Source organism: Capricornis sumatraensis, chromosome 2 (genome assembly GCF_032405125.1).
Source record: "Capricornis sumatraensis isolate serow.1 chromosome 2, serow.2, whole genome shotgun sequence".
Lineage (NCBI taxonomy): Eukaryota > Metazoa > Chordata > Mammalia > Artiodactyla > Bovidae > Capricornis > Capricornis sumatraensis.
In genome coordinates, this window is record NC_091070.1 from 218,216,610 (window position 1) to 218,277,557 (window position 60,948).

The following is a 60,948-nucleotide window of genomic DNA, read 5'->3' on the forward strand; positions in this document are numbered from 1 at the left end:
ACTTTCCATAAATGAGACTTGATCAACACTTTCTGAAATTTTTTAACTAGAAAAATAGATTTACCATGAAACTTTCATCCTCTATTCACTTAATACTATGAGAAAAAAAAGAAATAGCTCCTCATTATTTACTTCTTATATGAAAAAGGTCTTTACTACTTTATCTCCATTGGGCACATAATTTTCTGCTATTTTGAGTAATTAATTTCTGTGGGTTTAAACAATTTTTTGGAGTATAATTGATTTACTGTATTGTATTAGTTTCTGTCTAGCAAAGTGAATCAGTCATACATGTATGTACATCCACTTTTTAAGATTCTTTTCCCATATAGGTCATTATGCCAAAGAACTGATGCTTTTGAACTGTGGTGTTGGGGAAGACTTGATAGTCCTTTGGACTGCAAGGAGATCCAACCACTCCATCCTAAAGGAAATCCGTCCTGAGTATTCACTGGAAGAACTCATGCTGAAGCTGAAACTCCAATACTTTGGCCACCTGATGCAAAGAACTTACTCATTTGAAAAGACCCTGATGCTGGGAAAGACTGAAGGTGGGAGAAGCGGGTGACAGAGGATGAGATGGTTGGATGGCATCACTGATTCAATGGACATAAGTTTGAGCAAACTCTGGGAGTTGATGATGGACAGGGAGGCCTGTCGTGCTGCAGTTGATGGGGTCGTAAAGAGTCGGACACGACTGAGTGACCGAACCGACTGATAGGTCTTTACAGAGTACTGAGAAGACGTCCCTGTGCTAAACAGTAGGCCTCATTAGTTACGTATTTTGCACATCGTGTGGGTTTTTTCCTTTTATAACTGAGATTTTATTGGTTGTTTGGAGGATCACTGCACAGACATTCCAATCTGTACACAATTCTTCACATACGTACCAGAAATCTGAAATGTCATGTAGCTGTGGTTCTTAACAGTTATTCCAGGGACTTTCCAGCTTAGAATTTGGAGCAAACTTTCCTTAACAGCATATCAAGTACCAGTATCTTCAAATGTTGATATGGTGTTACGTCATCAGTCCCACTGATTCACAATTCAGTATCGTATACACTACATACCCAAACTGTCAATCATTCACAGCACATTAACCAAGTTACTAGGAACTACAAGTTACAGGACTACCACGACCAAAGGTGTTACAGTATAGTGCACGAAATTCTGACCAGGAGAGCCACGATCAGAAAGTGGTTTGCTGTAGGAAATAATTCTCCCAAAGCAACATGGGAAGAGAAGTCATTTAAAGTGTTCAAGACATTAAACGCACAAGTGACTCCAAACTGCTATTCAGTATGCTTTTGTATCATAGGGTATAAAAGCTGCCCCCACCTATGGAGTGCTAAGCTGACACCCGAGACAATCAAAGCCTCCCGTACCCAGTACCCACTATGTTCTGGTTGCACCAAAAAATAAACAGCCAGCAAATGATTTCACCTCTTAAAGTATTTACACTTGAAAAATGGGGTGAGGCGGGATTCCCTCCTTTTAAAAGATGTTTCTAGAGCTACTAAAAAACTTGCATTTGCAAAATAGTTGATAAAAATATTCCTCTGGATTGCACAAGAAGGGAAACGGACCACCGACAGGACTCGTGTGTGGTTATTGATCAGACTTGGCTTCTCTCTCTTCTGCTTCATCAGAGGCTGGGCTCTCCCCGTTTTTGTCTCTCCATTTTCTGCAAGTAGGTCTTTAGTCTCCTGGCTGGCCGCTTCCGCCTGTTTCCCCTTTGCTCCTCTTTTCCCTTTGGTCTGAAGATTTATCCTTTCCCGCCGCCTTTTTTGGCTTCGTTTCCACTTTTGCAGGAGCCGGTTTAGCTGACAACCTCGCCGATCTCCTCTTGGGCTCCTCCCTCGCCGCCCCCTCGGCGGAGCTGACCTTCCTCTTGGGCATCCTGGCCACGGGGCGGGCGAGAGCCGGGTACGAGGGCCGCGGCGCGCCGAGAGCCTTCGCAAAGCTGAGTAGCCTGACCTCCTCCCGCCCGCCCGAGCTGCTGGGACCCGTGGTGGGGGTGGTGGGAGACCGTGTAGGTTTTTTTAAGGAGACTTTTTCCTGAAGTAAAACCATACTTCAAGTACACCAATCATATGTGTACAGCTTGCTGGATTTTCACAAAGTAAAGTGAAAGTGAAAGTCGCTCAGTCATGTCCGACTCTGCAACCCCATGGACTGTAGGCCGCCAGGCTCCTCTGTCCATGGAATTCTCCAGGTCAGAGCACTGGAGTGGGCAGTAGTTCCCTTCTCCAGGGCATCTTCCCAACCCAGGGATCAAACCCAGGTCTCCCACATTGCAGGCGGATTCTTTACCAGCTGAGCCACAAAATAAATACGCCCATTAACCCGGGCCCTGATCAAAAACCAGAACATTTCGTGTACTCCAGAGCCACTTCCAGTCACAGCCAAGATTCAGGCGGCACCACAGTTTTCTCTCACCTGGGTCTGGAGTTACATAAGCGGCATCACAGAGTCCACGCTCCTCCACCCCTGGCTTCTCAGGCTCAACGTTGGTTGATGAGATTCGCCTGCACTCTTACTAGTTGTAGCTCAGTCCTGCTCATCGCTGTACAGCACTGCTTTGTCTGGGTGTACCACCACTCACTGGCACGTCCTCACGCTGAGGAAGAGCTGGGCTCTAGCCAGTCTACGGCTGTCGCTGAGAGTGCTGCTTTGAACACTGCTCTTCACGTCTTTTGCTGCACATGGTACTTCTTTCCATCGCGATACCCACGGAGAGAGAGTTACTGGGTCACAGAGCATATTTGTGTTCATCTCTGTCGATAACTCTCTTCAGTCGATTTTGTCTGTCTTATCAAGGCTATGGTTTTCCCAGTGGTCACGTATGGATGTGAGAGTTGGACTATAAAGAAAGCTGAGCATCGAAGAGTTGATGCTTTTGCACTGTGGTGTTGGAGAAGATTGTTGAGAGTCCCTTGGACTGCAAGGAGATCCAACCAGTCCATCCTAAAGGAGATCAGTCCTGAGTGTTCATTGGAAGGACGGATGCTGAAGCGGAAGCTCCAGTACTTTGGCCACCTGATGTGAAGAGCTGACCCATTTGAAAAGACCCTGATGCTGGGAAAGATAGAGGGCAGGAGGAGAAGGGGACGACAGGGGATGAGATGGTTTGATGGCATCACCAACTCAATGGACATGAGTTTGGATAAACTCCAGAAGTTGGTGATGGACAGGGAGGCCTGGCGAGCTGTGGTCCATGGGGTCTCAAAGAGTCAGACAGAACTGAGCTACTGAACTGAACAGAACTGAACTGATACATAACAGAGCTTAAGGAGCTTCCCTTGTAGCTCAGTCAGTAAAGAATCTGCCTGTAATGCAGGAGAGCTGGGTTTGATCCCAGGGTCAGAAATATCCCCTGGAGAAGGAAATGGCAAATCACTTCAGTATTCTAACCTGGAGAATCCCATAGACAGAGGAGCCTGGTGGGCTACAGTCCATGGGATTGCAAGAGTTGGACATGACTGAGCAACTAAACCACCAACCACCACCATACATAATAGAAGATTTACCATTTCAGCCATTTCCTTCCTTTCTTTCTTTCTTGCCACATCATGTGGCATGTGGGATTGAACTCGGGTCCCCTACAGTGGGAGTGCAGAGTCCCAGCCACTGGCTGCCAGGAAAGTGATTTCAGCCATTTTTAAGTGTACAATTCAGTGGTGTTCAGCGCATTCACAATATTGTGCCACCATCATTATCTGTTTCCAGAACTTTCCACTATCCCAAACAGAAGCTCTGCACCCATTAAATGACATCTCCTTATCCCTCCCTTCCTCCCACCCCTGGTAACCCAATTCTACTCTGTTTCTGTGGATTTGCCTGCTTTAGGTACTCATATAAATGGAATCATAAATCATTAGTTCTTTTGTGTTTGGCTTATTTCACCTAGCAAAACGTTTCTAAGATTCATCCTTGTAGAATGTATTAGAACTTCATTACTTTTTTTTTTTTTGCTAAATAGTATCCTCTTGTATAAATATACATTTTGTTTAACATTCATCTATTGAGGCACATGAATTGTTTCTACCTTTTCTCTATTGTGTATTGTGTATTCCCAAAGAAAGGCAATGCCAAAGAATGTTCAGACTACTGCACAACTGCACTCATCTCACATGCTAGCAAAGTAATGCTCAAAATTCTCCAAGCCAGGCTTCAACAGTACATGAACCGAGAACTACCAGATGTTCAAACTGGATTTAGAAAAGGCAGAGGAACCAGAGATCAAATTGCCAACTTCTGTTGGATCATCAAAAGAGCAAGAGAGTTCCAGAAGACCATCTACTTCTGCTTTATTGACTATGCCAAAGCCCTTGACTGTCAGTTCAGTTCAGTTCATTCGCTCAGTCATGTCCGACTCTTTGCAACCCCATGAACCACAGCACGCCAAGCCCCCCTGTCCATCACTAATTCCCGGAGTTCACCTAAACCCATGTTCATCAAGTTGGTGATGCCATCCAACCATCTCATTCTCTGTTGTCCTCTTCTCCTCCTGTCCTCAATCTTTCCCAGCATCAGGGTCTTTTCAAATGAGTCAGCTCTTCGCATCAGGTGGCCAAAGTATTGGAGTTTCAGCTTCAACAACAGTCCCTCCAGTGAACACCCAGGACTGATCTCCTTTAGGATGGACTGGTTGGATCTCCTTGCAGTCTAAGGGACTCTCAAGAGTCTTCTCCAACACCACAGTTCAAAAGCATCAATTCTTTAGCACTCAGCTTTCTTTATAGTCCAACTCTCACATCCATAACGTGACCACTGGAAAAACCATAGCCTTGACTGTGTAGATCACAACAAACTGGAAAATTCTTAACGGGATGGGAATACCAGACCACCTGACCTGCCTCCTGAGAAATCTGTATACAGATCAAGAAGCAACAGTTAGAACTGGACATGGAACAACAGACTGGTTCCAAATCGGGAAAGAAGTACATCAGGGCTGTATATTGTCACCCTGCTTATTTAACTTATATGCAGAGTACATAATGTGAAATGCTGGGCTGGATGAAGCACAAGCTGGAATCAAGATTGCTGGGAAAAATATCAATAACCTCAGATATGCAGATGACACCACCTTTATGGCAGAAAGCAAAAAAGAACTAAAGAGCCTCTTGATGAAAGTGAAAGTGGAGTGAAGATGTTGGCTTAAAACAACATTCAGAAAACTAAGATCATGGCATCTGGTCCCATCCCTTTATGGCAAATAGACGGGGAAACAGTGAGAGACTATTTTTTGGGCTCCAAAATCACAGCAGATGGTGACTGCAGCCATGAAATAAAAAGACACTTGCTCCTTGGAAGAAAAGTTATGACCAACCTAGATAGCATATTAAAAAGCAGAGACATTACTTTGCCAACAAAGGTCCGTCTAGTCAAAGCTGTGGTTTTTTCCAGGGGTCATGTATGGATGTGAGAGTTGGACTGTGAAGAAAGCTGAGTGCCAAGAATTGGTGCTTTTGAACTGTAGTGTTGGAGAAGACTCTTGAGAGTCCCTTGGACTGCAAGAAGATCCAACCAGTCCATCCTAAAGGAGATCAGTTCTGAATATTCATTGGAAGGACTGATGTTGAAGCTGAAACTCCAATACTTTGGCCACCTGATGGGAAGAACTGACTCATTTTTGAAAAGACCCTGATGCTTGGAAAGATTGAAGGCAGGGGGAGAAGGGGATGACAGAGGATGTGATGGTTGGATGGCATCACTGACCTGATGGACATGAGTTTGAGTTGGCTCCAGGAGTTGGTGATGGACAGGGAGGCCTGGTGTGCTGCAGTCCATGGGGTTGCAAAGAGTCGGACATGACTGAGCGACTGAACTGAATTGGTTTGAGTCCCTATTTTCAGTTCTTTTGGGTTTTTGCCTTGGAGTGGACTTGCTAGATCATAAAGTAGTTTCAGTGTAAGTTTCTGGAAACTATCAAACTGTTTCCCACAGTGACTATAGAATTTTATGTTCTAAACAACAATTGATTTCTCTATTTTTGAAACAAAACTTTATGTATACCTACCTGTGAAATATTAAAATTCATATTAACATAAATATATTTGTAACAATTATATAATTAAGTACATATTTTAAATGTATACTAAATTGTTTTAGACAAACATGGTATCTGTAGTATCTACAAGTCAAATAGTGTAATATTCCAGAAAAGAAGAAAAATATATGCAGAAATGTATCAAAATAATAAGGGACAATTACAAATTGGACTAGAAAAACAGTATTCCAGCAACTAAAATGAAGGTTCCTTAACACTGACATTATTAGAGCAGAACTACCATCAAATTCAGAGTTAAAGATTCTTATTTGGGAAATAAAGAGAAATATTAGAAATTTCAGATACTTTGAGTGTGAGCAAAAGTAAGAAGATGCCATTTTGAAATATATTTTTAATAGTTTTATATTATGGTTGCTACTTTGTGATAATAAAAATGGTTTTAATACAACACAGACCCAACAAAGGAAAAGGGTATAGTTTAGAGAAGCTATTTTAAAGAATCTATTTCACATGATGGCCAATTCTTCCAAATTTTTTTTTTCTATTATAATGGCAAATAAATTCACGGTGACTGGTTCATTTATTCACAAGAAATGTCTTTATTTTTCGTGAATGTTTCCCCACAATAATACAATAGAATCAAATTTTTGGAACCATCAAAAAGTTTTCAAATATTAGAAAAATTTAAACAAAAGCTGTGACCTTGAAAATTTGATGTCTCATTGTGATGCTAAAATGGGAAGTGTTTTTGAAAAATATTCAAACTGACAGTTTAATAGATGATGTTTTGCAGAAGATGACAAAATCAAAGAAACAAAAATTACAATATGTTGAGTCATTTTAGATATTACACCTTGAAGAAAACAATTTAAATCTTAAAGAGAATCACAGGAAATTATTGGAAATCCATGTGCCTGGTCTAATGAAATTCAAAACAAGTATATCATGTTACAAGCAAATCACGAGTTCTGAAATACTGTCAAGAAGGAGCAAGTACTTTTTATCTTTTGCTTGTACACAAGATGTAGCCCATTGTGAACCGGCATGTCTGACCATGAGTTCTGCTCACATTAAGAACAATGTCATAACAATAAAGTAAGTTGTACTGACTTGATTGAAATGAAAGATGAAACTTTCTAAGTCTAGCTTATGAAATTAGAGGTTGGAAATAAAATTTAAAATGCCTGTGGCCAGATATAGTGTAATGGAGAAAATATAGCATGTTATACAAGAGTTTATAAGACATTTTCCCCCAAAATATGATTATGCCAAATTTGTGCTTCCTCAGCTCATAAAAATAAGCAAAAATGCTGCCCCTGGGAAATCAAATGTTAACCATCTTTTAGCATTTATATATATGTATATGGATACATATAATATACATATATATTTTGTGTGTGAAGTTTTAAAAATGGATGCGCAGATGGGATAGTCTTATGTCTGTTCTAAAACCTACATTAAAAACACATCCAGATATCCCATGAAGATAAAGATTAAATGTAAACAAGGTATTTCACATACAAAGGCACTTATACTGAAATATATATTAAATGAAAAGCGTACATCAAAAGCATCTTGGCACAAATGCATTATTTTATACAATCTGTGTAGGATGTTATTCTAAACCAGTGTAAAAGTTAATGTCTATACAATTTTTAAAAAAGGACTATACATTGTTGTATGCTTAGCAGAAGGCCTGTACCTTTGCTTAGAAATAACAAACTTTCAATGTTTGATTAATGTGAAATCTTAGCAAAAGATATGGGCTACTGCTTGCACTTTATGGAAGGCAGCTATGCTCACCTCTATGTCACCAATACTGCACTTGAATTTTAAAATTAAAGTATAAAAATTGGAAATGAATCACTAGACGAGTGTCAATTATTATAAAACTGCATATCAAATTTAAATTATAGATGCCTTAATTTTCACATTGTAAATGATTATATGAAAAATTAAAGTCTTACATTTTGAATTTTTAAATGGACAAAAGTTTTCTATGGATACCTCTTACACAAAGCAGCCACTTACTTGACTCAAATATCCTTAAGTCCTATATATCCATCTGATATAGTTTTAAGCAGCATGCAGTATCAGTTATTTATTAAATAGTGTTTGCATCTTCTAAGGCTGATTCACAAATTTGCTTAGTGCAATACTTTCCAATTTGGACATGGCCTTGAGAAGGCTGTTAGCATTCCCAGTCACCATGGCATCCTATAAAAATTTCAGTAAGCTGCAGTAAATGAAAAATTAAGATCACTTCATCAAAAGAAATTAGCATGGCAATTCTCTCCTTTAAAAACAAGTAGTAGACTTTGGAAATATTGATGAGTTCGTTTCCAATAAAACCAGGAAAGCAAAATTATTGGTTGCTTTTTGTATAAATAAACTATTTTGATATATCTACTTTTCATTTTTCAACAGGTCTTTAACTACTTTGGTGTTCTGAGAACAAAATATTAGCCATTAAAAAATAATTCCCTTTTGCTTTAGGCTCCAGGATTAAATCTGTGGTCCCTCAGATGGTAAAGTATCTGCCTGCAATGGGGGGAGACCCGAGTTCAATCCCTGGGTTGCGAAGATCCCTGGAGAAGAAAATGGCAACCCACTCCAGTACTCTTGCCTGGAAAATTCCATGGACAAGGAGACTGGTGGGCTACAGTCCATGGGATCACAAAGAGGCGAACAGGACTGAACGACTTCACTCCGTACTTTGTACCAGTATCACAAGGCAGGTTACTGAGTAGTTGCCTCCGAGTGGACTGGGGGTCAACCAGCAAGGAGCATGAGGGAAATTTCTGGGGTGATGGGAACACTCGGTATCTCAATAAGGGTCTGAGTTACAAGAATGCATACACTTGTCAAAAGAGTGACTGTCCACTTCAAGCTGGGCGTTTCACTGCTGTACACTGAAAGACTGTCAGTAATGAACTCTAGCTGATGTACATGCTAATGTATGTAGGGGCAAGCACATTTAAGGCTGAAATTGATTCTGAATGCACCAAAAATTAAATGAATTAAAGGATGGTTGCCTAGATATTAACAGTCTAGTGAAACGCTGAGTGGGATCATCGCCAGTGGGTGTGCAGGTGTGTAGTGAAAAATCCCACTTTGTGCTTGCAAATTTCCATAACATGTCGAGGAAAAAGGGGCTGAGTCCTCTCCCTCTTGCTCCCAGTGCTGGCCCACCTGAGGGCTGCTCCGGTCGGGGAGTGAGCCCGGAACCCCTTACCCGAGTGTCTCCAGGGGGGCAGGGCTGGGGCACAGTGTCCCCAGAGTGGAGTGGTCAAACCCCAAGGGGCTGGATGGAGCCCGGGAGGATAAGCGGGACCAGAAAGCAGGACCCAGGGCCGGCCCAGGGGAGGGGTGGCGAGGGGCGGGGCCTGGGGCCCTTCTTCCCGTCTCCCCTCCCCTTCTTCCTTCCCTCGTGTCAAGCCAGGGCAGTCAAGGTTGGCAGGTTTGCCGGTAAAGAATGAGCCAGTCCTTTTAAACTTCCGTTTATTACACAGCCCACAAACAGAAGAGCAGCCCAAGGTGCCAGCTCCCAGCGGGCCCTAGCCAGGACGCACCAGACCGTGGCTGGGTGGCTGCAGCATCGGGACACCATGGGCCTGGGGCTGCCCTACCTCGCCCAGCCCCCCTGGCTCGGCCTCCTGGGGCACCAGGGGCGCCCAGGCCTCCACAGCGGCTCTTCCCAGGCTCTCACCAACACCGAGATTTAGCCGTGGTTCAAGCCTTGACTGTGTGGCTTGTGGGGGCCCCTACACTTCCTTCTCGGATTTCCCGTTGCTCCTCCACTCCACCGAGACAGGGTGGGGGGTGGGGCCTGACCCTGCTCTGATAAAAATGCAAACAACTCCTGAGCTTAAGGAAAGTGGCTCCCTGTCCCGGAGGAGGTTGGAAAGCCTAGTAAGCAGAGGCCCAGGGAGGGCTGTCCCGGGGCGGTGTGGACAGAACAGTGTCCACAGCGCACCCTACAACTCTCTGGGTACATCTATCTCAGGGCGCGACAGCCCAGGCTACAGTTTCTAAAACGAGAGAAAAACACACAATTGTCACACTGGACACAGTATGACCGTCTCTGGAGACCCAGGCCTGGGGGACGGTAGGAAGAGCGCAGAGAGGGGCAGGGGTGTGGCCCCCAGGGGCCCCCACTGGACGAGCACCCTGCAAGGGCCCCCAGGGTAAGTGGAGTCTAACAGCACAGAGGGACAAGCTGCCATTGCAGACGGGGGTCACGGGGCCCTGTCCCCCCGGGGAGGTGCGCTCTGAAGAGGCCCATGTGGCCAAGAACGGAGTGAGCCCTCCAGCAAAATGCAGAAAAGGATGATGCTCCCCCAGCAGCTTGTGAGGAACCGAATCCTGCCAACGTGAGTGTGCCTGGACCCTCCAGGTGGAGCCTGTGCACAGGTGCAGCCTCGCGAGACCTCGAGGCCGAAGCCCCTGCTGGTCTTGGCTCCATCCCCCACCCCCAGAAACTGAGATAACAGAGCTGCGTGGTGCTGCCATGCGCTGGGACAACAGACCGCTGTCTCATCCTCTGCGCTGTGAGCTCCCTGCTCCAGGACCCAGGGAAGGTAGGGGGCGCGTGGGGACTGGACCGCGTGGGAGTCTGCCCAGCCTTCCAGCCGCCAGGGAGCTGCTCCAGGAAGCTGCTGGAGGAAGATAGGTAATGCAGGGGGGCCGACAGGAGGCGGGAGGGAGGTGAGGAGGCTCCAGGAGGGCGCCCCCAAGCCTACCCCCCAAGGGAGGGGCCCTTGTGCTCTACTCCGGCCCCCCTCCTCGGACCCTCCTGTTCTCCAGCCGTGGGGACCAGATTCCCACAGGAAAGTCCTCCTCCACCCGTCTTGCAGGGCTCCCAGGCCACCTCCTCCAGGAAGCCTTCCTTCAGGAGCCTGCTGTCAGAGGCCACTGCACCTTTTCTCAAACCCCCAGCGTTCCTGTTCTTCTCCCATGGCGTTTGTTCCTCAGACACTAATGCTCAAGAAGTGTCTGCTCCTCTAAAATCACATTTTCCTTAAGGGCAAGCCCCCACTCCCCTGCACGTGGTACAATCGTCTGCCCTCCTCCTGCTTACAGGGTGCAGGCTGCCCCCTGAGACTCGTTCTCAGCTTCTCCAAAGCAAGGGGTGCCTCCTGCCCCTCCACCCTGGACCCTCCTTGGCCTGCGGAGGGGCCTGGTGGGGAGGCCTGGCTACAGACTGGGTCCACGGGAAAGTTCGAGGAAATGCGCGCAGAGCTGGGCTCCGCCGGGGCTTCCAGCTTTGCGGCCCGCTTGCAGCAGGGAGGGTCCCATTTGTGCCCACGTGCCAGCTCGCAGGAGAAGGGTGCTTCTCCCTCCTGACCTGGGCCAAGCACAACCGGCAGACCCTGCGCTCCTGCACCAGGGGCTCCCCTGCCCCTCAGCGGTGTCCACGGGGCAGCGGCCCCTGTTTACCCATCCGAGTCAGGACCAGCAGGACGGTCTGTGCGCAGGGGGTCAGAGACGGGGTGCGGACCCCCATGCCTCCTGCGGCTCTCCTCCTGCCTCCCCGGGGCTCACCTGGGTACCGTCGGCATGTGTCCTCGGTGGCCCTGAAGCCCTCACGGCAGGGGGACTGCAGCAGCCCAGACGCCTTCCCGGGAAGCCAGGCGCTCAGAGCCTGCTGCGGAGGAGCAGGGAGGGAGCGTCACGCGGCCTGGAGGCGCACAGCCGCCCCCAGCCAAGCCCCCCCAATGCTGGGAGGAGAAGGAAGGCTGGGGGAGAGGCTGGAGCAGAGGCGAGGCGTGAGAGTCCAAAGAATGGGAGGACAAGAGGGAAGAGGACGGAAGAGGCAGGAAAAGAAGGAAGGAGGAAAAACAGGGAGGGGCAGAGGGGCGAGTGGGGACAGAAAGGGGATTTGGAAGGGATTTGCTCCCACCAGGCTTCCCCGGTGGCTCAGACGGTGAAGCGTCTGCCTGCAGTGCGGGAGACTCGGGTTGGACCCCTGGGTGGGGAAGATGCCCTGGAGAGGGAAATGGCAACCCACTCTAGTACTCTTGCCTGGAAAATCCCATGGACGGAGGAGGCTGGGAGGTTACAGTCCACGGTGTCACAAAGAGTCAGACATGACTGAGCAACCTCACTTTCTTTCTTTGCTCCCACGGTCGCAATTCATGCGCAAAGCAAGGCCAGTGCTATTGTTAAAGCCATTTGAACCCTAACCCACTCCTTCCCAGGAGAGCCACTGGCTTTTGCCATCCATGAACATCATCCATTCTCCGCTCAAAACGCAACCTACAGAGAGAGGAGTCCTCTATAATCAACTTACCGAAATCTGCACCCTGCTTCCACACCATAACGCCCTGTCCCCATGACCTGATTTATAATTTTTCTTGGCACGAACACACCACCTGCCAGAGCACGTATTTGTGTCTCCCTCATTACAGTATAAACTTGAGAAGAAACTTTAGCCACTAGAATGCTGTGCGCTGTGCTTAGCCACTCAGTCGTGTCTGATTCTGTGACCCCATGTGACTGGAGCTGCAGAAAGGACTGGGAGAAGTCAGGGAGACCACAGAGCAGCAAGCCCAAGGAAGATGTGGGCTGCAGAGAAGAGCCCTGTCTACAACCTGAGAAGGAATGGGCAAAGAGGAAGCAGGAAAACTAGACAGAGAACAGTGTCTTAAGAATGACATTCTTGATAGTGTCGGATGCTCTAACATTTAGGACTTCTCCAGAGACTGCCAGAAGCTTCCAGTAGAATGGTGGGAAACGGAAAACAGTGAAATTTTATTAGCAGCAAGCAGGTGAGGAAATGAAAAAAAGTTTAAGAATGAAGACTGCTCTCAAGAAACCTGTGAAGGAAGAAACAGGCAGACAGTTAACTAGGAGAGACCCGATGAAGTCTGAACAAATTTCCTGGGATGGAGCTGTCAGGGGTGACAGAGAGCATGGCCTGGCCATTGACTGAGATGTCTAGGAGCCATACACAATTTCCCCAGGTTAAGCTGGGGCAGGATCTGCAGGGGAGAGGAAGATGGTGCCTGAGTGTCATCTGCCGACAACAGAGGGGCAGAATGACAACTAGGCGCAGAACAGATACGGCCACAGTTACCATCTTTGTGGGGAGGGGCCGGTGGGCAAATTTTTGTACCGGGATGGAAGAGTAGAAAAGCCTGGGAGCTCCCAAGAGGAGCTAAAAGCCTCCTCCTTTCAGACCCACTTAAGCCCAGTAACTGTCTTTAAGAACCTGATGAGCTCTGCATTCCTCTGGCTGCTTTTTAACCAGGCACCGCCTTTGTCGACCTCTGGGATGTATTTTAGCAGCCTGGGGCCTCTGTGGGTTCTTGTTTGTCCAGTTCCTCGACAGTAAGGCTCTGGTCGGCCTCATCTCTGTTATCGTTGCACATAACAGGTGTTCACTGCAATTGTAGAGTGAACGGTGGGCAGAGCGGAGGCGCGGTCACGAAACGGTCTGTAACATTCGTCTTTCCTACTCGAGAAAACTGCTTCCATGACACAGCCTGAAACGACCCCCTTCTTCCTCGACACCAGTCGCTGTCGGCTTTGGTCGCACTTTCCGAGAGGCCGGGGCGCTTTTAACACTCCCGACGACCAGGTCTCCTGGTGGCCCGAAGTGTTCGGGGGCCCTGAGCTGGAGTCGCGGGTGGAAGGCCCGAGCGGCGGGGCGCCGGCGCCTTCATCACTCCCTTTCCTGGTCCCGGGGCGGCGGAAAGGACCGCAGCCCAGCCTCTGCTGACCAAAGAGCCGCTTAACCGACGGCGCGAGACGCCTAGGCGCCGTTGGGTTCTTTGGGTTCGGGCGGGACGAACCCGGAGCTGGAGGCAGCGTGGGGAGGGGCCACCAGGCCGCAGAGGCCCCTGGGAGTCGTAGTTCTGACACTGCCTGCAGGATCCTCGGGGAAAGGAAGATCAAAGGGCTGGGACTACATTTTCCAGAACTCACCGCGTGAGCGTGGCGGCGTGCCGGGGGCGTGGCCAAGAGCCGGTCGCCTCCAAAAGCTCCGAAAGCGTCCGAGCTCCTACGAGCGCTTCCCGAACACATCCGAGCGCCTCCGGGTGCTTCCCGAATGCCTCCGAGCTCCGGGTGCTACCCGAATACCTCCGAGCGCCTCCAGGGCTGTCGAACATCTCTGAGCTCTAGCGTCCGACAGCAGGGCGCCTCCAAACGCCTTTCGGGAGGGTGGGGGGGTGGAAATCAGTAGTTTTTCGGCGGTGATTTGTGATGCCTATCTCACGTCTAAGTGTCAACATTGAGGAGAATGCAGGGAGACCAACAGGATGGAAATGGACTTGAGCTCGAGGGCACTTGGATGTAACCAAATGGACCAGAGGGGCTTACTGGGCAGGAGTGACGGAACATTTCTGAACTCAACATTCGGAAAACTAAGATCATGGCGTCTGGTCCCATCACTTCATGGCAAATAGATGGGGAAACAATGGGAACAGTGACAGACTTTATTTTGGGGGGGGCTTCAAAATCACTGCAGATGGTGACTGCAGCCGTGAAATTAAAAAACGCTTGCTCCTTGGAAGAAAAGTTATGACCAACCTAGACAGCATATTAAAAAGCAGAGACATTACTTTGCCAACAAAGGTCCGTCTAGTCAAAGCTATGGTTTTTCCAGTGGTCATATATGGATGAGAGTTGGACTATAAAGGAAGCTAGGAGCTGAAGAATTGATGCTTTTGAACTGTGGTGTTGGAGAAGACTCCTGAGAGTCCCTCGAACTGCAAGGAGATCCAACCAGTCTATCCTAAAGGAAATCAGTCCTGAATATTCATTGGAAGGGCTGATACTGAAGCTGAAACTCCAATCCTTTGGCCACCGGATGCAAAGAACCGACTCATTTGAAAAGACCCTGATGCTGGGAAAGATTGAAGGCAGGAGGAGAAGGGGACGACAGAGGATGAGATGGTTGGATGGCATCACTGACTCGATGGACATGACTTTGGGTAAACTCCAGGAGTTGGTGATGGTCAGGGAGGCCTGGCGTGCTGCAGTCCATGGCGTCACAAAGTCAGACATGACTGAGCAAGTGAACTGATTTTTATTATTATTTTTGACCACACACATCATGTGGGATCTTAGTTCCCCAACCAAGGATTGAACCTGTGCCCCCATTGTTGCAAGCACAGAGTCTTAACCACTGGATCATCGGGGAAGCTCCAGGGAGAGACGTTTTAAAGCAAAGATATACACTGGACAGGAGACCTAGGTGTGAATCCTAAACTGTCACCCCTTGACTAGGCCTGGGCGCTGCCAACCCTAAGAGAGAACAAGAATAAGCTTGGGGTTCTGGGGCAGGAGATGTGGCAGCTGGGCTCCTTGTGGCAGGGACTGCGATCAGCTCACCACATGACCTGCAGGCCCTGACCCAGCCCAAGAGGGTGGGCTCCCTACACCCCAGCTGCCTGTATCCCTCTTTCCAGGGTTGCTGACCTCCTGGGCTCAATTTGGCCTTAAGTCCAAACTGCCTGGGCCATGAACTGGGTGGGTCTCTGTGTCCCTGAGGTCACTGGCAATGGGGAAGCTCGCTCTTCAGTAGAGAAAAGTAATCACCTAAGTGGACAGATGTCTGCACCACACTCATGGACCCAACAGGCTTCTGAAAGAAACTTCCACACCATGTGGCTAGCAGTCAGGTATCAGTTTTATTCCCGGAAGTTCACAAACAAGGGAATGGTCTGGGAACCAGCCGTTTCCTTTCTCCTTAGTGACTCGAGACAAACTCCATGCTTGAGTTTCCATCACCAGGAACACACACAGTTCCCGGGGAGAGCAAGCCAGGTCCAAGGACCTGCAGGGGAAACCCACCTGGAATGGCCTGGCCATAGCGAAGTGGAAGCACTGTCCACCACGAGATGCACCATGGGGCGTCCATCACCATCGCCTCCACCCTTCTTTGTTTGTTGACAGTGAGAAGTTTTAAATCCACTCATGGCATTAGATGTGGGGAAAATGTGCTTGGCTTTGTATTTCTGCATTTGACTGACACCTTAATGACACCACAGCATTCAGCAATACTTCAGAAGGGTAACTACGTCTCCAGAAGGCTTTATTTAACACAATTGTAACCATCGATGGCAACCTAATACACAAGATCAAGTGTGCTAAATGCAAGACATACCGAGAACCCTGCTTCTCTGTGGCAGCTCTGGGCAGTCCTGCAGAATGCCTCCCCCGTGTCCTGGCTGAATGGCCAGGGCTGCCAGGGCCTGAGGTCTCCTTCTGCCAGGACACTAGTGCCCAGCACCCAGGAGAGACTCAGCTCCGTTCCATCACCTCTGCCCCCAGACCCACAGGGCGCCTGAGAAGTCTGGGGCAGGCCAATCCCAGAGAACCCTGGGAGCCCTACAAGATTTCTCCTCCCGCCTGTAGCTCCCTCCCTCCATCCACCAGAGGGCTGGGGCGGGGGAATGCATAAACATTCTTCCCGCAAGTAAAAAGGGGCCTGGCTGGACTGGTTATGCGGGACTGAACAGCAGGACCGGGAAATATCCAGAACCCTGCCCGCCACATCTGGACCCCAGGGAGGAGGGAACGGAACCTGGGAAGGCAGGGCCCACCCCGCAGGCCCCAGGTTGGCGTTGGTCACCAAGGCCTCCAGACACTCTGGGCCAAGCGGGCAGCGGTTAGGCTGCCCTGGGCTGCGGGCACCGAGTCCGTCCCCTCGGCAGGCGGGGCCCGGCTCAGTTCAACCTCGGGGACCTCCTCTAGGTCTGAGGACTGGTCCTCCCCGGAGACCCGGGGGCTGGGCAGGGGGGACTCCAGGGCGCCTCCTACGAGCCAGTTGCTCCGCCCCGGGGCTGCGGGCGGCGCGGACAGGGCGTCCCCCAGCAGATCGCGGAAGCTGCTGCCCTCGCGCAGCGGCATGGACTCGAGCAGGTGGTTCAGGAGCTCGGCGGCGACGGTAGCGTCGATGGCCTGGCACGTGGACACGAACGTGTGCACTTCGTGCATGCACTGGATATAGCCGGCGGCGAAGCGCTCGCTGGCTTCCGCTTGCAGCTGCTCGCGCTCTGCGCTCGGGGAAGAGAGCCGCGCCGGGTCCCGTGAGCCGCGACCGCTGTGGCCCGGCCCGCCCGGCCCGCGGGAACGAAGCTCACCCAGGAGACGCGGGGGGCGCCCCCTGCCCCGGGCCAGGGAAGTCCTCAGTGGAGCCGCGCCGCGACAGGCCGGGCGAACGCGCCCCACCACGACCCCCGCCCGCCGCGCTCCCGGCCGCCACTCACCGCGCGCCCGGCCCCGCAGCGCGCCCTGCACGCGCCGCACCGTGAGCTCGAGCACCTCGGCGTTCTCCAGCTTGGCCTGCACCTGCGCCGCCGGGGAGGGGAGGTGAGGCGAGGCCGGCCCGCGGGCCCGCAGACCCTGGACACCTCCCACCCTCGACCCCGCTGGCCTCACCTCGGCGCCCGCCAGCAGCAGCCTCAGCTCCTGCAGGCTCTCGTTGATCCGCGCGCGCCGCTTCTTCTCCACCAGGGGCTTCCGGGCCTGCGGGAAGCGAGAAATTGAGTCCCGGCCCTGCGTGGCCACCCGAGCCCGCCCGCTCCCTCGCCGATCCGCGGATACAGCCAGCACCTTGCGGTCCCCGCGCGCCTCGCAGCCGTCCTCATCCTCCCGGCCCGCGCGGTCCCGGCCCGGCGCCAGGAGCGGAGCCATGACGCGCACCGCCGGGAGCCCGGCGAGCGCTACAAGCGAGCGCGCCCCTCGCCGCGCAAAGCCCGAAGCCACCGCCCTTGTCCCCTTGCGTCTTCCGCGGAGTCCTCGCACCAGCACCCGATCCCGCTCCTTTTATAGCACCTTATTTGCATCTCAATACGCCAATTGCTTGTGCGGGCCAATGGCAGAGGCCCGCTTTGTCCGGCCCCGCCGCCGGGGTCGGCCAGCAGCTGGCGAGGCGTGGCCTGCAGCCGGGGACTTGGTGGGTGGGGGGAGAAAGCCCAGCCGGGCCTCCGAGCAACCCCCGCGTTGGCGAGGGGGAGTGGGCACCCGAGGGGGCGATGACCCCGAGGGCTATGGCCCCGGGTGCGCTTGTTTCCCTTCCGACCCTGAACCGGTCGCCCAGGTCTGCTGCGCGCGAGAGCAGGAGCGCGCCCATCCCTTCAACCATCCATTCGCGCTTGACTTCCTTCACCTAAGATGCCACAGGAGGGGGACCCTTCAGCGCGCGTGCTGGGGTCCTGGAAGCTACAGCCACAGCAAAGACCGCGGTCTCCGAAGCTGGAGGGAGCCACAGGTCCGGTCTGGGGAGGCTGCAGAGTCCCAGGGAGGTGAGGGCCCTAAGGGCAGCAGGGGTGGGAGCGAGCCCCTGCCCCCTCGCGTTTCTAGCGGACTTGTGGGCCCTGATACCAGGGTCTCAACGCCGCCTGCAGCCCCCTCGGGGATCCTAGTGGGGCGGGGTCCGCAGGCCCGCCCTCAACAGCTCCAACTCTCGGACCTCCTTCTCTAGTCATTGGTCCTTTCCTGGTCCTCATCGCCCTCCCATCTCCTTCTCGGCCCCTCCGCTCCCCGACCCCCTTTCACCTTCCTTTCCCCCTCCCTCTCCTCCCTCAATATACCCACCGCCGCCCGGCCTTCCCTCCCCCGCCCACCCCCGACATTATCTGGTTCTCACCCCCCACCCCCTCCCACGCCCCCGTCCGCAACCCAAGCTCGCCCTGCCGCATCCTGCCCTCCCTGGTCCCACACCCCTTTCCGTTCGGCCCGGGCCCCGTCCCCAGCCCCTGGGCTCCCTCTCCCCCCAGCCCTCCCCCTCCCTCCCCCGCCCCTCGCCGGGCTGGCGGAGGCCGCCGTCTGGTCCCCGTAACTTGATGCCCGTGACAGTTGGCAGCTGCAGCCGCTTCGGCAGAGAAAAGCGGCAGCCCAGCCAAGAGCGACAGGTGTTGGCCGCGCCTTTGTCTCGGCCGCTTTGTCACCAGGGCGGGCGCGGGGGTGGGTGCGCCTGTGTCCGCCAGACGACCGCCACCCCCAAGGCCGGCCGCCCATCTGCCGGCCCGGCCTCTTTGAGGGTGGGGTGCGTGGGTGGTGGGGCGGCACCCTGGGGACCCCAGCCTGGCCCCAGCGCCGAAGGCCTAGGTCCACGCGCTCTCCTGGCAAAGCCGGGATACCAGTTTGCCTTCAGGCGGCCAGGGCTTGTACCGGGCACACAGAGAGCCTTATACCTCGAGCGCCTGGGATCTCCCTTAAAGGGCTCCTTCCCTACAGTTCAGGCCGCAGCTCCCTTTCCATCTTCCCGGTGGAAGGGCCTGCTGCTTTCCTCCCGGGACTGGGACCGTCAGGGTCTGGTTCTGCGCCCCTCCAGGTTATAAGCATCCTTGGCTAGGGGTGCTCTAACCAGGACCCCAGCACAACCCCCAGCACAGAGCCTGGTGAAGCAGAAGCCCTGGGCTGGGAGGGAAGATGGAGTGTCTGGAGCCTAGCTGGAGGGAGCAGAAGAAAGAAACATCCAGGGACAGCAGGGTGGCCGGGTGGCAGGACTGGGCTACAGACGCCCACCTGGGCCCCCCACTATCTGAAGATGGCTCTGGCAGCCCTCCGGTGTCTACTTTACTTCAGGTTCCCCACCAGAGGGATCTCCACAATAGGACAAGCTTGAGAGTTCTGATGGTTCCCAAAGGTGGCTCGGCAGGTAAAGAACCCTCCTGCCAATGCAGGAGACACAGGAGACTCGGGTTTGATCCCCTGCTCTGGAAGATCCCCTGGGGAAGGGAATGACAACCCACTCCAGTACTCTTGCCTGGAGAATCCCATGGACAGAGGAGCCTGGTGGGCTACAGTCTGGGGGCTCTGTACAAGGAGCTGGACACGACTGAGCGACTAAGCCCAAGCAAGGCCAGCTCACCTCTGTGAGCCCTGGGTGGGTAGGGGCTCTGGGATTCGGGGCCTCCCTGGGCAGCCCTTCTGCTGGTCCTCACTTGGCCGTCTCTTTGCTTTTCCGAGCAGGGCGCTGATGCACTCCCTGCTCTGCATTGCTCACCCGGGCAGGAGCCTGCTCCTCTCCTTCAAACGCCCTGTGCGCTTCCCGGTCTCCCTCATAGGCCGTAGGGGAGGAAGCTCAGCCCTTGTTCTCCCATCCTCCCCTGCCTGATCAGAAGCTTGACGGCCCTTCCCCCTCCTATAGTGGAGGGCCGGACGGAGCGCGAGAGGGGCTTGAGTAGTGGAACCCGAGAGACCCCATAGCTGGCCTGGAACTTCACTTTTCTTCACCATTTAGACAGCACCCCAGGGAGCAAGATCCCACCCCCATGCCCAGGAATGGCAGTTAAGTTGCCCTACTTTGAGGAACTCAGATATGGAAAAACCAACTCGGTGATGTTTGTTACACTCTTGACTCTTAGCCCTCCCATTATTGACTGTATTGTTTGAATAAGATCAAACGAGTATTTTAGAATGCTCTCCAGGATAAGCACTTTATATTGGAACAGGATGATCGGGGTTCTGGGGAAGGCCGATGGGGAACTGGAAGTGCAGGAAGAGTGATAAAGGCCAACGGTGCAAACAAGAAATGAAAGGCAACTCAGAACCCCGGGAAAAACAAAAAGCTGCCCAAGGAGAGAAACGTAACCTTAGTACTTACTTGGCTCAGTAGCCAATTCTTTCACAGTCACAACAGGGTAATATGGCTCATAGCGTTTCAAGATTTAGAGTCAATCTACGAGTGAGCGAAAGTCACTACGTCATTGTGTCTTTCTGTAGATTGATAGAAAAGGCTTAATGGTGGTCATAGGATATAAAGCTAACTTTGTGAAAACAAGACAGGTGACAGTTGTCACGAGAAGATGGCTGAGCAAGGGCTAAGGATCTCCAAAGCCTGATCTTACATGGGGTCGGGGGGCCTTGAGGAATGCTGTCTAGAATTGAAGGAAAGAGGATTCAGTGCTGGGACATGCCTCAGTCTAAGTAGCCTTGGGACAAAAACCACAAGTATAGAGTAGGGTTGGAGAAAGAAATGACAGCCCACTCCAGGATTCTTGCCTGGAGAATCCTCTGGACAGAGGAGCCTGGCAGGCTACAGTCCATGGGGTTGCAAAGAGCTGGACACGACTGAGCGACTAAATCACCACCATAGTGTAGGGTGTGTGAGTCAGCAAAATCCTCCTCCAGCAAAATCCTTCCAGCTAGATCGGAAGTTGCCCAAGGCCTCATCTTTGAAGCCAGCCTGTTTCCTTTAATGGGCCCACTGGCTGGCGGGCCTGGCCTCTCCCTCCCAGAAACCAGGCTTCTCCATCTCAGGACCAGCATGCCCTTTCTCTCTCCTTGTACATGGCCTCCCCTAGCAGACCCACTTCCTGCCATTTGTTGCTTGGACTGAGCCCACCTTCAAAGGTTGCCTGAGCGCAGACTTCCTGAGCATTTGGGCTCTTTGATCCCCATATCCAAAGACAGACCCCAACAGAGGCTGGTCAGCGCAGCAGTGGCCTCAGGGAGACCAGTTAGCGGCAGGGGTGGCAAGCCATAAAATCCGCAGGGAACAAAGGCGGTGGCCAGCCTATGGATGTCCAGGCCCCTGGTGGGCAATCAGCCCAGCGGCTTGGAGAAGCTCCTTTTGGTTTGGAAATAAAGGGGAGGGGTGCCCTTGGGGTTAAACGGTAGATAAAAATGCAGCTAAACACCCTGAGGTCTCCCAGAATTTCAGTGAAGCAGGCGGATCTCCACATCTGGCCACTGAAGGGGTCTGCAGAGGCCTCTAGGTCCACTGGGAGGACTTAGCTTCCCCACCCCCAACCACCACCTGGCTCCAGGCGGCCAGGACGGGAGGCGAGAGCCAAGCCTTCCTCCTCCTGTTCAGGGAGCTTTGGGAAGGCTAGGCACCAAGTCTGGGACCCACGATGGTCTGGTATGAAGTGGGAGGTAGCGAGAAGCAGCCCCCGCTGTTTTGGCCAGGCCCTGCAAGGTCTCGCTGCTGTGGGAGGAAGCACGGGGGTGGGGCAGGAGGAGGCTGTGCCGCGCTGCCTATATCACCTCTGGTGGAGACACGAGGCCGTTCTGGCCTCAGACCCTTCTGACCTCGCTGCCTTCAGCCCTGGGCCAGTGCACAGGCAGCCAGCCCCGGTGGGACAGACATCCTAGAGCGGGCAGGGAGAGAGAGGAGCAGGTGCCTGGGCTCACCGCAGAGCGGGTGTGAGTACCAGGGGCCGAGCTGAGCGGCCCTTCTCCCCATCTGTGAGTGAGAAACCGCGGAGGGGCTGGACTCCAGGATGAGATCTACAGCAGGGAGTCCCCTGTAGCTCAGGTGGTAGAGTCCGCCTGCAACGCAGGAGACCCAGGCTTGAGCCCTGGGTCGGGAAGATCCCCTGGAGGGCATGGCAACCCACTCCAGGATTCCTGCCTGGAGAATCCCATGGACAGAGGAGCCTGGCGGGCTACAGTCCACGGGGCACAACGAGTCAGACACGAGTGAGTGACTAACACTGCATTACAGGGAGATCGCTGGGGTGGGGGCTGCGTGTCACACACACACACACACACACACACACACACACACACACATGCATGCACACATGGCAGGAGGGCCAGCAAGAGGCACACTGTGCGTGAGAAGAGGTGAGGAGCGCCTTGGAGACAGAATAGTTCCTAAAGCAGAATTTCTAGGGTTCATCTTAGAAAAATCACTTGATAATCTTTGTCTCTATTCAGGTTCCTATTCCTCTGTGCTATATTAAAAATACAGAAATAAAAATAGGGACTTCCCTGGTGATCCAGTGGTTGAGAATCTGTGCTTCCATTGCAGGAGGCACAGGTTTGATCCCTGGTCCAGGAACTAAGTAAGATCTCACACACCGTGCAGAAAAGAAATAAACGAACAGAACTCAGGCTCCTATTTCTCTGTGCTATATTAAAAATATACAAAATAAAAATATACTTGCTTTATTTACCAATTTTCTAAAAGGCAAAAAAGTCATAGAAAGACACAAGCAGCCCAACAAACATATTGCACTGGGTGAAGAAAGTCTGGCTTGAGCATAAACCAACCACTCGTCCGGCAAGGCTTGACGTGTTGTTACACAGACTCTGAGAGCTTATTTACATACCTTTTCGGGAATATATTAAAAAGAAGGCTCAGTTTAAAATTGAGAGGAAGCCTTGTAACGCCCATGTAAGCACACACACTAGAGAGAACAAGACTGGATGCGTGTCGGCACCGTGGAAACAGTTTCACAAGCTGCTCCTACGGTCCACTGCTCAGCACGCGTCGAAGCTACATGGCACCTAATCAACAGGCAGACATAAATAGTAAGATAATGCTGATGGTAAACATTCAATAACAGGAGAGAACCTTTTGGCAGTTCAGGTAAAGTCAATGCAACCTTGACTATCCCTTGACGATCTGACTCAGGCAAGAAGCCGTTTGTAGCATCTGATCGCCACACAAACTCACAGACTACACCTTGCCTTGGGGATCTGAAGATGCTGCTTTTACGTTTAAAAAAATAATTAAACTTTTTGCATTTATGAAAAGTAAGGTTGATATTCAGGCATAAAATAATTTTACTATGAAAACCAACTGGATTACAAGGAGGCTTCACCTATTCTAGTAGCTGCTTCTCCATCAAAGGATGGGCGGGGGCGGCCGGGGGGAAGCTGCTTTCTTTGAAGTTGCTACGGACTCAGTGCAACTGTAAGTCAATCGTTTCATCAACGGGCAGCTTCTCATTCACTCCAGGGACCAGTATAACATTTTTTTCTAAGCTCTCTTTGGGATATACGATGCGATGTGAGGTTTTGCAAAAAGGTGAGCAGTCTGGTCTCACTCTTCCCCGGGTGTCCTCCCAAAAGTGCCAGCGACAATAGGGGACGTCTCTGCAGAGACCGGAAGCGGCATCAGTGAGTGAAGGCTCATGAAAAGGGTGCGGGGCGCCCAGCTCAGCCAGGAGGAGTGGCTGGCTTGGCTGCGCCAGAGCTGACGCCTGGCAAGTGCCAACGATGGACCAACACGCGCCGAGTCCCAAACATGGAGGTCACAGCCTGGCTGGGAGGAGCCAAGTGCCGAGACGGGGACGGCCAGCAGCACGCTTTCACTGACACGCGGGCATCCCAGTCTGAACAAGATGCACGGATGCTGCAGCAACAGCCGGAAGGGTCTGCGCCGTGTTTCCGAGGACGTGTGACTTCCGTGGTGGAGCTGGCCACAGGAACCTGTCGGCTTCTTTCATCCGCAGCCCGCAGTTCAACCTGATTTGCCCTGGACGCACACTCTGTCAGATGAACCGTTTGCTGCAGCTGCACTGGGGGCTGAAGCCGCGGGTTTCTCAAACTACGCACCGTTTAATGCGAAACGTTTTGAAAAGGAGGTTTTTGAAAGAAAATAAGCAGAGGCTGTGATCTCCACTTGGTAGGTTTCAAAGACATCAGTCTGACTAAATAATTTAGAGAAAAAGCCGCCCCCGGAGAGGACAGAATTTGATCTGACCCAAACACAAACACAAACGCGGGGCAAGCCCTGGACCGCTGCTCCAGCGGGGAGCCCCTGGGACCCCCGGCGGGTGGGCGCAGCCTGGGCGCGGCCTGGGGACAGCCCGCGGGAGCCAGCAGACCCGGGACGGCCCGTCTGAGGACGCGTGGGGGCGCCCAGCCGCCTTCCCGACCCAAAGAGGCAGGCAGGAAGGTCTCCTTCCCCTGTCCCCGAACACCCTGTATTTGTATTTTATTCATAAATATAAAATAGCATTTCTTCGCAAACGTCTTCTGCCCTCCATGGTTTTAAATCACCCCTTCAGGAAACTATGGGTTTTTTTCTAAAACAAAAAAAGCCACAAAAGTGTATCCGTCCGTCTCACCCGAGACGCGCGCGAACCCGGCCCCGCCCCAGAGCGCCGCCTAGCGGACGTCGCTGGCGGCGCGGCCGCCCTGGGGAGGGGCGCTGCGCCTGCCGCTCGTTTCCGGGCCGCGGGCGGGCCCACTCTCCCCTTCCTTGGTCTCTGTCACTTCGCTGAGCCCCGGCGTAGGGATGTCTTCCTCGTATGACACACAGAGGTTGTCTTCTCCCTCGTTTTCACAGTAAACACATCCCTTAAAAGAAAAATGTAAATCAGTAACGAAAATGAGATCTTTGGTACAACAGTTCAGTCTGAACAAGGCGCAGGTGACCAGGTGTCCACCGTGAGGCTGCTGGCAGGTGAGGAGGTGCCACTGGGCTGTGGGGCTTGCTTCGTCCCCGATCCGAGTCCCCTGGGAACCTTATCTGAGAGGCAGCTTTGCACAGTGAGGCGGGGGCATCAACCAGAGGCCCTGGTCCCAGTGCTCCTCCTTCTGCCTGCGTGACCTGGAGTGGTACTTACCTTCTCTGACCTCAGTGTTTTAATCTGTAGAATGGGACAGCAACAAGCTACCGACTTATTTGTTCCTCCTCATGTTGAACACCTATCTGTTAAGCATCTGTTGTGTTCTAGGCTCGTTCTAGGAACCGGGATTCAGCAGTGAAGAGAGGAAAATCCATACCCCATTAGAGATCTCCTAGTAGCCGGAGGAGAGGTGCTCCGAGGTGTTTTATGAGACGGGAAGTGCTGGGCTGACGTGGAACGAGGCACGTGAAGACTGTCATTTTACAGTCAACGTTCAGAAAAAGCCACCAAGAGCGACTGTAGTGGCTTTAAAATACGCCCACACATTTTTTGGTATTCCTTCCTCCAAAGGAGGAGGCCTGGACTCTGACGTGCCTCTAACAAAGCGGAGGTGATGCAGGTTGTCACAGACCCCCAGCCTCCTGGCCCCATGCCCTCAGGGGAGGCTGGGATCTTGTCCTGAGGACATGTAAGCAGCGCCAAGGTCAGATCTACGGGGCAAGGAGCAGAGGCCTCCTGCCAACAGCCAGCCCCCACAAGCATCGCGGGAGGGACCACCCTCGGAAGCAGATCCCCCAGCTCCGGTCCTGCCCCCGGAGGCAGGAGCCCAGCCATTATCTTCCACCCTTAGGAGAGGACCGGAGCCAGAACCACCCAGCTAAGCGGCTCTTAAATTCCAACCCAAGAAACAGTGGGGACAATAAATGGTTCTTATTCTAAGCTACTAAGTTTGGGGTTATTTGCTGTGCAGCAGTAAATCATCTGGGGCTTCCCAGGTCCCTCAGATGGTAAAGAAACTGCCTGCAATGCAGGAGACCCAGGTTCGATCCCTGGGTTGGGAAGATCCCCTGGAGGAGGGCATGGCAACCCACTCCAGTATTCTTGCCTGGAGAATCCCATGGACAGAGGAGCCTGGAGGGCTACAGTCCGTGGGGTCACAGAAGAGTCGGACACGACTGAGCAACATACACACACAGTGACGGTAGGTCAATAACACAACTCTATGTGGAAAGACAAGGAAGCCAGAGTGAGCGTGTGTCTGTGTGAGGAGAGGGGAGCCCCAAGCAGAGGGCAGGGCACAAAGGCCCTGGGGCAGGAGCCTCGTGATGGTCTTCAGCAAACAGCCAGAGAGGCGGGAACACAGGGGGACGGGGGTTGTGGGGAGGGGGCGACCCGGTTTAACGGCTTTATGGCACTTTCCTCTGCCTGTGATCACGGGATGGAGACCCGGGAGGGGCGCAGGGCTGGGGTGGGGAGCAACGTGGTCTTGCGTGGGGAGCAGAAGGCAGCTGGCATGGACCAGGGTGGTGATGCTGGAGGCGATGGGAAGCGGCTGCTTTCCACCCCCCTGGAAGGTCAGGCCAGCGTGCCCTGCCAGTGGACTTTATCAGGGTACGAGAGGAGGGGAGTCCAGGCCCGTGGTCTGAGCAAGTGGAGTGGCGCGGAGTCGCCCTGGAGGAGTGGGTGGGAAGAGAATGGCTGGGCAGGCTGTCTCTGGGGAAACCCGGGAAGTTCCCCAGAGGTGGACGCCGGTGGGGCTCGGCGTGTAGATGCCACTTCCCATGCGGAGGCGGGAGCTGACCGTGCCGGGGCAGTTTGCACAGAGAAGGCCGGGCACCCCGGAGCCTGGCTGTGTCCATTCTGGGGAAGTGAGCAGGAGAAGGGAGCTGGGGTACAGAGACACCCTCAAGAAGGAACAGACAGCATGGGGGCAGCCGCTTAGAGTGGGAGGAGGGCTTGCCGTCCCCTGCTTCTTATGGTCTACACGGATGTTGAGGGTTTAGGATAGAAGAAGTGGTCTGTGTTTTAATTGTGACGACAACTCAAAAGATTTTCAAATTTCAGCATGTGATTGACATTAGACATTTTGGAGACCTTTTTGGAAACAGCGTTGAAAAGCCACTGGAAGGAAGTTCTTTGAAGGACATCTAACAGTGTCGTGGTTTTTTTTTTTTCTTTCTTTTTTTTTCAATGCTCTCATCTAATCTTCAAAGTTTTAAATGTATAGCGCCTTGGAACGCCATGTCAGGAAGCGCCCTGTCCCAGAGCTTACCGCCACGTCGATGGCCGTGGGCACGCCGCCCAACCGCATCCACGGGTGGACGTCCTGCAGTTCCTGCTTCTGCCCGTCCGTGAACCTGGGCTGGAACCTGTGCAGTGCCTTCAGCTTCTCCCTGTCTTCCTGCAGGACTGTCTCCAAGTTTCTTCACGAAATAGGGAGAAACACGGACGCTTTAGAATGCCTCAAGCGTTATCTTTTTTAAAGTATATGCTCATTTTCTACCAGTCCTTCCAGTATTATTCACGTAATTTTATTTTAATTGATTAATGTATCCTTTTTTTTGCCCACACTCCTCAGCATCGAGGATCTTCCCTGACCAGGGACGGAACCTGTGGCCCCTGCAGGGGAAGTGTGGGGTCTTCACCACTGGACCCCAGGGAAGTCCTACTCATGCAATTTTAGATGATTTTGTTTAACTTTCCTTTCCACTTAAATTACCCTATTTGAGGTAACAATCTCTCTAGGAAATAATCTGTAGTTTTTCTATGAAAACGATACACCAAGTTCTGGCTTTAATTTTAGTTTAGATCAGCCACAGGAGCTGAGTACCTGCAGACACTTGTTTCTGCACCTGGGAGCTTCTCACCAGTGAGGTGGTGATCACCAGTGAGGTGGATAGTAGATAAGCCCTCCCTGCCACGTGCTACCCTGGCCTGCCTTGCAGCGGCCCTGGAGATGGAGCCCCAGGCTGGCCTGGCCCAGAGCCCTGGTTGTTCTGAGCCTTGGGGTAAATCACCCCCACCAAGGGGGCACTGCACAGGGTCAGGGACCCTAATGGGTTCCAGGTCCTTGGAGTGGTCAGAACTGAGGCACAGACCAGGCTCCCTGAAGAGTAGCTGGTGGCCTGGGATGGTCACCCACCTTGACTCTTGGTTTCTGCATCTCTGAGACAGATAGACAGACAGACACACACACACACCACTGACCACACAGGGTTATTGGCAGCAGAGCAAAAGAGACGACATTGGCACAAATGCTTCGTACACGGCAAGTGACAGCCTGGAGGGTCCCTGAGCAGTGGTCCTGGAGGCTGGGAGCAGGGCCTCCGCAGGGCTCCATGCGGCCGGCCAGCCACCTGGAGGGGCCCCTTCTAGCGGTGCCCTCCGCTCCATCTGAGATAAGGCTGGGGGAAGTCCTCTGGCCTCACAGTTTGGGGGGATCCCGAGCCCAGCCCCACACCGTCCCAGGAGGGGCGAGCGGCTACCGTGCAGGCATCTGGTAGGTCATCCTGACGCTGTCGTCCGTGTCGGCCATCAGCAGCCAGACGGGGTCCTGGAGGACACCCCGGAGCAGGCGCCCAGTCCCGCCCGCCTCCGCCTTCGCCGCTGCTCCTTGGTTATTCTCCGAGGAGTCGACGCTTCCGAAATACCTGCTGGTGTGGCTCGTGTTGCTGCTGCCTTTAAAACACAGAGTGCCGCAGGTCACGGCCTCGCGCTCAAGTAGGCCCTGTAAGGGCAGGGCAGCTACCGTGCGTGCTGGGGGATGTCCCTTCTCTTTTTCCAACGGTCCAATTCTCTGGATGATAATTTAGAAATCATGTAAAGAGTGAGTATCAGCAGGGACCACAGAGGTGACTCTCTGCTGGCGAGGCCGGGGGCGTCCAGGCAGGGCCCCATCTAAGAGGCTGTGCTCTCCCCGCCCTGGCCTCCCGGGGGAAGGGGGCTCTGCCCAGGTGAGGGAGGCGGGGCGCTTACAGCCTGGGGGCATGCGTGTGCGCTGCTCTCGCCGGGCAGCTCCGGGCCACACTGCACCACCCTGGCCGGTACCGCCTGAGGCCACACACCAGCGCCCACCAGGGGAGCCACTCGGGACGGTGCAGCACTGCCTGACCTCCTGGCACACACGGGGAGCCCCAGGGAGGGTCCAGCCAGGGACGGGGGTGCGGGGCTTGCTGTGCCCACCGATGCGGGGAGTGACAGGTGACAGAGGGAGCCGGGCCTGGCCACGAGGCAGGAGGAGGGGGCCCATGGCCCGTGTGAGGCTCCGAGGAGCCGCCCGGGGTGCAGCCGGAAGCTGCGCAGTCAGGAAGGACCCTGACGCTGGGCCCAGCAATACAGCAGCCTGAGGCTCTGGGGCGACTGGTGCCCTCGGATTCAGAGAGCCAAGGATACCCAGGTGCGTCACGTGGGGATCTTCCAAACACACGTCAACTGCACCCTCCACCCCACTCAGGGCTCCCGGCGGCCCCCACATACCTGGCCCGCTTCTGGACACATCGCAGCCCAGGGAGCCCGAGCCCAGGGAGCAGGAGGTGGCGGAGGCCCGACTCCCGGACAGCGCGGAGCCTGTGGCCGAGCAGAGGTCCCCGTGCAGCAGCAGGTGGAGGAGGCCGCTGGACGAGGACAGGGCGTCGCTGTTCGGGGCATCCGCCGGCTCTTCGCGCTTGGGGGAACAGGCAGGGGACACCTAGTCAGGTCTCCATGCAAAGTGGGGGTGGGGGAGGGGACGGAGGCTCCTCAGACCGCCGGCCCCTCCTCCATGGGCCATGGGCACAGACCCTTGGGTTCCTGGAACCCAGCTCGCTTCTTGGAAGTGGAAAGGATGACGTTTGATTGGGTTCCATTTTTGGGAGAGTCCCTTGAGAGACGGTGGCTCCTGGAGCCCCGGTGGGAATCCAAGCCTTATGCTCATTTCTCCACCGAGTGGACACAGAGGCAGGACCGCGCCTCGACAGCACCCAAAGGCGCCCCTCCCAGCGGCGGGCTCTGCTTCCTGCACCCCGAGAGCAGGGCCAGCCGGGGGCACCACGGGCCCGGCCTGGGAGTGCCCAGCCTGCCAGTCCTCAGAACCAGCCTGCAGGCCAGGCAGGCAGCAGAGGTACTGGGGCCCCTGTCTCCACCTCCTCTCCCAGAGCACAGGCAAGGGGAGGCCCACGTGGCCCCTCCTTGGACACAGGCGGGGGGTGGGAACCCAGGTGGCCCTGCCTTGGACACAGGTGTTGGGGTGGCCCACGCGGCCCCACTTTGGGGGGCTCACGGACTGCCCTGCCTTGGACACAGGTGGAGGGTGGGAACTCAGGTGGCCCTGCCTTGGACACAGGATGGGTGTTGGGGGACGGCTCATGGACAGCCCTGCCTCGGCTCTCAGAACACAGACGCGTTAGCTGGGAATCACACTCCCGTTTCATGAACCAAGTAAGCGTACACGCCTGTGTTCTCAAGACCTGGGAGGACGGAGACTGAGAGCACCGATTCCCAGCTCCTTCAGGCTCCGGTCCTTCACCAGAGGCCCTCTGCTGCCAGTCCCCCTCCGAGGAGCCTCTGCTCTGGCATTTAACCTGATGACTCCATCCTTGAAGTATCCACCTAACACCCGGAGGCCCCTGACGATGCGTTATGAAGTCCTTGTGGCTGTCTGGACACCGCATCTGCCGGCCATCTCTCTCCCTTCAGGTCCCAGGACGGTTAGAGTCACAGGTCTACTGTGGCGGGGCCTTGGGAACATGCTCATGTCTGGCACACGAATCTGTGTCCAAACTGAAGCGTGTCAGGCATGAGGGGGGTGCATAGCCTGCCCCGGCACCCGAGTTTGCCACCTGCTTTAGACAAAGGGCATCAGGAGGTGCTTACGGTTGGAGGTGACTGGGGCTGCCAGTCCCAGGACGAGCCAGGTTTGCAGTTGGCGCCTGCACCCACGGTCCCCACAGCCCCTGTGGCTGCCGCGGTGCCCTCAGGGGCCTCCTCCAGCTGCATCAGGTTGAGCTGCAGTGGTGAGCTTCCGCGGGACTGGAAGAGTGCCGGGGAGTTCCTGTCTGGGAGCCCGGCGGCCGAGGGCGGGGTTCCCGGGGTGGCCACCCGCGACGCGGACTGCCCTCGCTCTGCCGGGGCACATGGGCACGGCTGTTTGGGGGCTGAGGTCCGATCGGGGAAGAACTCGGGCTGTGAGGCAGGAGGCATCTCAGATGCAAAGTTCCGCTGGTCGGGGAAGAAGGCTGCGGGCAAGGTTGGGGTCACCGGGGAGAAGGAGTAGCCAGGCAAGACCAATGCCATGACTGGGGCCACGGGGCCGGTGAACGGCAGGGGATGGACCCTGAGCGCCTGGTGGGCATCCATGGGTACTGCAAGGTTGGTGTGGGCAGCCCCGGACCCTGTGGCCACGGTCCCTGGTGCGGGCACTATTCCTGGGGCTGGAAACAAGGGCAGGGAGTACGCTGGCACTGGGTCAGGGAAGGGCACCGCTGGGCAGCTGGACTGTGACGTGTCCGACAGGGACCAGGCCGTGGTGTTCAGGCCGACCAGTGGGGGCCGCTGTGGTGCCAGCCCCCCAGACCCAGTGCTGCCCGAGGAGTCGCGAGGCTTGACACGTTTGGACTTCAGTTTTCGGTTTTTCCCATTTTTTTTCCAAGAGGAGTCTATTCCAGAGGTATTTCTTAGTCTGGGAGCAGCTAAAATAATAGAGACACAATGAGAGTTAAAATCCTTCAAGCTAGGATTCAGCAGTATGTGAACCAAGAATTTCCAAATATAAAAGCTGGGTTTAGAAAAGGCAGAGGAACCAGAAACCAAATTGCCAACATTCGCTGGATCATAGAGAAGGCAAGGAAATTCCAGAAAAACATCCGCTTCATTGACTTTACTAAAACTTTTGACTGTGTGAATCACAACAAACTGGAAAATTCTTAAAGACTTCGGAATACCAGATCACCTGACCTGCCTCCTGAGAAACCTGTATGCAGGTGAAGAAGCAACAGTTAGAACAGGACATGGAACAACAGACTGGTTCCAAACTGGGAAGGAGGACGTCAAGGCTGTATATTGTCACCCTGCTTATTTAACTTATATGCAGAGCACATCATGAGAAACGCTGGACTGGAAGAAGCAGAAGCTGGAATCGAGATTGCCGGGAGAATTATCAATAACCTCAGATATGCAGATGACACCACCCTTACGGCAGAAAGTGAAGAGGAACTAAAAAGCCTCCTGATGAAAGTGAAAGAGGAGAGTGAAAAAGTGGGCTTAGGATTGGGAACTCATGTACACCTGTGGTGGATTCATGTCAATGTATGGCAAAACCAATACAGTATTGTAAAGTAAAAAAATTAAATTAAATTAAAAAAAAGAGAAAACTAAGATCATGGCATAAGGTCCCATCACTTCATGGCAAATAGATGGGGAAACAATGGAAACAGTGAGAGACTTTATTTTTTTGGACTCCAAAATCACTGCAGATGGTGACTGCAGCCATGAAATTAAAAGATGCTTGCTTCCTGGAAGAAGAGCTATGACCAACCTAGACAGCATATGAAAAAGCAGAGACATTACTTGGCCAACAAAGGTCAGTCTAGTCAAAGCTATGGTTTTTCCAGTAGTCATGTATGGATGTGAAAGTTGGATTATAAAGAAAGCTGAGTGCCAAAAAATTGACGCTTTTGAACTGTAGTGTTGGAGAAGACTCTTGAGAGTCCCTTGGATTGCAAGGAGATCCAACCAGTCCATCCTAAAGGAGATCAGTCCTGAGTGTTCATTGGAAGGATGGATGTTGAAGCTGAAACTCCAATACTTTGGCCACCTGATGCGAAGAGCTGACTCATTTGAAAAGACCCTGATGCTGGGAAAGATTAAAGGCGGGAGGAGAAGGGGACGACAGAGGATGAGACGGTTGGATGGCATCACCAACTTGATGAACATGGGTTTGGGTGAACCCTGGGAATTGGTGATGGACAGGGAGGCCCAGTGTGCTGCGGTTCACGGAGTCACAAAGAATCGGACATGAGTGAGGGACTGGAATGAACTGAAAGGCAGAACCACTGATCTCATCTAACCTCATATCTCAACTTTACAAGCTTTTAAAAAGAGATGTTTTTAAGACATCATTTTTAAGAAGAGATGTTTCCTGGTTCATCTGCCAAAGGAGCCTGGGTCCACGCCTGTGGAGTCAAAAGGCTGAAGGCACACAGGTCTTCCTCTGACACAAGACCTGCTGAGAGGGGCCGTCCTCAGGAGGCTGTAGGGACTCAACCTGTGGTGTGGGGGACACAGGGCATGTCCCCCCTCCTCCCCTGGGCACTGGCCGGGACTGGGGGTGCTGTGGGCCAGGGGGTCACACTGAGCCTGGTGGGTGGGGCACAGGCAGTGGGAGGGGCCCCAGGAACCCCAGGTTTTCTTCTAATGTCACAGAGGGTAACTCGGGGGCTCTGGCAGCGGGCGTGTGGGGCCGTCCCCTGCCAGCTGTGCCACATACCAGGGCAGATGGGCCGGCCTGACGAGAACGCGGGTGGGGGTTCTGCCGCCAGCCTGTCTGCCTAGTGCTCTTCCTGCAAGAGTCCGTCTCCCGCTGTGACTAGGAGTCACAGTGCTGGGCTCCAGGTCTGGGCGGGGCTGCTGAGGACAGCTGGACGGCAGGGGCACTGCACAAGCTGCTGGGCCAACGGGGCTGGCGGGCGCTGGGATTCTGCACCAAGCTGGGGCTGAGGGGCGCTGGGACTCTGCACCAAGCTGGGGCTAAGGGGCGCTGGGATTCTGCACCAAGCTGGGGCTGGCGGGCGCTGGGACTCTGCACCAAGCTGCGGCTGGGGAGGTGGGGCCCTGGCTTCTGATTTCCAGAGGTTCCCTGTGTGCCTTCAGTAACCCTGGGTCCAGGTAGGAAGGAAGAAAGAAGAGCGGGAATGGCATAATCTTCAAGAGCAGGGCCAGCCTGTCACTCCTGGGACACCCGTCTCGGCACACCTGCCCAGAGGCCAGGGGAGCTGGGCCCTTGCGGTGTGGGTGCCTTGGGCTCGTAGATCTGATCCTTGTTTCAGGGCCTGGAGCCCAGGAGAGAGCTGGCATCTCCAACCAGCTTGGCCCTGACCGCAGGGCCCAGGAAGGCAGTTGGGGGTTGGGAGCCTGGCTCCTGGACCAGACGAGGGGCGAGGAAGCCAGCCTGCTCCACCGCAGCCCCGTGTTGGCTCTTCACACCCCCCGTGCTCTGTCTGGCCCTGGAGTCTGCGCCCCAGTGGCAAGGCCAACCTGCCAGGAGGGTGTGCGTTTTGGGGAGAAAGGGCGTCCTTTCTTTCTGCAGCATCATCTGGGATCCCTGCTTCCTCAGGAGCCTGACGTCAAATGCTCCTTCCCTGGGTGGTGAATTCGCCCCCTTGGTTCTCTGAGGGAGGGAGAGGGGTGGGGTCACCCAGGCAGAGAATGCCTGGCAAGGCAGGACAGTCGCCCGGCCCTGTGTTCCACAGTGGGGGAGGTGGGCATGTCACCACTGTTTATAGCACGGTTCCCTTGGGAACGCAGGTGACATCCCCAAGAGTGTCACTGCTCAAGCTCCAACAGCATCTTACAAACGCAGGTGTCCTAAACAGGGGGCGCTCACCATCTGAAAGCCTCACGGGACGCAGTAGCGTTAAGAACAAAGTTTAAAAAAAGAACAACAAAACCCACTTTTAGTTCAGACGTCATCACTTACTCCTGTTGCTCAAGTGCCCCTTGGGCCTTTCTTGCGGATAATGATGGCAGCGAGACTGGAAAACGTGGAGTTTCCTTATTTCCCGGAACCGCAGCAGGAAGCTCTGCTCCTCCTTCTGGGTGTGGGCGGCCAGCACCTCCTTGGTGAGGCCCAGCTTCCAGAAGGCCTCCTGGTCCTGGCTGAGGCCGCAGGGCAGCACAGGGCCTGCCGGGCACTCCAGAGACTCGGGCCCGCTCACAGCAGCATCTCCCAGCAGCTCTGGAACAGCAGACATGGGGCTCTCATCCACAGGGGCCCTTCTGCCCGAGAATGGCTGAGAAAATGCACACCGCTCCCACAAAGGACAGAGTCTCCCACAGAAGACTCCTGCACGACGCCCACAGCATGGGGCTGACGTTCGAGGCGCGCCTGCTCAGCTTTCTGAAAAAGCTACCAAGCAAAGGCAACAAGCGGGGACAGGAAGCTGCGTCACGTGGGGGCTCGGGAATCTGCCCTCTAACTGATCCGTCCTCTAACCTGGGGGCACCTGGGGTTTCAGCCTGTGACGCTGAAGACACTCCAGGCTGTCTTGGGCTTTCGGAGCACAGGAGGTGCCCGGCCCTGTCCTGGTTTAGGAGCACGGGCCCAGCAGTGTGGTCAGCAGAACCGCGGGGGCAGGCAGCATGGGGCCACGGGACTAAGACCCATCCTGAGGGGGCTGGCCACGGACCCTCTGACGTGCATTCTCCCCCTCATCACGCCCTTCTTCCAAGCAAAGAGCAAGTTCAGGCTGGTTCTCCTCTAGGTGTCGGGAGGACGGCTCAGCGTGTCGCCCTTGGCTGTCCTGTCCTGGCTCCTGTCCTCCAACAGGGGAGGCCCGGCTCGCCACCCCACCCACGGCAGTCGGGAGGTCGGGGTCCTCGTCCCTGGGGTTCTCTCGGCACCAAGCAAGGGGGAGTCCTGGCATCCCTGCTCGCTCCCAGGAAGCCCCTCTGTGTTGACACCTGAGTGGACGCCTGTCCCAGGAGGAGTGTGGCGGGGGCGGAGGCAAGGGTCGCCACCCCCACCCTGCACGGCACGTGCCTGGACTTCCTGGACACCCCGTTACTGGGCTACGTGGGCGCTCTGCACTCAGATACACTTAGAGAGGATCTGGGGACGTGTGGCAAAGCTCCCGCTCTCTACTGTCAGAGTCAGACTGCTCCTGCCGTCGCCCAGGACGCGGGCGTACCAAGCTCTGGCGGCGGCTTCTTGTCGCCCACGTGGACGATGGTGCTGCTGTAGCTGCACTGGCTGCTGAGGGACGCCACGCTCTCCGCCTTGCCGGGCAGCGTCAGCGACGTCAGCCGTGCGCCCACGTCCGTGCGGCTCTTCACTGGGGAGGGCGATGCTGCCTCTTTACAGGAGAGAAAGGGAAGCAGACGCAAAACCGCGATAAAGGTGAGCTGCCCGGAGACGCAGCACAGAGGCCGGCTGGGGGCACTCCAGGACCCGGGGGCTCAAGTCTGCACTCGCCCTGCCAGGGGACACCGTGCCCTCGGGGGGACGGCAGAGACAGGGGACTCCGAATGGGGACGGCGGCACCCTGACACCCCGCGTCCTCTGGGCGGAGGCAGGCGCCTGGGCTCGGGGCCTCTGCCGAGGCCTGTGGGGAGCTCCCCTCTGTGGCCCGGGCCCCTCTACTGAGGGCAGGCGAGCAGCTGGGCTCCCTCTGTGGGCTGGGGCAAGCTCCACCAGTCGCCCGGGCTTCCATCAACCGTGGAGACCCTGCCTGTGGTCCTGGTGAGGACCACTGGTGATAACCGCACATCCAATCTCCTCTGACTCCTGCGGCTGCTGACACTCAGAGCCCAGTGCTCCTCTGAGACACAGAAATGGGCCCGCCCGATAACACCCTGGCTTCTGGCGGCCCCGGGGATCCCGTCCTCTAAGTGCAGAACCACCTCTACCTCTAGCTGGTAAGGAGGTTCTGAGCCATTTTGGTTATTTATGTCAACAGCTGACACCCCCCACATGTCCTTGATGCCGCTCAGAACCCACAGAGGGAAGGAGAAGGGGCCCCGGGCTCTCAGATAAGGCCTGATCCCGAGAGAGGGGATAAGTGGCCAGGCGGTCACAGCTCAAGCAGACGCGGTACCTGCGGCGTGTGGCCCGGGGCCTGCGAGGGCCAGGCGCTTGTCGCTGGCCTGGGGCGTGGGGAGGCTCGCAGAGAACTCGCACTTCCTCTTCAGGGTGGCCGCCTCGCTGCAGCTCTCCAGGTACCTGCGGGAGGGTCAGAAAGGGCTTCATGTAACCGAGAGCCCAACCGCGGGCGCCACTTGCGGGGAGGCCAGAAGGGCCGCACCTGATGACGCCGTCCAGGCAGCTGATCTGCTGGTAGGAAGCGGCCGGCGGGTCCCCGCAGGCCAGCCCCTCGGGAGGGCTGGCCTCGGGCAGGCTGGCCCCGGAGCTGTCCTTCTCTGCAGCCGCAGCAGCTTTCATTGGAGTCGGGGAACCGCTCTGCATTTCTGGAGCAACGACAACATTGTTCTTTCCGTTAATACCTGTTTCCCCCAGTGCCCACTGTAAGGTTACAGAGCATTTCAGTTCTACTGAAAGGTAAGGCCGGGGCTCAGCATGTGCTGCACCAACGCAGAGACCCCGGGGCCAGCCTGGGAGTCAGGCAACCCCGCCAGGCCAGCGGAGGGAGCTCTCTTGTCCCCACTCAGTTTGGGCTGTCCTCAGGTTCAGGGACTCCACAGTGGGAAAGGCCAGTTCCTACATGAACCCCTGAAGATCACAGGAGCTTTGTGGTCCATCAATATTCCCGGCCTTGGAAGGGTCAGTCTCTTCCAACGTGACTTGTCACACGGTGAGTGGGATTCGGCCTGGGGTGCAGGGGGGGAGCCCGGAGCAGAGTCGGCACCCCCACCTCAGACAGCTGGCAGCCCCCGGGTGAGTGTCTGCTCACGTGACCCAGGGCCACTCTGCAGAGAGGGACCAGGGGGTTGTGGGGCAGAGGCGCACACCTGGCCACACCTCGTGGGCCTCTGGGGGCAGGGCCCCCTGGACAGGGGCTGTGGTGTGGACCCCAGGCTGAGCCCTGTGTCAGCACGGAAACGAATGGTCCAACTCGAAGGGGAAATTCCCTGAGTCCAGAGTTTGAGTCATACCCACCTCCCCGTCTCGCCACACTGAAGCCTCGCTAAGGAAATGCTGGATCATTTAGTACCTGAAGCTGGCTTGCTCTTTTGTTCTCCAGATTCATCAGGGTAATGACTTTTGCTTTTGGCCTTGTTACCATTTTTACAAATTTCCTTGAAGAAAAACAAAAACAAATGAACACATTACTCACCCCAGGAGACCCTGCAACCTGTGCCCGACAGACTAAGAAAAAGAAAAGCCCAGCCAGCCCCAGCAGCAGAGAAAGTGAAGTGAAGTCGCTCAGCCGTGTCCGACTCTTTGCGACCCCAAGGACTGCAGCCCACCAGGCTCCTCTCTCCATGGGATTCTCCAGGCAAGAGAGCTGGAGTGGGCTGCCATTTCCTTCTCCACAGCAACAGAGAAGCAAGCTCTGTATGAGATCTGAGACCCAAGCAAAGCAGATTTTATGATTCTGAAGAATAAGAAATGAAGTGAACGTGAGGCTACACTGTCTTCTTTCTCACCCTAACCCTAGTTTGATCTTCACTTTGTCTGATTTGCCTGCTTTAAGTAGTTCTCACCCACACCTGTAGCCACAGCGTGCAGCTGCTCCCACCCTTTCCAGGCTGGAGGGAGTCTCAGGTGAGCCGAGTTTAGAGCAGCCAGAAGCAGCTGAGGTCAGACAGGCCTGGCCCCAGCGAGGACTGGCCTCAGAGTGCACAATCACCCGCATCCCGGGTGCTGGGCAGAGGGGGCCGCGGGGCACGTACGGCTCTCTTCCGGCGGGGGTCCTCCTGGCCGGCACTGTCGCTGGAGGAGGTCTGGCTCATGAGATGCTCGTGGGACCCATTGCTGCCCAGGCTCCCGTAGCCGCTGGAGCCACTGTGGGGCACGGGCTGTGAAGACAGCGGCAGGAGTCGTCTGGACAGGTGGCACGTGGTCCCCTGCTGACTCTCAGAGAGGCCGTGACCTGCTCGGGGGCGGTGGCCCTCGGTGGGCACCAGGTGGGGCCGGGCTTGGGCCCAGGGTCGGGCGGTGGTGGGCTCCCTGCTTCCAGCCATGGGGCCGGGCCTGGATCCCAGTCCCCAGGGAATCCATGGCCACGGGGTTGAGAGACAAACCAAGGTGCCCGACAGTACCCCCAGCCCCTAGGCACCGAGAAGCAGGAAGTCGTTCCCGGGGCCCAGGTGCTCACAGGAATTCTTCCTGAGGGCTGTGTCCCTAAGGACGGGAGGGGGCTTCTCCAGTCCCCTGGGGCCAGCTCGGCTTCCCGAGCTGGAGGGATGTCCCCACCTGCCTCCACCCACGGGGACCACAGCCGCTGGCCCAGGGCTGCGAGTTGTGGACACCAGTGCGAGGGTGCAGGGTGGCGCTGGAAACGGGAGACGGGCCTGGGAAGGGGGGCGGAGCCTGGTCTGGGGGCGGCTCTGGGCTGTCTAGGGGGCAGGGGGCAGCACACCCACCTGCAGCAGCAGCCGGTGGATCTGCTCCGTGAGCTCCTGGACGCTGGGCTGCGGGGCCTTTTCCTCCAGGCCCGGCGGGGCAGAGAACACGTCCTCATTCAGAGGCCCCCTGCCGGGTTTCCATTGTCTCCGTGAGTCGGGCCCCTGCCTCCTCCTCCTTGCAGACCCCCTGGGCTGCCACCTGCCCGATCCCCGTCCACCTGGGGGAGGCCCCGCCCCCCGGGGGAGGCCCTGCCCCCCGGGGGGCAGGTGCGTGGTGGGAGGTGGCCTGGGTCGGCCCCTCCCAGCTCCCCGCGCCCCGGCCCTGGGGGCACTCACAGCCTCACTCTGTGTCTCCCAATGATGAAGGAGATCTTTCTGCTCCAGGGGTTGATGAAGCTGGACCAGCTGGTGTCCAGTGTGACGTACTCCCCATTTCGGGCGCGGAACCGGAGCGGGGAGTAGTCGAAGGGCTGCCCCCCAGACTGCACGACTAGGGGAGGGAGGACAGAGTTCGGGGTGTGAGCAGATGCAACCGGTGCTTGCAGTACAAGACACGCGGAGATGCACTCAATCTTGGAATCATTTGAAAACTCCGGAGACACCAATACCCCTTCAAAGCCGCTGCTCTGGATCTTGTTTTCCTTTAGGCTGCACATGGGGCTGCCTGCAGCAGTGTCCTCGTGGATTTTAGGACACGTCCCTGCAAGCCTCACTGGTCTTCTCCCAGCAGGATACTCAGTGTCGGCTGTGTCTGTGGGCTTGTAGGACCGGGGTTGTCCACGCCCCTGGCTTGGGCCAACCACCCTACTCGCCCAAACCCTGCCAGCTGACCCTGTCTCCTCTCTTCCTCCCTGCTGGTGCAGCCAACAATCAAAACGGGACACGGAGGACTCAGGCGGTGGGCTACTCTCAACCGCCAGGACTCAAGGCAGGCGGTGGGACAGCCCTTGCCCGCAGCCCCCTGGACCGGTCCTGGTGGGTGCTGACCTCGGGAAGACACCCCCAGACTGCACTGGCTTTGCCTACACCCCCCGGAAGGATTGCGAGGAGGGGACCTACTCTTCTTGTGGATGGCGAGCATCAGGGGCCTGTCGTTGGGGTGCAGCTGCACGAGCACGGGGGTCTCGATCAGGTCCTGGGGCAGGTGGCCCAGAAGAGGGACGGCCCTGCAAGGCAAGCGACGCGGGGTCACGGCCGCGCTCAGGATGCCGGCCAGAACACGGCCTACAGGAGCGGCGGCCGGCCCATCATCTCCAGGAACGAGGCCGGCTCCCCACTCCCTAAAGACCAAATCTGTGTACCAGTGCTGACGAGGCAACAGTCAGGCTTTTCTTTAATTGGCAAACCAAGGGTGCAGCATCGCTGAGGGTCTGCGACCAGAAGCCAGGCCCGTCACAGGCTCAGTGCTTAGACCTGAGGCTGACTTCCTGAAAGAACCCATCATGACAACGTTTTTGTTTTCTTCTAAGAGCTTTTCCTTTTAGGGTGTCTTGAGTTTGGCCAAACATGGCCTGACACGGACTTTCTGAAGCAAGTTTGCCCGGACCAGGGCAGCCCTGCCCGTGGGCATCTCCCCAGCTCCAGGCGTCCTCCTCCCGCCCTACCTGCGGCTACGGTGTCTGGTCCCCAGGAGCCGCCATCGCCGACTGGGACCCTGCCCTGTGCCCATCAGGTCTTCCCTGGGTGCAGCTGTTTTGCTTTTTGGGCAACGTTTTACACTGGACTTCTGTAGTCCCCCCTTCTGCCTCTGTGAGTCTTGTCCCCGCTGTGGGTCCTGACCCTCGTGAGTCCCGCCCCCTCGTGAGTCCAGCACCCTCTGGTGGCTCAGCTCCTGTTCTGAGTGGCATCTCAGTCTCCCTTCTCAGCAGGCCGGTCTCCCTTTCATCCCAGCAGCTGTTTCTCAAGCTGACTTCTGCTCACGTGGAGCAGCTCGTTCTTTCCTTAGAGCAAAGCCTCCCTGTTCTGTGTGGGGAGAACTTCCTCGTGGGAGTTCTTTGATTGCCTCTTTCTTGCCTGGGGCATGTTCTGAGCCTGGTATTTTCCTTTGGACAGGGTGTACAGCACATCCTGGCCAGAGTGGGAGGAGGAGAAAGCAGAGGAGGAGGGGAAAGGAGCCCTGGTCAGCCTGGGCTCCGTGGGCTGGACTGTCTGCTGGGCATACTGAGCCAGGCTCTGCAGCCTCTTGGCCCACAGTGACCAGCTCACCAGGCCTCATGCACACAAATGAGTGGACACCTGGGGCAGCTGCAGGCAGGAGCTTAGGCTTTTGGAGGTATAAAAACTATCCTGGGGTTGCTTCACAAATGCAGCTCCTAGGCCGCAACCTCCAGGATCCTGCTCCCCAGGGCCGCGTGGGGCCTGGAACCTACACCTCAAAGCTGCAGGTGGCTGGTCACGCACACCTGAGCAGCCTGGGGCTGGGGAGGCTGATGGGCTTGGCTGCCGGAGAGCAGGCCGCCTGCAGCCAGGGGCGGGGGCACCCAGTGTCCCTGGGCCTGGTGCAGGCGGTAGGGGGGCCTGACCCTGCAGACACCCTGCAGAAAGCCAAGCGAGCTCCCTGTGGGTCTTCCCAGGAGACTTCTCCCAGAGCCCTGCTGGCAGAAACAGCAGCAGCATTCTTTGTGTCTTCATGCCCGTACCTAGGAGCTGAGGAAGTCACACAGGGACCCTGAGCCACACCTGTGAACCCAGAGCCCTCAGAACGGTCAGTGCTCCCGATCCCAGCAAGGCCATGGGCACCGACTACAGCACCCTGCGTGGAGGACCCAGGCGGGGAGCACGGGAGGGCTCTGGGCAGAGGTATAGCAGTGGCCCCTCCCTGCAGCGGCCTGTGGCAGGCAGGCTGGAGACGCACCTCTGCTGGGGCCCTGCCAGGGTGCCTTCAGCTTCAGTCCTAGCACTGGCTGCACCAGCTTTGATGTGTGCACCCGACTTCAGAACCAGGTTTAGACCAGGGTATGCAGACAGGCTCAGCTAGAATGATGACCAGCTCCCCAGCATGTCTCATCTATGTAGCGACCATATCTTAGGAGGTTTTAGTGTGATTCCATAATTATTTCACTGTCTGTGTATAGTGGAGTGTTTCCATTGACTATTACACACAACATGCAGCCTGAGCTTTCGCTAAATAGCTTCAACATCAAAATCACGAAAATTCATTGAGCTTTATTTAGTTATTAAGTAACTGCCAAGACAGTGATGAGCCAGAAACTATCTGGGGTGGGGAATCTGCTGCTGTGAAGGGCACGGCACCGACTCCAAGGCCAGCGGGAGGGCAGGGGAGAGCTGGCTGGGTGGGGTGGGGACCCGTGCTGCCTGGCTTACCTTTGGTCCACGTCCTGGAACAGACAATTTGGCGAATGTGTGGTTGTAAAAATTCTCTTTTCAGGAGGGATTCTAGGGGCTGAAAGAAAAGAATTTCGCACAGACTTCTGATTCGAATGTGGTTATATTAGAACAAAGTTTGTGGCCGGGGAAGGGGAGGGCAGCCACAGTCCAGTGACGCCTGGACCCAGTGAGCGACGCGGGCCCAGAGCCTCTGGCCGACAGCGGGGAGGTGTGGAGGGGCTGCAGCGACTCAGGTGGGTGGCGACCGAGTCCGGAGGGGGCGAGACCCTGCCTGAGGCTGGGAGAGGCGGCGCCAGGAGCCCGCCACACAGACACACACCTGAGCCCCGCAGGAAGCCGGGGAGCAGGCTGGCCCATTACCTTCATAGCCCGAGTGCACTCTCTCCGCCAGCAGCACGCAGCAAAGCTGGCTCTCCGCGCCCTGATGCTCGCGCACCTGGGCCAGGTAGGGCGTCATGCGGAACGGGTGGTAGCGGATCTCGCTCTCGTGGTTTTTGCCGACACTGCAGAGGAGGGCGGGAGGAGAGGCCGGGGATTAGGGCAGAAGGACTCGTCCTTTGTCGCTGGTTACCTCTCCCCCAACAGCGGCTGCTGTGTCTCAGCAGTCCTGTACTTATTGCACAGATGTCCACGGAGCCGAGCCGGGCCCCTCACCCAGCTCGAGTCAGGCACGCTCCCTTGGTTTCTGATTTGTGCCTCCAGCCTGCAAACGGGTCTGCGACCCACCGCCCTGCTCCTCTGTCCTTGCTCTCAGACGTCTGGGGACAGTGAGGCGACCATCAGACAGCCACTGGCCTGAGCAATGGGAGCGCTTCCGGGGCCCTTCTCTGGGGCAGTTTGCACTTTAACTGGGGGAAGCGCTGCTGCTCCAGTGCGGGGGTCCTAGCCCCAACTCCTGAGGGTACCCAACTCTGGCTGGAGTCACTCCTGACACTGTAGCCAGACGTTCAACGGGTCCCTTGATTCAGGGCCACCGACCTGTGGGCTCTCCCCAAGAAAACACACTCAGACCAAAGGCTACACAAGCTTCCAGGGTCCTCACAGAACCTGTGGGGAAAGCTGTGGGCTCTCCCTGAGAAAACACGCCCAGACCAAAGGCTACACAAGCTTCCAGGGTCCTCACAGAACCTGTGGGGAAAGCTGTGGGCTCTCCCCGAGAAAATACATTTAAACTAAGGGTTTCATGAGCTTCAGGGGTCTTCACAGAGCTGTGAGGAAAGCTAAGGGCTCTCCCTGAGAAAACACACTTAGACCAAAGGCTACATGAGCTTCTGGGATCCTCACAGAACCTGTGGGGAAAGCTATGGGCTCTCCCTGAGAAAACACACCCAGACCAAAGGCTACACAAGCTTCCAGGGTCCTCACAGAACCTGGGGTTCATGTCTTTCCAAGCGAGGGGGGGGGAGCTGGCCAATTTCCCAGGTGACAGATATGAGTCTGGGCTGCCCAGGCTGACGTTCTTCTCGAGGAGCCGGTCAGTCACCCCATGGTTGGCCCGTCTCTCCTAACTCCCCAGGCACATTTAAAATGCGGCTCGGGACTTCCCTGGCAGGCCAGTGATTAGGGCTTAGTGCTGGCACTGCCAGAGCCCCGGTTCGATCCCTGGGCGGGGAACTAAGGTCGCACAAGCTGAGCAGGATGACCAAAAAATGAAACAAAACAGAACGGCTTGGCCTATGGAAGCGTGTCTTCACACGGACTTTTCAGGACACGCGTGCCATGCGGCAGAGGTGCCCCTGCTGAGCCTCCACCCCAGAGAACGGGGCCTGGGCAGGTGGCGGGGCGAGGGCACTCCCGCACCTTCCCCACCTTCAGGAACTGGGCTCACCTGACTCGGCAGAAGAAAGACTTCTCCTCCATACATTCTTGAGTAAAAGAGTCTGAAAGAGAAAGTCCCCGTCACACGGCTGACCCCGGAAGGCGCTTTTATTTCCTACAGATGAGGCAGGAGAATCGAGAGTCAGGGTGCGAAGCAGGTTTACCTGCCACCGAGCGGAGCCCTCAGGGTACAGAGCTCTGACTCCAGTCCTGACCGAGGTGAGGGCTAGTTCACAAGTGAGCACTCATGGAACCACGCCGTGCTAACAGCACTTAACTTTGGGAGCTGTGCTCACTCGTGGGCAGAGTGTTTGCATATAAACGCCCGAGTGTCTCAACCCAAGCATTTCTGGGGGGACTGCTGTTCTTCAGGTGCTAAGTCCACTTGCGACCCCACAAACTGTAGCACGCCAGGCTTCCCTGTCCGTCACCATCTCCCGGAGCTTGCTCAAACTCACATCCATTGAGTCGGTGATGCCATCCAACCATCTCATCCTCTGTCATCCCCGTTTCCTCCCGCCTTCAGTCCTTCCCAGCATCAGGGTCTTTTCCAATGAGTCAGCTCTTATTCACATCAGGTGGCCAAAGTACTGGAGCTTCAGCTTCAGCATCCGTCCTTCCAATGAATATTCAGGACTGATTTCCTTTAGGATGGATGGTTTGATCTCCATGCAGTCCAAGGGACTCTCAAGAGTCTTCTACAGTATTACGAAAACATCAGTTCTTCAGCGCTCAGCTTTCTTTATGGTCCAGCTCTCACATCTGTGCATGATTACTGGAAAACCATAGCTTTGACTATATGGACCTTTGTTGGCAAAGCGATGACTCTGCTTTTTATCACACTGTCTAGGTTTGTCACAGCTTTTCTTCCAAGGAGCAAGTGTCTTTTGATTTCATGGCTGCAGTCACCATCTGCAGTGATATTGGAGCTCAGGAAAATAAGTCTGTCACTGTTTCCATTGTTTCCCCATCTATTTGCCATGAAGGGATCGGACCGGATGCCATGATCTTAGTTTTCTGAATGTTGAGTTTTAAACCCGGCTTTTCACTCTCCTCTTTCCCTTTCATCAAGAGGCTCTTTAGTTCCTCTTCACTTTCTGCCATAAGGGTGGTGTCATCTGCATATCTGAAGTGAAGTGAAGTGAAGTCACTCAGTCGTGTCTGACTCTTAGCGACCCCATGGACTGTAGCCCACGAGGCTCCTCCATCCATGGGATTCTCAAGGCAAGAACACTGGAGTGGGTTGCCATTTCCTTCTCCAATGCATGAAAGTGAAAAGTGAAAGTGAAGTCGCTTAGTCGTGCCCAACTCCTAGCGACCCCACGGACTGCAGCCTACCAGGCTCCTCTGCCCGTGGGATTTTCCAGCCAAGAGTACTGGAGTGGGGTGCCATTGCCTTCTTGGTTATTGATATTTCTCCAGCAATCTTAATTCCAGCTTGTGCTTCATCCAGCCTGGCATTTCACAAGATGTACTCTGCCTAAAAGTTAAATAAGCAGGTTGGCGATATACAGCCTTGATGTACTCCTTTCCCAGTTTGGAACCAGTCCGTTGTTCCATGTCTGGTTCTGTCACTTCTTGACCTGCATACACGTTTCTCACAGGCAGGGAAGGTGGTCTGGAATTCCCTTCTCTTGAAGAATTTTCTACAGTTTGTTGTGATCCACAGTCAAAGGCTTTAGTGTAGTCAATAAAGCAGATGTTCCAGAGAGTTCTGAAACTCTCTTGCTTTTTCTGTGATCCAACAGATGCTGGCAATTTGATCTCTGGTTTCTCTGTCTTTTCTAAATCCAGCTTGAACATCTACAAGTCATCAGTTCACATACTTCTGAAGCCTCACTTGAAGTATTTTGAACATTACCTTGCTAGTATGTGAAATGAGTGCAACTGTGCGGTAGTCTGAGCATTCCTTGGCATTGCCTTTCTTTGGGATTGGAATTAAAACTGACCTTTTCCAGTCCTGTGGCCACTGCTGAGTTTTCCAAATTTGCTGGCATATTGAGTGTAGCACTTTCACAGCATCATCTGGTAGGATTTGAAATAGCTCAGTTGCAATTCTATCACCTCCACTAACTTTGTTCGCAGTGATGCTTTCTAAGGCCCACTTGACTTCACACTCCAGGATGTCTGGCCCTAGGAGAGTAATCACACCATCGTGGTTATCTGCGTCATTAAGACCTTTTTTGTACAGTTCTTCTGTGTATTTCTGCCACCTCTTCTTAATATTCTCTGCTTCTGTTAGGTCCAGACCATTTCTGTCCTTTATTGTGCCCATCTTCGCATGAAATGTTCCCTTGGTGTCTCTCATTTTCTTGACGGGTCTCTAGTCTTTCTCATTCTATTGTTTTGTAATAGAAGCCACTCAGGGCATTTCGCAGCTTACATCAATCCTTACTTTAAAATTTAAATGTCTAGTAAAAGCATGAGTTCAACTGGGCGACCTCATTAGAGACGAAAGAACAGTGTTTTCATAATAAACACGATTCAAGAAAAGATGCCTTAGATTTTGGTCTTTCTCATAAAGCTTCCTCTACTCAGAACAAAGAAACCACCACCAACAACAAAACATAAGGGAAAGTAGAGAGTTACTGGTTAGGGAAAATGATATGAAATTACTGGCCTGGAAAGGCCTCATTTTCTCTTCAGATAAAGATGCAGTCCCAGGCATCCCAGGGGGGCGGTGCCCGTTCATGCTGGGAGCCCACACGCAGAGCGCGCTCCCTCCTCGCAATGACCGAGAGCTGAGTGGTCCTCCTAACGCTGGCTGCAGCCTTGAGCGATCTGGCTGCACAGTTCCTAGGCTGGGGCTTCAGGTGAAAGCAGACGGCTTGACCCGAGAAACGTGAAGCACATATCCCCCTCGTTGCGAGTCAACCTTAGAGCAAACTGTGCCCTGGCCCTGGCTGTCTGGGCTCGGGCAGGAACAGCTGCTGAACTGGGGCTCTGACAGCGGTGGCAAGGCCCTCACTGCCTGGAAGCAGGGGAGGGGAGCCCCACGGCATGGAGGGACCCAAGATCCAGGTGGAGGTGGATGTGGGCGGAGGAGCATTTTGATGGGAGCGGAGACCTGATCTAGAAGCCAAGGACAGGAGTCAGTTTTGGGGGACGCAGCCAGTTTGGGGGGATCTCTTGGTCGAGATCATGACCAAGGTCCAGCTTGTCCGGAGCACTCCTGGTCCCGTCCATTTCCTGCTCGTCTCTCCTGACTCCCTGGGGCTTCTCCTCTTTGGGTCCATCTCAGCTTCGAGAACTCAGAGCCCACAGAGGGGCTAATGACCGTCTAGGCGCAGATGGACACACACTGCAGGACAAGGATGCAGGACACTTGACCGTGAGAGCCCCGTGGCCAGGAGCAGAGTGGGCGGGCTGGGAGCCCTGGGGCCTGGGGACGCAGCTGCCGTGGTGCATCCCCGGAGCCCGCAGAGCCTGCAACAGCCAGCTGGGTCTGAGCTGGGAGGACGGCGTGGTCTGTGTTCACGGAGCAGCCTCGCGGAGGTGCTGAGCTTCCCCTCCGCACTAACATCACCACACCACCTGCAGGAAGCCTTCCAGATGTGTCCCTGTCTTTCTCCCCTCCCTGCAGCCTCGCCTCCAGACTTCAGCTTCCAACACCTTTCTTTCCAAAACACCTGACATCCCTTAAAATCTTCTAAAGCCGTTTTCCCTTTCTGAAATCTACAAAGACTTTTGTCCTAAATTTATTCTGAACAAACAACCTTTAATCTTTCACAGACACGCCAGCCCCTTTGGGAGGGCACGCTGGGGGACTGCAGCGGAGTCCCGTGGAGGGGAGGTGGGCAGCGGCCCCACGTCAGGGGTCGCCCTGCCCGGCCCCCAGCCTGCTGGGCCGAGTCCTCCCCGTGCTGCCCAGGGAGAAGGGCCCTCACCTGCTTGGCGGCGGTCACTCCAGGGCGGAAGCTTGTACGGCGTGGTGGAGCTGTGGAACACGCTCACGTCATGGGGTGCCAAGAACTCCACAAACTTGGCATCGTAGAAGGCGTCCCTCTTACAGCGAAAGATGGAGGCCACTTGGTCAGAGATGTACAGGATCTTCCCAGTCACCAGGGACACAGCAGCCACAAACATATCCTGGGACGCGGAGAATGTGACCCTGGTGAGGCCGGGCAGGAGCGGACTGGACAGGTCACCCTCCCCGGAATCGGGGTCCCCCCAGAATCGGGCCGAGGCATGGGCAGGGGGCAGGACAAGTGAAGGGTCGTGGACCCCTCTTCCCCAGCCCGGACCACAGTGACCGGACTTCTTCTCTTACACATATGGGGTCCCAATGGGATACTGTTTGGAAAAGCACGTGGGGTTCCACTGCCGAGCAGAACCCCGGCTGCGGGAATCCTCTGCAGCTGTCCCCAGCCCTGTCTTTGGGCATGGCACTGCTGGCGGCTAGCCCAGGTGACCCAGGAGTTGGCAGGGGCCTCACCCCTGCTCCCCCTGACTGTCGACCTTTGCAGCGCATGTCTCTCCCGGGCTCAGGGCTGCCTGAGGGGCTGGAGGCATTGGGGCCCTGGCCCAAACCCAGGCTCTCCCGGCCAACTGGCCCTCGGAGCTCGGGGCTGGGGTTCCCCATGGGTTAAGGGGCTCCCCTGGGGTCAAGCTGCAGCGGGGGCACTGGAGGAGTGGCCTGGGAGGGTCAGGATCCCCTTCCTTCTCCAGGCCAGCACCGCTGTGCTTCTGGGACCTTGGGGTCCCCACCTGCCCTTAAGTCTGCTCTGGTGACTGAGAACTGGGGGCGACTCACCCCCCTTCGCAGACCTCAGGGTGGGCCCCACCTATGGGCTACTTGTGTCCCTCCCGTTCCCCCCATCTTGGGGGCTCACTCTCACGCCCTTGATGTGGGGTGGAGTCGCTTGGGCTGCGAGGGGTCAGCCTCAGAGAGCAGCACAGACTGGCACACGGCCGCTGCTTCTGAATCCCTGACTTACACTGTTTTCTTAAGGAAGGAACCCACTTCCTGAAACTCCCGGCCCTGCTGCTATGAAGCCAGGGCTCGGCCGGCTCCCCCTGGGAGACTTGGCCAGCGGACATGAGCTTTCTGGGCGAAGACCCGGGTCGGGTCAGGTGCTCACCACGTTCTTCACGATGAACTCGGAGGTGACGCCCTCGATCTCGTGCACGGTGAAGGAGGGCACGTGGGTGCCGCAAGGGTGGTTCTCGCTGGACATCAGCAGCTGGTAGTACTCCTCACTGGCTGCGGAGAGACCACAGGGAGGGCTCAGCTCAGTGCCTAACTCATGCCTTTCTCATGAGAAAGTGGGCACAGAACCAGAGAAGTGTGAAGGCTGAACAAACAGAAGTCCAGGTGTTTTCCCCCTGAAAAGTCAGATGGCCTTTGATTACAGAACTTTTTGAATCATTCTCAGGAACCTCTCAGGAACATTCCCAGGCTTCTCAGGAACACGACCACACAGTCCACCTGAGCTCACGTCCCCCACGGGCCTGTCTTTGAGACACTATGACACACCGCTGTTTCCAGGCAGGACAGTGGGACAGCCCCTCGTACCCACCCCCTCGGTGGCCAGACGCTCCCATCTGGACAGAATCGACTCTTAGAAACACACCTGGCGTGACAGGCGGCTGGCTTCCGCAGCTGAGCTGCTAAGAGGGGCCCCAGGCGTGGCGTCCGGGGCTTGGGCTCCCGGGGGTGGGCTGCAGGCAGGACAGTGCCCTAGAAACGCTGGCACCTCTTCTGGGTCACGCTTTCCTTACCTGCCCGGAGGCAGGGGCACCTGTGGCTACCTGAGACCCAGGGCAGGGGCACCGGCTCGGAGGCAGGCCAGGTCGCAGAGCTGCTGAAGGAGGACTAAGCTCTCCTGGGAGTTGTTCATGGGATGTGGGATTTACTGAAACGCACGGCATCTGAGCGTTCTGCAGCCCGCAGTGTCTGTTCGTGGATTCCCGCGCTGCCTCTGTGAAGGGTCCAGCACACGTTGTCTCAGGTAAACGCCTCAGCTGATTTTGCTGTGTGCATGCTCAGACGCTTTAGTCAAGTCCAGACTCTTTGCGACCCTAAGGACTGTAGCCCGCCAGGCTCCTCTGTCCATGGGATTCTCCAGGCAAGAGTACTGGAGTGGGTTGCCATGCCCTCCTCCAGCGGATCTTCCCGACCCAGGGATTGACCCTGAGTCTCCTGCGGTGCAAGCGGACTGTCTACTGCTGAGCCACCAGGGAAACCCTTCGATTCTGCTGTTCTGAAAGCTCTTCTGTGTTCTTCCATCGAGTGATAAAATCCGAACAGACCCCCAGAGGGAAGCGGCATGCGAATCACGCGGGCCGTTGCTGCCTGGGGTGGAGATGGGCACCGGGCCTACCTGCCTGCCTTCCTGGTGGAAAGAACCATGGTAGAAACTCACACGTTTAGAAAAATGAGGCGATATCCTCCTCGTATCCCCTCACATGATTTTTTCAACGCAAGCCCTCAGCGACAGGCTGGGTTGGGTGTGGGGGGTACTCACAGCCCCAGCCTGCATGCACGTCAGCACTCTCTGGCCAGAGCCAGGAAGGCACTGGACACTCCGCAACGTGACGGGACCCCATGCTAGAAAGCTCAAAAGCTCCATCTTGTATTAATAAACAGGTTTCTTCCGTTGGCTGGTTTTCTACCCGCTTTTGTTTCTTTCCTCTAAAAGTCACATACAATAGAAAACTTCTGATGAACTGAGGCTTTCAACCAGCTGCGATTTCAGCAGACTTCTGTGACTTCCTTCTGCTATTTCAGGACTGCGTTTCAGAAAATCAACCGAGTCTAAGCTCTGATCTGAGGAGATCTGAGACTCACTGCTACAGGTTGGAACAAACACCTACCTTTCACTTGCTTCACGCTCCTCAGGGCGTACTTAAGGGTCGCCAAGGTGCTGGCCTTCCCCTTGGGCTTCCTGTCCGCGGGGAGGTGGACCTTCAGCTCCTTCAGGGTTTTGATGAGCTCTCTGTGGGCGTCGGCTTTGGTGGACTGCTCGCTGCTGCGGAGTTGAAGAAGGACACGATCACCCTAAGTGCCGCCTTCACTGTGCCTCTGGCCTAGCTTCCCCACTGGGGTGCGAGGACGCTGCGGTCTGCGTGTTCTTGGTGGGCACGCAGGACGCAGGGGTGCCCCTGCCAGCTGTGAAACCAAAACTTGCAGACATGTGTTGTGTCCCTGGTAGGGAGAGGAACCGTGCTGGGAGCAGCAGTATTCTACCCAGGTGAACGCGGAGAGCATCCTTCCTGCTGGCTCTTCTCTACCAGCAAGGCCTACTGGTCCACCCACCACCTGACCAACCTGCCCCACTGCTGAGCCCTGTCTTTCTTCCGGTCTCAGACAGAGAAGGAGTGAGTGACGGAGACCCCAGGGGACAGCATGGTGGTGTCCTGGGACAAAGATGTGAAAACAGTGAGAAGAGGGGAGAGGAGAGGAGACCAAGTGTATAAGGAGGATCTTCAAATCCAAGGATACAGGGATGTGGGCACTTGCAGAGGGGGACAGGCTGTTTAGACAGAGGATCCAGAGAGTGAGGGATTGGGCCTCGGGGGTGCTGGCATAGCGCCCCCAGGCCCGAGACTGAGGTCTGAATTTTGCCCCAGTGGTGATGGGAAAGCGTCTGTCAATATGAAATTAAGGACATGTTTGTCACAAACACCTAAATAGAGAGGTCAGGAACACTCCAGGTACGTGTCTGAGATGCAGACAAGGCCTGCCAAGTCAGAGCCAGAGGAGCTGCAGGCCTGCGGCACCGTCAGGGGCTTGGAGCAGCCTGAGGGGCCAGTCGTCTGAAAGGACGAGGCTGGACTCACAGAGGGCACAGCTGCTCAGACTGATGGGCTCCAACAGAAGCTCGAAAATAGTCACATCACCCCCACAATCTCGTCTCATGACAAACTTTTCTATCTCTCCGAAGGCCCTGAATGGAGTGAGTGGTAACTGGCCTTACCTGCAGCCACTGGTGGACAGGTGGCGTTCAGACTTTGCCATCATCAGGTCAAAGGTTTCAGGACTAAAAGAACAAAAATAAATGCAAAACTCAGAAGAGTGTGTCCATCCCTGCCCTCCCCATCCACCCAGGGATGACAGGCTGGACCACACCACAGCAAGTCAATCAGGAAAAACACGAGGTTAAGAGAAAACGAACGGAAAACCTCTGGATGCCAGATAAGGAAGTGCTGGGCGATACACATCCTAGGCTAGAGCAGCAAGTTCACGCTCTGTAAGCCACTCAGCATCGTTCAGGGTTTCCTGACTCTTCTGCCTCCCGTGATCTTGTCATCTCATCATGAATCTAGCACAGTCCTGCACCCATATCACCATTATGAGGAAGGACAGACCTCAGGAGAGTTCAGTTGTTAATAAGTTAGTAAGACAGAGGATGAGATGGTTGGATGGTATCACTGACTCAATGGACATGAGTTTCAGCAAGCTCCAGGAGCTGGTGATGGACAGGGAGGCCTGGCGTGCTGCAGTCCATGGGGTTGCAAAGTGTTGGACACGATTAAGCAACAGAACTGAGTTAATGAGATTTTCAAAAGTCCTGAGACACTTGATCATCATGACTTAAAGACTGCAAAAGCACCCACGCTAGCTCGGAATGAGACACTGAGAAAACAAAGGCCTGGCCTTGCCTCCGGGGCCTCAGCTGCACCCACCCCTGGCGCGCGCTCGGCAGCCCCAGCAGCAGCCCCGGCTCCCGGCCGCTGTCTCCACAGCTGCTGTGCCGCGAGTCCTGCCCCGTCGAGCCATTCTCATCGGTCTCGTTCCCGCTTGAGCCACCGCTCATGTCCACGTCCTCCTGGAGGGTAGCTTGGCTGGCCCGGGGCTCCGCGGGCTCCTCGGAGGGGTCGCTGGGGCTGGGCATGTGGTCGGCGCAGCCGTCCATGCTGGCTCCGGGGCAGAGCTGGCAGAACAGAGACTGTGGTCAGGCGCGCGAGGGCAGGCGGCCTGCTAGGAGGGACGCCCTGCCGGAGCCCTCCTCCAGGTTCGCTCAGGGACACAGGGTCAGCGGTGTGGCTTCTGTGCCCTGGGTCCCCAGCTGCCCTGAACTGGGAGGGCCTCCACAGCCCCAGACACCCCTTTGCTGATGGCCCTCCCCAGGATGGGGGTGCAGCGGGGTTCAGATATCTCAGCCATCACAAGTTACGGGAGACCCAGAGCCAGGCTGCAGGCGGGGAGGCTTCACAGGGAAATGAGGCTGCGGGAGGGGGGTTACTGCATGGAGAGGGCGGGGCGGCGGGAGCCCTCATAGCGGCAGGGGGCGGGGGGTCCATATGAGGCCAGCGTGGGGCCTACACTTTGTGGGGTCCATGCAGAGCCCGGATGGGTCGGAAGCAGCAGACTCTGGGAACTTCGTTTATTTGGACAGAAAGTTTCACTTCGGGGCTTTGGGGGGTAGGTGGGTGGAGGGGGGCTGGAGAGAGACTGACCGGTTGTAGGCTCAGGTGAGTAAAGACAGTGAGGACCCAGGGCAGGAGGGCTGCACGGGAAGCCTAGGGACGGGAGACTGAGAGGTCACGGGGCAAAAGCAGGACCCTGGAGGGTGCCTCCCCAGGGTCCCGGCAGGACGCAGACCCTCCTGCAGACCCACAGAGAGCTGGATGGAAGCCCCGCACGAGTGGATGTGGTCAGGGTTGAGGAAACTGCAAACGATTCGCAGCTCTGGGGCGACCAGGGGTGTGTGTGGGGGGCTGTTCTCTCCCCTGGGCCTGGAGGGGCAGGAGGGGCCAGCGGGGCCACCGCAGCAGCGGCGCCAGGCCACCTGCAGCCTGGGGGTGGGGGCATAAACCCCACTCCCCTCTCCTCCCGGCCTTGGCGGTCAGGAAGCCAGAAGGTGGGGGGACACACAGATGCGGTCCCCAGAGGCCAGCCTCGGCCCTGAGCAGTGGCGGGAGAGCTGGCGGGCCCAGGCAGTGGACACCCCCACCCAGAAGGCAGAATGTGCCCCTGCAGCTTTCTCGCACTCAGGGGCCTGGATGAGAGGCCGCAGGGAGAGGACTCTGGCGGATGTGGCTCTGCGGACAGGGCGGGGGGCATGGCGCGCGCTGGCTCGGGTAACCCCCATGGTCGCTGTCCACAGCGCACCAGGATCCCGTTCTTGGGAAAACAGGCAGTGACTTGCCCAGGCCACACACACAGCAAGAGACAACGCTGGATTCAGGGCCCCCTCCTCCCCAAGGAGGGGGCCTGTGCAGAATCCAACCACAGCGCTCTTCGCAAAACAAAAACAGCAGGTCTGATCAGACCCTGTCTGGTTCCCAAACCAGTCAGCAGAAAGGAGCCAACATGCGGCTTTGGAAAAGGAGTGCAATGAAGACGAGAAATACAACCTCCAGAGCACAAGGAAACAAGCAAGTTTAGGACAGCATCACCGGTTCTGTATCACAAACAAAATCAAGAAATGATGGATTCAATGAAACACGTGACGACAGATGAGCTAAAGCTGCAGACTGAGGTGAAGGGTCACATTAGAACAGAGAATTAGAAAGATAAAGTTTAGACTCAGCAGTGGAAAGGATGAGAATGCGAAACGTTTTAAACATGCCCCGGGAAAGGGCTGATATTAAAGTCACATTTTTTTACCTGCAGATAACAGCTGTTTCTGCAAAAGACACCATAGCAATGAGACAGAAACTACAGAGAAAGACACACGTGCAAGGAAAGCATCCTGAAGACAGATCTGTATGCGCCTGACTCCCTGAGCGCCCGGCAAAATCACGTGAGAAGGGTCGAAGCCCAGCTGCATCCTGATGAAATGATGTTTTCAAGGAAAAAGAAAATTCTACCCATGGAAAAAGCAAACAGTTTCCCTGCGAAGGACGCTAAGTCACGCTACTCTTGGATGTCTCTGCTGTGATACCAGATCTTCAGAAGAGAAAGTCTGCATGCCGAAAGGAGACAGCCAGGGCCACCAGAGGAAGGCTGTCAGAGCATCTGACTGTGGTCTTAGACAGCTGCTGTTTACTGGTCCCGAATCATGAGAACCTCAAACGCCAGCTCTCTGCTGCGAAAGTCAGGAGCAAACAAGCACATCTACCAGTCGGGCTTCAACATTCAGGGAAGTTCTAGCTAACATGATAAAGAATGAAAGGTGCTAATGTCTGGGAAGAGAGAGACCGAAGACTAAGAACAGGCTGTTTCCACACAGAGAAGCCCCAGGTAAGAGCTATTGACCTGGGAAGATGCTCCACCTCGTTAAGACACGAGGAAACACGCAAAGGATGAGGCTTCCACGGGGGAGCAGAACAGCAGCATCCTGGGCTGGCCAATAGGAGGGCTCCTGTGTTGGACCAGCAAAGTCTTCCTGGAGCGGGGGCTCTGGGCACGTCCAGCCACGCTTACAGCCTGGCCCCTCCTCATGCCTGGGAAGCTGCTCCGTCCACACAGAGACGTGTGAGTGTGGGGTATGTAGGAAGAAAGACCCGGAAAGGACCACCGGCAAGGAAGCCACTGGCATCGTGTCCACCTGGCCCACGTGGCTGGGCCCAGCCTCAGCTGGCCCTACTGCGGTCCACGCAGGGCAGCTGAGCTCCTCTCTGCCTGGGGCGCAGAGCACGGCTCTGCTCTGCACGGGGGTCGCCAGCGCGGTGGGGCCCGGGACCTCCCTGCAGCCACCCCCCGGGCCCAGGCTGGGCTCTGACCTCGGAGGCCTGGTGCCTGCTGCAGCACACAGCCCGGCAGCTGGCCCGACGGCCGCACCAGCAGCTCTGCCTTCTCCCGGCCCTGTGGGCGTGGCGTCCCCTGTCTGGCCTTGCCCCCCGGGGTCACCGAGATGGCCAGGGCATGGGAGCTCTGAGTCCCTCCCAGCGGTAGCCCAGGGCCTGGTGCACGGTGTGAGGGCACAAGCCAAGGGGAGACTGCACCCAGTGAAAGGATGGGAGCCAGGCTCACTGCTGCGGGAAGACCCCAGGCACAAACGGACGGCCACAGAGCAACGGGACCCGCTGTAAGGAGGACAGGGGCGCTCTGCAGGGCTGACCCCGGCCCGTCTCTGCCTACAGCGCTGGGGCCAGTGAGCGCAGAGAACGGATGGCCTTCTTGTCCTCGTGGAGCTCACCTTCAAGTGCGGAAAACAGACCGTCCGGCAGGGAACGGCGTGCAGGGCAGATGAGGGAAGCTCAGAAGCAGAGCAGGGCTCCAGATGTGGGAGCGGCTGGGTGTGAATCAGGAAGGGGGGCCAGGGAAGGCCCACATACAGGTGACGCGCAACTTTGCACTTGCCCCCGGGGCGTGCTCACTCAGAACCCCGCGGCCACGCTCCCCCAAGCCTGCAGGCCTCACTTCTGCCTGGCCACTGCGGGGCCCACACTCAAGGAGTCTCTGCCGGACACGTGGGACCTTGGATGAAGGGCCAAGGTCACCATGGGGTGGGCCCCGCTTCCCCCGCTGCTGCAGCCAGGTGGGCAAGGCAGCTGGATCCGAGGGGGCGTGCGCCCCGGGTGAGCTGGGACCACGGCCCCCGAGGGCGGCGCTGCCTCTGCGTCCCGCCCTCGAACAGACCGTCCTTTCCTCTGCATCCTTCCTTCATCTTCCTCCGGATAGTTTTTCCAATGAGACCCGAGGGGCTGAGTGGCCAGCTGGGTGTCTGTGAAGCAGGGTGTCATCGTGCGTGTGTGTGTGTGTGTGTCTCTGTGTCAGTCGTCTCTTCTGCACTCCCCACTCCCTCACCTCAGCTGCCCTGGGATTACACCTCCCAGTACTGGACCAGCATTTAAGCTTAGCCTGCACGCTCCTTTTAAGAGAACCCAAACCAAGACAGACTGAAGCGGCTGAGAGGATGGGCCAGGGGGACGGCGAGTGCAGGGGTCCTGAGGCCAGCGGGTCTGAGGAGGACGGAGGGCCAGGTGCAAGGCAGGTGGCTGACACGCGGTCAGAGCCAGGCCGTGGCTGCCATCTGAGTGAGATGGAAAGTGCACCAAGGTCTGACTCACGTGTCAGCAGGGTTACAGGGCAGAGCAAGGTGGGAGCTGGGACACCTGTTAGGGGCTCCTCCGTGCTTTGCTTGCTTCTCAGGGTTCCCTGGACACTACCGGTCTCCCCCACAGCCCTCCCCAGATAAGCAGCGAGGCAGGGCCTTTCTGCTGAGTCAGTTCTGAAGGGGAGGGGATGGCAGCGGAGGGCTAAGTGAGAAGACCCTGGACAGTGGGACCTCTGGCAGGTTCCTCCACTTCCTGACTGCGGTCCTGGGCAAGTTCCCACACGTCCTGGGGCCCTGCTTCCCCATCTGTAAGGTGGGCCACAGCAGCACCCACCACCCACTGGCTGCTTAGAGGCTTGAAGGACAGCGGTTCTGCGTATGGAATGCAGCGAGCCTCCAGCAGGCACTGGCTTTTATGGTCCCTAGGAGCTTCCCTGGTGGCTCAGATGGTAAAGAGTCTGCCTGCAATGCAGGAGACCGGGGTTTGATCCCTGGGTTGGGACGATCCCCTGGAGGAGGGCAAGGCAACCCACTCCAGTATTCTTCCCCAGAGAATCCCATGGACAGAGGAGCCTGGCGGGCTGCAGTCCGTGGGGTTGCGAAGAATCGGACAGGACTGAGCGACTGGGCACAGCACAGCACAGCCAATGACTAGAGGAAAAGAGACAGGGTAAGAAAAAGCAGTTTTTTTTCTTTAAAAAAAAGGAGATAGTTCATTGTTAAGAGTGCTGTCTCTGGCTGCCTGTGGAGGAGGCGTGGCACACCGTGTTTCCACACACCCGGGGCTTGTCACCCAGCTCCTCGGAGAAGCCCTGGTTTTTAGGGTCCCAGCCCCTGAGAGCGTAGGACAAGCATGGCAGAAACGGGAAACAGCAGACCAACCGTCCGAGCCTCATTATTCCAGAAAACGCGTCGCTCAGCACTGACAGCTCTAACCGACTGACCTCATTTTGCCAAGTTGGCAAAACCAATGTGCCTGTCAAAGCAGACTTTGCCTCCTGCTTCCACAAACGTCCACTGAGCGCCCGCCCTCGCCAGCGTGCCAGGGCTCCATGGAAGCCCCGGGAAGCCTGTGTTTCCACCAGGGCAGCGGGAGGGGAGGGGGGCGTTCCTCATGAGCCCAGGGGCCCGGGGGAGGAAGGGACCGCCTGGCTGCAGAGGGGCTAAGGAGAAGGCAGGCGGGTACCTGCTGCGAGAGACCTGCCACGGCCACTTCTGAGACGTCCACACGTGGGAGCTGCTCTGGGGAACAGCCAGATGGAAGGAAAGTTGCTGCGCTCACACCCTTGACCCGGGCCCCTGACCGTGTCTTCAGTAGCCGGGGCTGCTGGGCCGGGACAGAGGAACACTCAGAAAGTGCCGTCCATGGTGAGATCACCGTCTGGGCTGGCTTCACGGCACTTGGGACAAGGAGGAAGCTGGCAGGGAGGTGGGAGGGGGCAGAAGCCTGCCGACGCTGGCCAGGGCCTTCATTCCCCGTCCTCCCTTCGTGCACACACTCACAGTTTCCACAATAATCAGTAGAAAGAAACGGGACCAAAAACATAGCCTGAGCCCCAGCGCCGCCCTCTACCAGCACCGCCAGCACGGTAAACGCTTCCTGCGCTCACCACCCCTGGTCTGAGGGGGACGTGCCCTTCTCTGTGGAAAGCAGAGACCAGAAATCAGGGCAGGCTCAGTCACTGAAGACCAGCTGAAATGGAAGATGAGACACCTGCCGACGGGGACGCCTTGCTGTGTGTCCACAAACTGAGCCCCCAGCCCCAGAGGCAGGACGCTGCTGGCCCCCAGGGGCCCTTGGTGGTCCCCATCCCCACCCCTGCTCCCCACTTCCACCCCAGGTCCCCACGAGCCTGAGTTCTCACAGCCTGGTTCATTCCCCCCGTTTCTGAACTTTACGTAACAGGGACCTCACAGCCTGTACTTTGTTTCTGCAAGCCCTCGTATTTTACAACCCCAAATATTATAACCCGGTTGCTACTTCCTGGCAGGAGCCAATTCCCTGAGGCCAGGCTGCTGTAATCTGGAGAAAATGTTTGTCCTGCTGAATAAACACTGGCACTCTCCATGGAAACCGCTGGTAACCGAGGAAAATGTGACTGCAGCCGTCCAAATAAGGAAGAGACGGTGGCTGGGGAGAGGCGTGCTCCCCTCCCTAAGACCCCTCAGGCACTCTTAGCTCCACCACCTTTAAGAAGCACAGGATTTCAAACAACGCAAAAGCCTCTTGCTTTTGCTTAAGGCTGGCTTCAGCGTCTAGGGGCCAGGGACCAGCCCAGCTGTTCCGATTCTTCTCAGGCGAGGACTCTCAAGGCCTTCAGGAGCTGGGGAGTAGCACTCGGCCGGAGGCCCCTCCGTCTTCCGAACTGCCCACTTCTGACAGCACAGTGGCCTTGGCCTGTCCGTGACCTGCCCGCCTCTGACAGCACAGTGGCCTTGGCCTGTCCGTGACCTGCACTGCTCGCCTGCTCACTGACTGCTTCTGATCCGCACTAGACTTGGAACTGCAGTAACCAGCTTGTTGCAGAGGTGCCTACGGAGAGCTCAGAGGTCGGGGCCGGGCCCCTTCTGGGGTTCTCCGCAGTTGGCAGGCGGCCCGCCTTCCGCAGGCCGCGGAGCGTCTGCAGAGCTGTCGGCGGGTGCATTTCTAGTTAGTTTTGCCGAATACGGTAGTTCTCAGTGGCACGCTTTCTCTGGACAGAACGCTAAGCGGTCCCGCCAGCAACTCAGGGACCTGCCAGAGCCTGTGATTTGTTGAGGCCCCGTGAGGTTATTACATCATCATTTAAAAACAGAGGCGTGCCCACCAGTTATTTTTCTGAAAGTTCAGTGTGGGTGAGAAATAGTACAAATGAGAGGAACTTTCCCTGCTTCCTTCTAAGCCTCACAGAGTAACACCATGTGCCCTCAAGTCAGGAGCCCTCCTGTGGGAATCGTCTGCAGAGGAACAGAACCCCAAAGGCTAGGGATGAGGGGCTGATGTATATATGCCACTCCGTACAGCTGTCTCTAGACCACCAAACAGAACCTACTGTGCAACAGAGGGAAAGCCACCAGAGTGTTCTGTGGTGACTGAGAGGGGACAGAGGTCTCAGGAAGGGGATATGTGTGTACGCAGAGTCAGACATGACTCAGTGAGTACACGACAACAGCTGATCCACTTTGCTGTAGGGCAGACATGAACACACTGCCAAGCAACCATACTCCAATAAGAACGGAAAACAAAACAAAACAAAGCTAGAGATGGAAAAGCAGACCTCAGAGATCACCTACCCTGAGCCCGGCCTCACAGATGAGCCCTGGAGGCGGGGGTGTGGGGGCCGCTGGGTCACCGAGCAGCAGCCCAGGGCCAGGCAGGCGACAGCCCCCTGCTCCCTCCAGCGCCCAGCCCCCACTGCAAGCCCAGTGAATCGCAGCGAGACGACAGCGGCAGATAACTGCCAACACCCACGGCGCCATCCCTGTTGGCATATCACGTTGCTGCCACTGAAGAAACAGGAGTCCCTTTCCTCTTTTTACTTAAATGCTTTACAAAAAGTGATTGCTTGTCGTTTAGCTGCTGAGTCGTGGCGGACTCTTTTGCGACCTGATGGACTGTAGCCTTCCAGGCTCC

The 60,948-nt window shown here is 55.9% G+C and overlaps 2 protein-coding genes and 1 pseudogene across 3 annotated transcripts; all 3 read right to left on the reverse strand.

The window, feature by feature from the left end:
• Positions 1-1,608: 1,608 nt before the first annotated feature.
• On the reverse strand, positions 1,609-1,899 carry LOC138070750 (non-histone chromosomal protein HMG-14 pseudogene; annotated as a pseudogene).
• Positions 1,900-16,591: 14,692 nt separating this feature from the next.
• Positions 16,592-17,659, reverse strand: HES6 (hes family bHLH transcription factor 6). 2 transcript variants are annotated; one of them, XM_068966588.1, is made up of 4 exons: positions 17,579-17,659; positions 17,405-17,491; positions 17,233-17,308; positions 16,592-17,019 (listed from the first exon to the last, which is right to left on the reverse strand). In XM_068966588.1, exons 1-4 carry the CDS (start codon positions 17,657-17,659, stop codon positions 16,592-16,594), a joined length of 672 nt encoding a protein of 223 aa, XP_068822689.1. The 2 variants fall into 2 exon arrangements, with proteins under 2 accessions (XP_068822689.1, XP_068822690.1); XM_068966589.1 differs by having other exon boundaries at positions 16,891-17,019; positions 17,273-17,314.
• A 7,158-nt stretch (positions 17,660-24,817) lies between these two features.
• On the reverse strand, positions 24,818-53,303 carry PER2 (period circadian regulator 2). Its single transcript, XM_068965642.1, has 22 exons — positions 53,074-53,303; positions 52,365-52,427; positions 51,262-51,416; positions 49,527-49,648; positions 48,333-48,534; positions 44,456-44,507; positions 42,988-43,130; positions 42,604-42,682; positions 40,339-40,445; positions 39,616-39,769; positions 39,298-39,406; positions 38,605-38,730; positions 37,923-38,007; positions 37,056-37,218; positions 36,849-36,973; positions 35,943-36,107; positions 34,733-34,990; positions 30,913-31,727; positions 29,539-29,725; positions 28,548-28,740; positions 27,335-27,485; positions 24,818-25,009 (listed from the first exon to the last, which is right to left on the reverse strand). The coding sequence occupies exons 1-22, from the start codon at positions 53,301-53,303 to the stop codon at positions 24,818-24,820; spliced, it is 3,876 nt and encodes a 1,291-aa protein (XP_068821743.1).
• Between the last annotated feature and the right edge of the window lie 7,645 nt (positions 53,304-60,948).

Excerpts from the sequence above, each read along its gene's own strand:
- HES6 (XM_068966588.1), bottom strand. The coding sequence starts at position 17,659 with ATGGCTCCGCTCCTGGCGCCGGGCCGGGACCGCGCGGGCCGGGAGGAT. Across the intron at positions 17,492-17,578 it reads AGGCGCGCGGGGACCGCAAG|GCCCGGAAGCCCCTGGTGGA; the intron begins GTGCTGGCTGTA and ends CGCTTCCCGCAG. Across the intron at positions 17,309-17,404 it reads TGCTGCTGGCGGGCGCCGAG|GCCAAGCTGGAGAACGCCGA; the intron begins GTGAGGCCAGCG and ends GCGCAGGTGCAG.
- PER2 (XM_068965642.1), bottom strand. The coding sequence starts at position 53,303 with ATGGACGGCTGCGCCGACCACATGCCCAGCCCCAGCGACCCCTCCGAG. Across the intron at positions 51,417-52,364 it reads CTGTCCACCAGTGGCTGCAG|CAGCGAGCAGTCCACCAAAG; the intron begins GTAAGGCCAGTT and ends TCAACTCCGCAG. Across the intron at positions 43,131-44,455 it reads TCTTTCTTCTGCCGAGTCAG|TGTCGGCAAAAACCACGAGA; the intron begins GTGAGCCCAGTT and ends CCTCCTCTGCAG.